Source organism: Podarcis filfolensis (assembly GCF_964270895.1).
Source record: "Podarcis filfolensis genome assembly, chromosome: 3".
NCBI lineage: Eukaryota > Metazoa > Chordata > Lepidosauria > Squamata > Lacertidae > Podarcis > Podarcis filfolensis.
This window is the reverse complement of record NC_139606.1, coordinates 47,630,646-47,701,379: the sequence shown is the minus strand read 5'-3', so window position 1 is coordinate 47,701,379 and position 70,734 is coordinate 47,630,646. Positions and strand designations below refer to the sequence as shown.

The 70,734-nt window shown below is 42.1% G+C and overlaps 3 protein-coding genes and 1 long non-coding RNA gene across 8 annotated transcripts in view; 3 read left to right on the top strand and 1 right to left on the bottom strand.

Annotated features, from left to right (window-relative positions):
• The window catches only part of LOC310760272, a 12,326-nt gene extending 10,682 nt beyond the window's left edge, over positions 1–1,644 (bottom strand). Inside the window, exons 1-2 of the long non-coding RNA XR_014546879.1 lie at positions 796–1,644; positions 1–729 (exon numbers count right to left, since the gene is read on the bottom strand). The exon at positions 1–729 is cut by the window's left edge and continues 5,891 nt beyond it. This is a non-coding gene — a long non-coding RNA (uncharacterized lncRNA). The remainder of the gene's footprint in view (positions 730–795) is intronic.
• The window catches only part of PNISR (PNN interacting serine and arginine rich protein), an 18,584-nt gene extending 10,991 nt beyond the window's left edge, over positions 1–7,593 (top strand). Inside the window, exons 5-12 of the mRNA XM_083608321.1 lie at positions 383–569; positions 1,246–1,436; positions 1,536–1,673; positions 2,840–2,939; positions 3,601–3,654; positions 4,853–5,023; positions 5,864–6,977; positions 7,228–7,593. Coding sequence (XP_083464447.1) covers positions 383–569; positions 1,246–1,436; positions 1,536–1,673; positions 2,840–2,939; positions 3,601–3,654; positions 4,853–5,023; positions 5,864–6,977; positions 7,228–7,258 — 1,986 coding nt within the window. The 3' untranslated portion in view covers positions 7,259–7,593. The remainder of the gene's footprint in view (positions 1–382; positions 570–1,245; positions 1,437–1,535; positions 1,674–2,839; positions 2,940–3,600; positions 3,655–4,852; positions 5,024–5,863; positions 6,978–7,227) is intronic.
• A 2,821-nt stretch (positions 7,594–10,414) lies between these two features.
• COQ3 (coenzyme Q3, methyltransferase) lies at positions 10,415–18,839 on the top strand. Of its 3 annotated transcripts, XM_083608421.1 has the most exons (8): positions 10,444–10,579; positions 10,903–11,202; positions 12,199–12,310; positions 13,300–13,452; positions 14,027–14,126; positions 14,974–15,216; positions 16,652–16,811; positions 18,207–18,839. In XM_083608421.1, exons 2-8 carry the CDS (start codon positions 11,196–11,198, stop codon positions 18,410–18,412), a joined length of 981 nt encoding a protein of 326 aa, XP_083464547.1. In that variant the 5' UTR covers positions 10,444–10,579; positions 10,903–11,195; the 3' UTR covers positions 18,413–18,839. The 3 variants fall into 3 exon arrangements, with proteins under 3 accessions (XP_083464545.1, XP_083464547.1, XP_083464546.1); XM_083608419.1 differs by lacking the exon at positions 10,903–11,202 and having other exon boundaries at positions 10,415–10,579; XM_083608420.1 differs by lacking the exons at positions 10,444–10,579; positions 10,903–11,202 and adding an exon at positions 10,627–10,720.
• A 4,408-nt stretch (positions 18,840–23,247) lies between these two features.
• FAXC (failed axon connections homolog, metaxin like GST domain containing) lies at positions 23,248–52,900 on the top strand. 3 transcript variants are annotated; one of them, XM_083606175.1, is made up of 7 exons: positions 23,248–23,554; positions 23,654–24,181; positions 31,332–31,467; positions 34,842–35,038; positions 39,735–39,952; positions 41,320–41,436; positions 44,762–52,900. In XM_083606175.1, exons 2-7 carry the CDS (start codon positions 23,928–23,930, stop codon positions 45,046–45,048), a joined length of 1,209 nt encoding a protein of 402 aa, XP_083462301.1. In that variant the 5' UTR covers positions 23,248–23,554; positions 23,654–23,927; the 3' UTR covers positions 45,049–52,900. The 3 variants fall into 3 exon arrangements, with proteins under 3 accessions (XP_083462301.1, XP_083462299.1, XP_083462300.1); XM_083606173.1 differs by having other exon boundaries at positions 23,650–24,181; XM_083606174.1 differs by lacking the exon at positions 23,248–23,554 and having other exon boundaries at positions 23,575–24,181.
• Positions 52,901–70,734: the final 17,834 nt, after the last annotated feature.

The following is a 70,734-nucleotide window of genomic DNA, read 5'->3' as shown; positions in this document are numbered from 1 at the left end:
GGTGGCTTTCCTTTGAACTATAAATCAAGCTGATAATTGTAGTTGAAATTAATATAATTAATTTATCTACTTAAATCTTCTCTTCCAACACCCATCCAATACAGAAGGGACTTGGAACTTTTCCAGTTTATTTATGTTGTGTTACAGTAATGCAAAATTCCTATTTCTGAATTCTGAAATGAGAAGGACTAGTCAATTTTCTTTTCTGAAACTGTCACTTTCACAGTTCAGAGAATATAGGCTGTCCCTTAAAATATTAAAAGGGCTTCTATTCAACTTTAGTAAGGTTCTTTCTACTGTGCATTTTTGTACAGACCAAATATTAAAGTTAGGAAATGTGTAGCATTGATCTGAAAGAAAATGAGCTTCATTACTCTTTCAGCATGGGGCTAATTTTGGTCCACCTCAAGGTGGGTTTCATCCACCTTACTGGCAGCCTGGACCACCAGGCCCTCCAGGTCCTCCAGCACCTCCTGCACCACCTCAGAATCGAAGGGAGAGGCCAGCATTCAGAGATCGCCAGCGTTCACCTATCACATTACCTGCAAAACAGGAGACTCCTCAAATCGGTATGTCCTCATCATATTAATTTTAATAAATGTAGTGCCTTGGGCTGAACCAGCTCCTGTTATCAGTACAGTACTATCACAGCTTGAGCGTGCTGATCTTGGAGCCCCAATAGGAGAGAAAATGCTGAGAGAATGCATGGGCAGGAGATTTCCCTTGCACCTTCCTATGCTGTGGATTTCAAATGGCGGTGTGAGCTCCTGTAGCTCTGTCCCAGCTCCTGCCTACCTAGCAGTTCAAAAGCACGCCAGTGCAAGTAGATAAATAGATACTGCTGTGGCGGGAAGGTAAAAGGCGTTTCCGTGCGCTCTGGTTTCCGTCGCGGTGTTCTCTTGCGCCAGAAGCAGTTTATCATGCTAGCCATATGACCCAGAAAGCTGTCTGTGGACAAACGCCAGCTCCCTCGGCCTGAAAGCGAGATGAGCACTTCAACCCCATAGTCGCCTTTCACTGGACTTAACTGTCCAGGGGTCCTTTACCTTAGCCACATCCCAACTCCTATTTATGTCTTTGCCACCACAATGTCTAGCTTAGCCTAGGAAGAGAATTAGAAAGCTACAGTGACTTTCTCCCCGTGAAACATCCTAAAAACCTCAAACACATCAATTATCTGATGAGCTTAAAAAGAAAATGAATGGGTTCATTTTTAAGAAACTATTTTTCTGTATGAATATTTAGATGCTGTTAAACGCCGAACTCTGCCTGCATGGATTCGTGAGGGCCTAGAGAAGATGGAACGAGAAAAGCAAAAGAAGCTAGAGAAAGAGAGAATGGAGCAGCAGCGTTCTCAGTTGTCTAAGAAAGAAAAAAAGGAAAATGCTCACACAGGAGAAGAAGATGGACCACGGTTACCTCAGAAAAGTAAATTTGTAAGTGAAAAAGTTTATTGCACTGACAGAACAGTTGTAATAATGCTGCATTGAATACTAACCCGTATTTTAACCTATTTCATAACTCTTTTCTTATAGGATAGTGATGAAGAAGATGAAGATCTTGATAACGTAGAAGCTACAAGTAGTGGAAAAGTCAGTAGAAGTCCCTCTCCAGCTCCTCAAGAGGAGCAAAGCGAACCAGAAATGACAGAGGAAGAAAAGGAGTATCAGATGGTATGGATGAGTTTGGGACCATTTCATTGGCCATGCCTGTATGAGCTTGCTTATTAGTAGGGCTGCCATTCTATTTAAAGAAATCATAGTTGGTTTATCAAATAATGCTGATTTAATTAATTTTTGTTAAAATTCATTTGACTAAAATAATAGTTTGCAGAAAACTCTGTTTTTAGATAGTGTACATGTATTTTGCAGCAAGTGCAATTTTAGAGAGGCATTCCCTCCTTTACATAATTGAAGGGGGTGCCTCTTTAAAGATGGTGTCTGTCACCTGTTGTTTATGCTTACTTAAAAACATTTTTTTAAACAATTAAGCAAGGATTCCTTTTTGAGTTGAATAAAAACAACTTTAATCAACCTGTCCTTAATTAGTTAAAATTTGCACTCTTAGTTATTAGAAAAAGCTGTTCCCCTTGGGCTAAGCTAGAGAAAGCTAGCAAGCCTGCTAGCAAGCAAGTTCTCTGTGCCTCCACTAGTGCTTCCACTAGTAGCTATTAAGGCAAGAACAAAATGGTTGTATGCACTCCAACTTTAAAGCCACACAACCAGCATTGTCATTTAACTACACATATGACCGGCTTGAGAAAGGACATAGAACCAAATTTGGGCAAAAAAGTGGACATATATGACCTTTTGTAAAGTTATCGGCTAGCGCGACACTGGATGTCACTGATATGGTGCTGATATAAGATGCATGGCGAGGGGAGAGAATGGCTAGAGTCAAGTTAGGTACACATAACATACCCAAAGGTTTATAAATGCTTGAGCAAACTTTAGATAATTCAAGCTCTTGATTTATAGGATCAACAGATTCCTATAAGGATCTTGATTCTCTTACTCAGAAAAGATGTATGTGAAATGTGCTTGTAGCGCTCTTCTCTCCCAAACTCTGTTTCCATCTGCTTTCATTACTTGACTACACATCACTGAATGCAAGGTGAACTGCTGTGCATACTGAACAAATAGGTACATTTTAAAGTACGTTGCTTGTGGTTGAACATGTAAGAAGTTGCATAGTGTGAGCCCAATGCTTTCTTCAGTAGTTCCAAGAAATCATGGGTAAAGGAACCATTATGCTTCCTAACCTGAATAACCGAATAGAATTGCAAGGGTTTGCTGAGAATTGTGTTTGAACTGGGGATTTTATATTTATAATTGTTTAGATGTTACTGACAAAAATGCTGCTGACAGAAATTCTCCTAGATGTCACAAATGAAGAAATATATTACGTGGCTAAAGATGCCCATCGTAAAGCAATAAAAGGTATGTTTAGGCTTTCTAGTACTTTAATTAAATATCCTTTTGCATGTCCTAGAACATTTAAATCCATAGTATCTGTACCTAAAAGCAGTCTGTATGTTAAGGAAGAAAAGTTGCAAAAATTCAGTTGTAATAATCATATACTATTGTCCTGTGCAGTGTATTGTTCTGTGCAGTGTATTGTGAGTTAACTTCAGTTATTCCATTTCTTTCCTATAGAATGTCATTTATTTATTTTAAATGTTTACATATTTTAGATAATTGTAGTTCAAATTTAGCTGAGTAAAACTTAAGGCATACTTGAATTATGAATGAATTTGCTTTCACTGTTAGCCAGCTATTTTCTTTTTACGAAAATAGGCAGCTTTATTCCATGTAGTTGTGAGTAAATAATTATATACAGTTCTGTGCAGATGAAATTTATTAACTTGGAAATGTATAACTATAAGAAACTGATCTATCCACTATTAATTCACAGTTTAAATTTCTAAACATTCGTGGCCAGAAAATAACTGGGTTTTCAATGGATTACGTTTTTAATGTTTTTTCTCTCCTCCACAAAACAGCAATAGTAGTAGATTTAACAATACCATAGACTCTCATGCCTATGAAATCGTGGCTATTTGTGTTAACATGTTGTTCCTGTTGTTGATGTGATACAAAGCTCCTGCAAAACAGCTGGCACAGTCCAGTGCATTGGCTTCCCTTACTGGACTTGGTAAGTATGTTCCCAGTTTTGAGAGGGACTTAATGGGGAGATTGCTCTGGCTTGCATTTCTAAATATGTATTGAAACTGCCCAACATGCAATAGGCAAGCATCTGATAACTTTTGTGTTTCTTAGAAAGGGCTTATCTTGCAAATAAACCTATTAAAATACGCGAAATTGTACAGTGGTGTTATTTCCATTGTAAACATAATGTAAGCCTGTCCTGTAAATGAAATGTTTTGCACCAGATAGCTACTACAGTATCTAAATAAAGTGAATTTGGAGGAATTTTTCTCCTGTTTTTAATTCAGCTATTAGTGTGTGCTTTGATAAAAGAAACCAATAAAAATCTACAGTTTTGTCCTGCCAGCAGTCCACACAACAAATGTATGTTTTGAGTTCTCATAGCCAGCAGTTAGTGTAATATTGGGATATGCTGGATATGAAATTAAGAATTACATTCTGAGATGTAATAGTTTTTAAAAAAATGTTTGAAATATCAGTGTAACATTATACAATTTTAGTAACTTGTTATATTAAATATTTTTACTACTAGTAAAAAAATCTTTCACGTTAGCTTAAATGTATTAGTCAACTAATACTGAAGAGAACATAAAAAAGAAAGTAAGAATGCTTCTGTATCAGATGTTCAGTATTACTTTCTGCTAGTCCTGTTAGTTTTTCCAGATCTATCTTTTGGGGGAAGAGAAGTCCATTCCTATTCCATACCTGTACCTCTTTAATGTACAGTCTTTTCTGAACAGTAGAAAATTGATTGGCATTTGGGACTTTTTAAAGCCCTGGATATTGAAGCTGGCTGAAATCATTGCAAAGATGTCTTCAGGGACAGGTCTTAGGCACTGCACTCCTGTGTATATGCTCTTGCTGATGTACACTAAGCATTTGGTACTGGCTCTGTAAAGAGCTTTTTTACCCATATACTTAACGGGAAAGTATGTAACCATAGCGATTGCTTGCTGGAAAACATGGCAAGCTATTCCGGAAGAAGTAAAACCAGATACTGAACAGCAGGTCAAATGTGTGGGCCTTGAACATCCAGTCAACCACCTTTGGCACTTCCTCCAGAATAAGTGGCTTCTTCAGTGAAGAAGTGAAAGATGGGCAATATACTCTCCTCTTTGCCCTGCAGAAATATTAAGAACCAGGATTAATCTTCCCTCGTGATAGACTAGGCTTTATGCACGCAGGTGGACTGGGTGGTTATGGATCAGGAGACAGTGACGATGAGAGGAGCGACAGAGGCTCTGAGTCATCCGATACTGATGACGAGGAACTGCGACACAGAATCAGGCAAAAACAAGAAGCATTTTGGAGAAAGGAGAGAGAACAGCAGCTATTGCTAGAGAAACAGCTGGAAGGTAGGATGTGTGTTTGGTTCAGAATTGACGACAGCAGCAGTGGTTTCCAACCTCTCAGACTTATGTGCCAGCTTGTACCCTAACTTGCAACCTGAGAGCCAAGCGCAGAATAATGCACCATGTACACAAGCCTGAGCTATAGAGTACATTACAGGTAACTGAGGAATTTGGGGTTTTCTCTGTGCTTTGATACTAGTTCACAACTCCAAATAGTTTTATCTTTAGGTGACCTCACCTCTGTCAATAACACAGATAGTAAAATTTCATAAGCAGAGGCCTTGGCCATTGTAATTCCTAAGATCTGTTAAGAGTTGGATACACAAGGACTGGCTCACATCCAGAATGTAACAAGTAAAGAATCTGCTAGAATCTTTGGATAGAATAGAGGCAGAATTAGCTATAGCATGAAGAAATCCTTGGGGAAAGGCACACACTTTCCAGTACAGAGATTCCAGGAACACACATATTACAAAGATTCCTCTGAATTCATTGAGACTGCCAGTTTACAGTTGCCCATGGCAACAGAGATATTTCATAGATATTTATTGTGATTATTGTTTAGGTTCCATTTATATACTTGCTTCAAAACCCTATTAAAAAGGGAATTATTGATGATTAAAAACCCAATCTAATTCATGTTCACTTGTAAATAAGCTCCATTGACTTTCAAATAGCTACAGAAAAGAAGTAATATAAAAGAAGTAATGTTATACTATGTTGCCTTGTTGATACACTGGCCATTAGTGGACGGTAGGGAGAGATTTCTTGTATCTCTGCCATCTTGCTTGGCGTGATTTTTGTATTTTTGTATTTGTTTCTTTTATGCACTTACTTCGGCAGAAGAAAAGCTCCAGAATGAGAAAATTGCTAAAGAGATGAGTGAACTCACCAGTAAAGAGCAAAACAGCAGTTCACCACCAGAGGATGCAAAAGAAGAGGTGGAGGCGGATGTGTTCAGTGAAAAGAAAAAATCTCCAAAGCAAATGACACCAGATGCTGAACCCAAAAAAGAGGTTAAAGAAAAAGAGAGAATAGGGAGGAGTAGGTCAAAAAGTTCAAGCAGTGGTAGTTCGAGTGCCAACAGCAGAAGTAGTAGCAGTAGTAGCAGCAGCACAGCCTCTAGTTCATCCTATAGCAGTAGCTCTGGCAGCAGTCGCAGCTCTTCACATTCTTCTTCCCCTAAAAGGAAAAAGAGGCGTAGCCACAGTAGATCACCTTCACATAAGGTTAGGCGCAGCAGAAGCAGGAGCTATTCTCACAGAAACAGGAGAGAGAGGAGCAGGAGTAGGGGCAAGGTAAGAGAAAGGCGGAGATCTAGTAGACATAGGAGTGCAGACAGGGGGGAGAGGAGGCGAAATCGTAGTCCTTCCCATGACCGAAACTGGGAGAGGCGTAGAAGTGATAGTCACTCAAGGGATAGACTTGCTAGCCTTTCCACTCGTAGTGGGAGTCGAGATAGGCGTAAAAGTGAGGACCAGCGTAGAAGTGAAAGTGGAAACAGGCACAAACACAGCCACGATAGTAAAGTTCAGGAGAGGAAAAAGGAACGCAGCAGGAGCCTAGAAAAAGACAAGAAAAAGAACAGAGAGAGGGAGAGAGACCAGGAGAAGCGCAAAGAGAAACAGAGAAAAGAAGAAAAAGACAGTAAAGCTGGCAATCATGATGAGAGATTAAAGAGGAAAAGAGATAGTGAAAGAACGGTCTCTCGTAGCGATTCAGTTTCCTCAAAAACATTAAGGCATGATTCTAGGCAGGAAAGCAAGAAAAGTTCTACCAAAGAGAGCAAAAAGCACTCAGGTTCGGAATCTAGCACAAGGAGCAGTTCTGAGTCACCAGGCAGCAGCAAAGAAAAGAAGTCTAAGAAAGCAAAGCATAGTCGGTCGCGGTCCGTGGAGAAATCTCAAAGGTCTGGTAAGAAGGCAAGCCGCAAACACAAGTCTAAATCACGATCAAGGTAGTATTCTTTTAAGTATCTTGTTTGATTTATGTATTTATTTCTGTTTTTGTTCATCATCATGCCTGCAACTATATATTTTACAAGTTAAGCTAGATTATTCTCGGTGGGGTGGGGGTGGCGGCGGATGGGAACGACTTTGATAGCATTGATTTCCAACTAAGAAAATTTAAGTTTTTAAGCCTAACGTGTGTGTTTTTTGATAGTTCTTTTCCTCTTTAATTTCCCTCCCTTTCTCTTTATTTTTCAGATCAATGACTCCTCCACGTCGTAAACGCTGAGGAATGATATGGCACTAGTCATACGATTTAAAAATTCCATGAGTTTTTAAGGGCTTGTCTCATTATAGAGGCTCATTATAGAGGCTACAGTTGTGGCTGTGTAGGTGAAAGCTGAACCCTCCTTTTTAAAAAAATAATCTGTAAATAGCTGTATTTTTGGGAAACGCTGCTCGGAGTTAAGTACTTGCTAGGATTTCTTTGTATTTACATTTTTCCTTAGTAGTGCTTACTAAGACTATGAAATATGCCATTCTCTTTCAGCTGTAATGTTCTTAAAATTGCTATTGAATGTACTGTGATGTCAATAAAGTTCTTTAGTTCATTTTTTGTTTAAATTCTTGTATTTTAATTTATTTTAAATTACTTTTTTTTTTTTACAATACACTTTTGTAAAATACTGAACAGTTTGTCAGTTTTAAATTTTCTCAGTGTTTTAAGTTTCCTCCTTGGATAATTCAAGGTCGGTCAGTACCTGGGCAAAAGAATTGTTAAAATGAACTGTAGGGTTTTGTTTTTAAAAAACATTTATTGAATTATCATCCTACTGTCTGTGACTAAAATGTGCATAATTCTTATTGTACAACATACCAATATTAGCCAAGCACAAATAGTAGCGAAGTGCAAGTAAACAACATGTATGATGTGAGTTTGTAACTTTGAAACTCTATTCCTCAATATCCTACTTCTGTGTTAAAAAGCACACTCTATAATGGTTCATATGGTTAGAGAAGCTAGAATCTATTTTGGATTCATTTGTTTTATTACTCTATAACTTCTGCATTAAATAACTCTGTGATACAGAAGGTTCATAAAAATAACTAGGTCTGGTCTTGCAACTTATTACTAGAAATATGGTTTCACTTTAAAAAACAAGACAGTTTTTAAACTTCTTTTTCCAACATATTAACCATCTAGAGAGATGGTCTTTTGGCTGATAGAACTGAACTCGTAAAAACAGGCATTTGCAAACTGCAAATTTACAACCTGCCCATCCCAAACAACTGTCAACAAACATTTTGAGTTCTTGGGAACTTCAAAATGTCAAATAATACATTCTGATGAGGGGTATTATGCTTTTTGGTTTTTAAATATAATTCTGCTGACTAAATATACCCTTTAAAAATGGCTAACGAATGCAGTGGCATATGCAATTGGGAATGTTCCATTAAATCTTCCAGTAAATATTGCATAAAAAGAACTGCACCAAACAATTATGTTGCCCAGAGTCCTCCCATCCCTTTCTCCATGAATTCAACCTACTGTAGTTTTAAACGAAAGAAGAGAAACAAGCTCTAAGGATAAACTGGTTTTTAGATAACTAAGAATCTGAGAGATTTGGTTCAAAAATTAAAACAGTGGGGGCAAAGATTTTTTTCAGTGCTCCCATTTATTTTAAAATGAAGTACTGAGGAATACAGCTTTCTATGATCTACTGCATCCACTTTTTAAACTAGACTTCTATTTGTTAAGTAAACAAGATTGTGCATGAAGCTTTTTATATACTACACCAGCTGGATTTGTCACTCCCTGTATCAATGGAAATTTCATTCACACAAGTGCACTAATTTCAGTAATGTCTGTATGCCAATAAAGAGAGCATACTCTTCCTATTTAAAAGGTTCATAGGTTTTACTTAATGGTCTATATAACACATCACAGAGAGAATGGTGGGACCAAACTCTTGTCACAATGAGCCTTTAAGTAAATTGAGTTTCCTTTACTGGAGCTATAATTAATTTTTCTACAGAATATGATAAACATATTGACTTGGATCCAAAGAAGTGAGAGAAGGAGGCTGTCTGGGCCTATTTGGGTTTTAGTGCCTTGTGCCATCACCAGCCCATACAATCAGTTACCTACCTTCTTATAATTTAATCACCTTTCTTACACACCCTGCCAATTATTCTAGTGCTTGTGGAATCAAAACAGTTGCCTAGATAAGAGTCTATTCTCTGTGCTGAATGAAGAGACAATTGAAGAGTTATTGGAGGTTGAAGGTCTCACGGAGAACCATCCCATGTACAAGATTGTAAACAACCAGAAGTTTTTTCTCCCCTCATGTGCAAGCCATAAAGGCAGGAAGGGAACATCGATCTGCGAGCCAGGCCACACTCGAGTGCTTGGCTGGTGAAATTAGCCTACTGTACAAATTAAAATATACATTTGTTGCTCCAGCCATTTTATTCTCCACTTTACGAAATATATATTGAAACGTTGCAATAAGGAAAGGCTAGAACAGAGACTGATGATTGCTGAGAAAGACCTAAAACAAGAGTCACCCCCCTTTAAACTTTTTACCAGCTTTGTCTGATTCACCAACTATAGTTATTCCTGGACAGGGATAACTTGGCTGCTGTTGTCCATGTATTGGTAACCTCGAGGCTGGATTACTGTAATGTGTTCTATGTGGACCTGCCCTTGGTCTGGTTTGGAAACTCCCAACAGGTGCAGAATGAAGCTGACAGAAGCTTCTGGTCAAGAACCTGTGATGCCATTGCTAAAACAGCTGCTTTGACTGCTCACTTACTGTGGAACCAGGTTCAAGGTTCTTGCACTAATTTAGGTCCAGGGTACCTCAGGAATTGCCTGAATCCTTATATCCCAGAGATCATCTGCAGGAGCATCGTCTGTCACTCCCCAAGTTGGGGCGGCTCCTTGGACAATAACAAAGGGAACCTTTGGTGTCATCTGCCCAGTCCTGTGGAATGATCTGCCATTATTCAGCAAGCTCCTTCTGTGTCAGCCTTGGTGTAAACTTCTCTATTCAGGCCTATGAAGAAAATTAAGAATGCATCCTTCCCACAGTAGTAAATTGATGCCTGTGTTCTTAACTTTTTCCTATTTGTCTTTTATTGTATGGTTTTATGTTTTATTGCTGCTAACCGATTTGGGTGTGTGTGGTTTGTTTGTTTTTTAATGACACAGCGGTACATAAATATATATTTTTTAAATAAACTAACAAATAAACTGCTCAAAAAAGCGGCTTCCTCGCCACCCGCGAGCAGGGCTACAGTCTGACTTTGCTGCAGGGCTGTTTCCCCCAGCAGCCTTTCAGGATGACCGTGGCGCTATTCCTAAAAGCTGCGTCTCTTCTCGCCGGAACCGGAAGCTGAGCGCGGGTTGTGGCTGGAAACGGCGAGCCCTATTGGTAGGTGCAGGGACCGGGAGGTGGAGCCCCGCCTGAGAGTGGCACCGCGCGGAGATCAGCTTGAGCCATGAAGGGCTGGCAGAGCGGCTGCCTCAGCCGGGCCAGGCGGCTGTGGGTCTTCCGCGGGGAGATGGCGGGAGGCTGGGCGGCTTGCCGGCGCGCCCTGAGTTCCTGTGAGTAAGCCTTTGCGCTTCGCCGTGGCTTTGGGGTCCTGCCCTACCTTCGGTGTTCTTGCATGCTGACGGGCTACTTCCGCACGTATCTCCGGCTGGGTGGCTCCTTGTTATCCCTGCGGAATTGGCACCTTTGCTCTGGTAAAAGGCTTGGGGAGCCGATTCCCCCCCCCCCGCCCCCAAATCTGGTGCTGAAGTGACTTCAAAGCATTTAATTACAATCTGCTGCAGCCTACCAGGACGATCCTTTTGGAATTGGTCACACCGACCCACCCACCCTACAAATGGATTTGTAAATCTGTCTGCGCTTGGCTTAAATACAGGACCTTTCACATGCATTTGGAGAGGATCCCTAACGAGAGAGAGCAAGAGAGAGAAGACAAAAGTGTATCAATACAGGACGCAGCATTTCAGATCCGAATAGGGGACAATCCTGTATTGTACAGGGCAGGCGGCAACCCTAGCAAGCGGGGCTTCCTCTGGTAGGGCTGCCATATTTCTAAAAGTAAAAAAAACCAGGACACCCTGGAAGTTACTGAGTTTTTTTGTTTAGGAAAAACCCTACCAGTTACAGCCCTACCAATTGACATAGCAGAAAACAGCACCTGTTGCATTCATGCCTGGTGAGCTTAACTTTTCCTTTTACCCCATTGTTTCAGCTGTCACGGATTACAGCCAAAGCTCTAGATAGGTTTCGTCGCATTTGCCTGCCCCTGCCATTGTAGTGTTTCCCCGCTGTCTGTTGATTGTAAGGTCCTTGGGAACAGGGCCCTCGATTTGCTGGTTATGCAATTTTGCAAGGTGCAAGGGTGTGCTGCTAATGCAGTAGAAGGTGGGTAAATAGCTTTGCCATCTAACTTTGGATGAATTTTCACAGCCCCAACCAAGTTGTCTGATCCTCATGTCACTAGCTTATTCTATTGAATGTTAAGTTTGCATTGAAATTATCACTGGAGTGTGAGGGTGTGGATCTTTCACCTTCGAGGTAGGCCACAGGATAGTTTAAAATCAAAGCAAGTAAATAAGGATATGTAAAATCCATTAAAAACATACAACAAATCACTGAATAACAGTTTTTCATCACAGTAACAATCAGGTCTCATCTCCTCCAATTACCCGCTGAAAAGCTGTGTTTACTAGCTACTTGGATCTGTAAAGGCAAGATGCATGTGGAAGGATCCCAAGGTGCAAGGATCCACCACCGAAAAGGGCCTTTTCTTGACTCTTGCACCATATTAGATGAGGAGTGCCTGATCTGCTGATCTTATAGCAATGGTGTGTCAATATGGGAAAAGGAGCTCTTGCACATAGTAGTTTTAGCCCATTAAAAAGCAGTGTCACAAACATAACTTATGTATAACTGTGGTAGCACATGGTTCCCCTTTTGGATTAAAACAATCTGATTCCTGAGACTAATTATGAAAATGTGCAAAACATTATATGCTGCTGAAAGAACTCCAAAATGTTACATGAGCCAACCGTTTGCAGCCATTGTTTGTAGAAAATAGGTGCTAACCTGTTCAGCTAGAAACTCAGATGTATTAGGGATTCTTAGCAGTTTTAAAAATTGTTGGGCCAGGAAGCTTACAACAAAAATTGCTTTACTTCTCTCTCTCCAGGTAACCACTATGGACAGCCTCCTCAAATACTCCAAATACCCTTCCTTAAGAGGTGTAAAAATCAGTTAAAATATCATATATTTGTTAGTTTGATTCAAGCGAGGAACACAATGTGAGTATTATTCTTATCTATTAAATTTCTGTTCCATCCTTCATCCAAGGATCACAGAGTGGTTTACAATATAAAAACACAAAAATGCATAACATAGTAATAAACAAAAATAATGACCTCCCACACTTTCTGTATTTTCTGATTACTTCATAATGATCGACTCAGCTCAAAATGAAGGTTGTGGGTTTTTTTTGAGGGGGTTATGGTTTTCATACATTTCTTAATAAGTAAAAAAATAACAGTAGTGTAATCTGTAACTCTCTTGGTACATGGCCTACAAACTAGTAGCATTCTGGGCGCTTGTGCCTTTGTATTATAAGCATAAAGCACATTTTGTGCCACTATGTTAGTGTCCCTGCCACCAATGTTTTACGTAGTGGCATGGCAAACCTTGCTAATGGACAGCCATTTGTTTTATTCAAACAAAAGGGTCATTACATGGTGGTAAGGCATAATTTATATATATTGGGCAGCAGGATTTGGCACATCCACCTCAGGGACTACTGGATGTGATTTGTGAATTATTTGTCTCTACATAGGTCAGATAGTTTGTAGTCTCTAATAGATATAATTGGGTCTCTGCATGCTAGACTTTGTCAACATGAATGTAATAAGTGCTCTGTTGATTCAAACCAAGGGCCCAACTAACCCTAGGGTGGCTAGCTAGATTTTTTTGAAGTTCATAAGCAGGCCGTGAAAACCACCATCTTTCATACTCCACCAATTGGTATTCAGAGGCATAATGTCACTCCCTGAACAGCTTCCATGAAGCTGTTGTGTTTATTAGCCATTGATAAAACTATTTCCCAAATAAATTAGCCTTCAATGTAAGGAACGATCATGTGGGGTCCAACTGTAATCTGAATTTATCCACTCGTGAAATTTCTCTTTTCCATAAAGGAAACTTCTTGTTGCACTTCTAAAATCAATTTTTGCTAGCTGATCCCTGTTTTTATGCCACCTAATGTAGTAACACCTTTGATGTTTAGGTTACTCACAGAGCGACACTACAGCATGTCACAAACAACAGTCGATCCAAAGGAGATGAAAAAATTCCAACTCCTGGCACATAAATGGTGGGATGAGCATGGAGATTATGCAGCTCTTCATTCTATGAATGATATTAGAGTGCCATTTATTAGGTAAGGTTTTGGAATGGGTCAGCTTTTACATACTTCTGGGAATCTGAAAATTGTAACACATCACCTTTTAGAGTAGAGGTGTCTTCATTTGTATTGCTTAGCTTAAATATTTACTGAGTACAAAGCTATTACAACTGGAGCTGTAGACTTTAAGTGGTAGACTGAATGAGCAGTCCTATTCACAAGTACGTGCCAATGAGCTGAATGGGGCTTTCTCTCATATAAAGGTGTATAGGATTTGAGCTTAGTGGAGACCAATTTCACTTAGTGAGGGTGTGTTTTAATAATAGGAGCTATGAGGTAAGCATATGGGTCTTTATTTTTGAGCCAGTGTTGATTCTGGAGTGTGTATTATAATAGGAGATGAAAAAGAAGAGAATATTAAGGATGACTCTTCCTCTTATAAACCTAAACCTTTGTTTAGTAATCAGAAAGTTTCCCGATTTCATTCCATATCTCAACAAGGCAAACATTTTGAGGCTTTGGTAATATGCAAGTGTACTTGATCAACTAAAAGCTCTTTACTGGTGGACGGTCATAATTAAAACATAATTTGTTTTGTACTTTGTGTAAGAGATACTGTTTTAAATATGAGAAATGATCATCAGCCTGGAAGCCCTCTCTCTGGTGTGAAGATCCTGGATGTTGGCTGTGGTGGTGGATTGTTAACTGAGGTAGGGCTTACAACTTTTGATAATAAATTTTCTTATCCCTGACCCTTTGTTTTGAAGTAGCACAGCACTGAAGTTTTGAATAGTGCTTATTTCGTTCTTCCAAGTACTTGTTTAACTAGAAGTCTCTCTTGCAATCTGCTCTATTAGTTCATTATGGTATTATTTAGAGTAAGATAGTCGAGTAAAGCAAAGTGGTATGGTGTGTGTGCCGATGCACATATTTATTATGTGCAGGCAGGACGTTGCTGTGTTCTTGCTGGAAATGCAGAATTTAGCTGTAGAGCTAAACTGTGAGCCGGAACACACTTCAACTGATTTTGTGGAAAGGGTTGAAGTTCCCTAATTTGCTGGAACTTCCACAAAGTTTTTTTTTTTTTACTTTTATTTTGCACTGTGTTCAGTGATCCTTACTTCCAAGTAGGTGCTGACAGGATTGAAGCCTTATGCATGATTTACTTCTCAAAGTAGGTGCTGACAGGATTGAAGCCTTATGCATGATTTACTTCTCATAGTGTGTATTTGTGATCTACAATTTCTAGAAGACAAAATAATTAGCTATTTATTATAACTGGCAGTCTAAACTGCAACTATGCTTATGATGATCGGTTCTCCTTAATCAACCTAGAAAAAGTTAAATAATTGAATATTATTGGGCTGTCCCTTATATTATTCCAGTAGGGGGGTTTTTTGGGTGGGGGTGGGGGTGGAGAGACACCAAAGGGATAGATGTTAGGGAGGAAGCTTCGGAGTTTACGCTCTTCAGTAACTTCCTTCTAATCAAATAACAACTTGGTTACATATTCTATTTTTTTTTAAGCAGAAAAGACTAACGGGTCTATGGTCTTAGCCTCTAGGTAGACTGGGAGCTTCGGTTACTGGGATTGATCCTCTGGAAGACAGCATTAGAACAGCAGAACTGCATAAATCATTTGACCCAGTCCTGGCTAAAAGAGTACAGTACAAATCCTGTACGCTAGAGGATATTGTGGAAGAGGCATCAGACACATTTGACGTCATTGTAGCTTCTGAAGTTGTAGAACATGTGGCTGATGTGGAAATGTTTATCAGGTGCTGCAGCAAAGTGTTAAAAGTGAGTTGGAAGAAAGCAAAAAAAGAATGCTGAATCATTTGCACTATAAAATTGAGCTGCTGATTATAAGAAATGTTTTGCATTGGTTTCCTTTTTTTGATTTGCTTTGTGCTAAAGAGTGTAATTTTATGCAACCCTTATTGATTCAAATTATCCATATTGAAAACAAACACAACCTTTAGAATATTGCACTTTTTCCTGCTGAGGTAATAAATGTTAAACAGACAATAAATGGGTTCTGGGTACAGATCTAAAAACATGAAGGAAATAAATTATAAAACACAAAATAAATAAGTACAGTGGTACCTCTGGTTGCGAACGGGATCCGTTCCAGAGGCCCGTTCGCAACAAGAAAAGCCCGCAACCTGAAGCACTGTATCTACGCTGGTGCGATTTGGCGCTTGTGCGCATGCGCAAAGCACGATTTAGTGCTTCTGTGCATGCGTGAGCGACGAAACCCGGAAGTAACCCTTTCTGTCGTCGCCACGAGACGCAACCTGAAAAAACATAACATGAAGCAAACGTAACATGAGGTATGACTGCAGATATTTTGAGTTCTATTTATCCCAAGGGCCCCAGGGTAAATAATAGTAGTTTATCGATAACATAACCCTGCCGTGTGGCTTGTGGCACCCTGTTCCTCACAGAGCTACAACTCTCAGCATTCCCTGCGAAGAGGGATTGACTGTTAAACCATTAGATTCCTCTGCGAGAGGAATAGCAGTCTTGTCACAACTTTCAGCACCCTTAACAAACTACTGTTCCCTGGATTTTGCGGGGAAAGACATGACTGTTAAAGTGATACAATCCTGCTTTGAATATAGAATGCAGATGGGGCCCTAGATTGTTTTCTTATAGAAACCAGCCAAACAGTTATTAGTGCACAAAAATATTGCAGTAACGCTTAACAGATATTCTGTATACCAATCTCAGAACCATAGTAACATGAATAAATTTGAATTTGGCTTCAGTGTAAATTGCATTGCTTATAGTACAAATTCAAACAGCTCTGATGAGACCTGTTTTTGAATTGATGCATGCAAATATGTTTTGGCTAGGCCTACATGTTTAGGGCTACATTACTTGGCTGATAGGCTAGTTTCACCAATTAAAAATCTGGTGATTGGCATGAAAGATGCCAGTATTTGTAGGGATGGCAGAATTTTAAAATAGTTTTATTCCAGAAAACTGGAGGCAAGCATAATATTTGAAGAAGCATTATATGCACATATGTAAGGAAATTCTTTTTCTAAGATGGTGTCTGCTGCAATGTCTTGAAAATCTGTAAAGATTTTTAAAATCAATTTAAGCTTGAACCACATTTTTTTTTATTTACTTTGGTGACAATCCTGATTTTCACACGCTAACTGGATGCTGCTAGTTATATTGTGTATATATGACAGATGTGCTAACACTTGTGCTGTTGTTGTTTAAGCCGGAAGGCTCCTTATTTATTACTACAATCAACAAATCACAGCTGTCCTACATCTTTGGCATTGTGGTAGCTGAGAGAGTATTGGGCATTGTTCCGACAGGCACCCATGATTGGGAGAAGTTCATACCGCCTGAGGAGCTAGAGAGGCTCCTAGAGTCAAGTAAGTGTTTAAACCCCAATGAAAGGACATAGTCAGTAACTTCCTTCAAGTTTGGCTGCTAGCTGACCTTAACTATCCCTTGATACAGGTGTCGCATAAAGCAAGCATGCTTTGCAGAGTAATCATATGTAGTCAATGGGTGGGGGGAATCTAAGGTGTATGAAATACTAAATCTAGAGCCAGTGTGGTGTAGTGGTTAAGAGCGGTAGTCTCGTAATCTGGGGAACTGGGTTCGCGTCTCCGCTCCTCCACCTGCAGCTGCTGGGTGACCTTGGGCTAGTCACACTGAAGTCTCTCAGCCCCACTCACCTCACAGAGTGTTTGTTGTGGGGGAGGAAGGGAAAGGAGAATGTTAGCCGCTTTGAGACTCCTTTGAGTAGTGATAAAGCGGGATATCAAATCCAAACTCTTCTAAATCAAAAGACCTGCCAGGCTTACACCAGGAAGTGAAAGACAGTGTTGTGAATTTGTTCACACTTACACCCACAACCCTGGAATCCTTTGATGAAGAGTGGTGAAGAATGACTGTAAATAATTAAATGGGGGAAGGTGTCAGGGAGAGCAGCATCTTGTCCCTGTCAGAAGTGAGTCCTGCAGTTCTAACCCCACTTACCTGGGGTTGAGCTCTATTGAATTAAATAGGACTTTCTTCCGAGTGAACATAGGTTTGCCCTGTTAGTCCTTTTTTGGTGTCCTGTTTTCACCCTGATTTTTGTAGGTTGCATTTAAAGTGTTTTTTTCAGAAGGGATTCTATCATAAAACAGTTTCTCTGCTTTAGGAATTTATGTTAATTAAGCATCAGTGAGAAGATTTACTGTATGATATCAGGGGGTTGGGAAGGGGCAAGTGTGCCGTTCTACAAGTGGCAGGTTTGGGTAACAGTGTTTATTCCACTTGGGGGAGGGAGAGGGCTGACAATGAAATGATGAAGTGGTATATACACACACAGGAACATGTAGATATACCTAAACACTGACTATTGGATCATCTGATGTGTAAAATGTTGGTGTGTAAATTGTAGGTGTCCTTTAAAAATGATTATAAACATCAACTTTCTAAAGATAGGTATTTTGTTTTGACTCTGAGTTTGGGTTAATGCATGTGTTAACCTGTGATTTTAGTCACAATTCAAAAATAATCAGCCAGGTGCTAATTTGACTTTGTAGCACTGTATTCAGCAAGATACATTTTACTTGGGATGGACATTCTTGAATGTTTTGATAGCATCAAGATTTAAAACCTGTTCGTAATGCTGCTTTGGCTCGCAGTTTATTGAGACAACACCACCATTGTGCCAGAATGACATTACAGGAAATTTTGCACATGTTTACTGTGGATGTTAGGACCTTTTTAAGAATAGTCTCCTTATGCTGTCTCTCTCTCCTTTCTTACAGATGGCTTTTTAGTCAAGACAGTGAAAGGAATGTTGTACAACCCCCTGTTTGGGTCCTGGAGCTGGACTGAAAGCACTAGTATTAACTATGCACTCCATGCTGTAAAAGCAGATATGCAGGAACAAGTGGATCCAAATCTAGAGACAGACAAAGAGCAGCTCCAGACAAAAACTATGGCATCAGAACCTCTGGCTAAGACATTATAGCCAGAGGTAGTAGGAAGTTGGAGGAAGATTTGCATAAATGACTATAATGAACCAGGAAGGAACAAGCAGTATTGTGTTCACAGTGCTGGATGTTAGAATGTGTCTGCCAGTCTGTCTTGTGGTAAAGAATGGTTCATTCTCCACAGTATCAGATCTACAAAGATTTCAGAGATGGGTTATGTTAAATAATGAGTCAATTGTATACCTACAGATTAGGTGTGCTGTGCAAGTTTTTGGGAAAGGGGCAGTTCTTTGTGAAAGAGTTCTTAAAATGCATGCCTCTAAAATTCCAGAAAATAATTATTTTCATAGACTTTAGAGTTACTGGTTTAAAATGCTACATTTTGTATTTGTAAAATAGCTGAATTGCTTTTTATTATCCTAGTTCAGCAGCTTGTCTAAGAAATAAACCCCTACTTATTTCTTGCTTGCCTGTTAATCTTCAGATATGTTGTTATGGGTACATGCGATGGCACCAAGACTTAAATCAATGCAAGGACTATTTCTTGACTTGTTAAGAGCTGTGGTTCAATATGTGGGTGAGCAGAGGGCTGCTTAATGCACTGTTCCTATGTGGAAATGCAGGGCTAGGAAATGGGGACATCATCATGTGACTATCATGTTGGAAACACGTATGCTTGTGGCAAAATACAGCCATGCATTCTCCATAGCTGTAGGGACAGATGCTAGAATGTTTTTGTCACTTGAACTGTGCCTTGGCACATTCTGATCACTAGATTCCGTGGGACCTTGGTATGGTATCCAGAATGGAAATTAAGGCTTGTCCAGTGATCTAAGGAAATGGTAGGGTAAGCTGTACTCCACTAGATACTGAGGTCACCTGACTTAAAGAAGCTTGGATTGGAAATTGTGCTTAGAAAACATATCACAAACTGGAGGGGGCGGAGTAGTGTAAATCTGGTCTCTTCATGAAGGTAATGCCTAGAAATAAACTGGTCTTAAAAAATTGCAATTTGTTGTTGTTGCTGTTGCTTAGTCGTGTCAGACTCTTCGTGACCCCCTGGACCAGAGCACGCCAGGCACTCCTGTATTCCACTGCCTCCTGCAGTTTGGTCAAACTCATGTTAGTACAGTAGCTTCGAGAACACTGTCCAACCAAAAAATAGCAGTAGCTAAGACTTATTCCTTCTTATGCTAAATTCTAAAATCTGAACTGCACCAGCAAACCACAAAAGCTTTTTGCTAAAATAGCTTTTACCACCCTTAGAAACGATGAAGAATAATTCCATTAAATATTACAATTAATATTTCATGTGAGGTTGGTTGCAATAGCACCATTGGTGCCTAATCAGAGGAACAGACACATTCCATCTCTAGCAATAAAAATGTAGGCACTTCTCAATAGAATTTTGCAAGGCAAAATTGTGTTGCAGGTTTATTTTTGTAAAAGTAAAAGATGGGATAATTCTATGAAACTTCCCCAAATTACTGCTTTGCTTTGCAATGAATGGAGACTCTTGCAGCATTATTTGTTGTCCGTGGAGAAATAGCTGAGGTTGGGTACTTAAAGGATGTTGTTCCTCACCAGCAGCTGTTTTTGTTGGTAGTAACATGGAACCACTCCTGCCCACCTAGCAGTTCGAAAGCACCCCTAAGTGCAAGTAGATAAATAGGTACTGCGTTATAGCGGGAAGGTAAACGGCGTTTCCGTGTGCTGCGCTGGTGCTGGCTCGCCAGAGCAGCTTTGTCACACTGGCCACGTGACCCGGAAGTGTCTCTGGACAGCGCTGGCCCCCGGCCTCTTAAGTGAGATGGGCGCACAACCCTAGAGTCGGACACGACTGGCCCGTCCGGGCAGGGGTACCTTTACCTTTAACATGGAACCATGGCTTTAGGCTATTTGTGTAGCAAATGTTTTATTAACTTCCTGTTTCTGTATTTTAGCAGCCTTTTATATCTCTTTGATCCTGGCTTCAGGAGAACAAAGCTGGTCCTACCTTATAGTCTTGCACCCTAGAAACAATTAAGGCAAGAATTACAGCAGAGTATATCTGCCACTACTCACTGTTATCGCTCACTGTTGATAGCAAAGGGCTGTGCTGTCAGCAGTGGGTTGAATAGGGGCAGATACAATCTTGTATAGCTCTTGCTTTTTATCAGATAAATGGGAAAAGAAGTCTTAAGGAAACATGTAAATAAAAATAGAACTATGGAAAGAACACAGATTTTAACACTTGTAGAAGTTGAAACCATTCATGAGGGCTTTTTTATTTGAGGAACTCTGTGCCTTTCAGTCACTACTGTGACAGTAAGGATTGTGGGAAAACAAGAATTCTAGCAAGATATTTTGGATTGCACAAAATTGCCACATTCCTACTGAGAGAAATCTAGCCCTGACTCTATATGACGATTCTGAAGCAGGTACCATTCAGTTTAATGGGGTTTGCTTCCCATTAAGTAGCTAGAGGTTTGAAGTCTTGACTTCTATGGTAGGAGATTATAAGGTGTAAAAACCACTGCCCCATTAAGTCCAACCTTCTGCTGGAATATCTATATAGTGGCCATATAGCTACCAAATTCAGGAAATTTTCAGCTCCATCTGTTGCACCCTGTTAACAAACGATAAACTACTATGGTATTCCATGACAAAAAGCCAGTGAGCTTTATTACTACTAATTAGCACCAAATTAATATACCAACTCATCTGAAATGTGAATGGCAGATTCTCTGGGTATCACCAAAGGTATAGTGTCTATATTAAGTATACTCCGTATATTTTCCATAGATTTAGTACACAAAGGGATTGAAACTAGATCCCAGTTTTCTGAGCTAAACTACAGTGGTACTTTGGGTTACAGATGCTTCAGGTTACAGACTCCGCTAACCCAGAAATAGTACCTCGGGTTAAGAACTTTGCTTCAGGATAAGAACAGAAATCAGGCGGCGGTGCAGCAGCAGCAGGAGACCCCATTAGCTAAAGTGGTACCTCAGGTTAGGAACAGTTTCAGCTTAAGAACGGACATCCAAAACGAATTAAGTTCTTAACCCAGGTACCACTGTATATGATTCACCTTTTCTGGAAAACCTTTGGAGCTATGCCCAGTATCTTAACTAAGCCAAAGTACACGCAATAGAAATAGTTGTACAGTCATACCTCAGGTTGAAGTAGCTTCGGCTTGAGCATTTTCGGGTTGTGCTCCGCGGCAACCCAGAAGTAACAGAATGCGTTACTTCCGGGTTTCGCCGTTTGCACATGCGCAGACTCTCAAGATGACGTTATGTGTGGAAGCGGCGAATCGCAACCCGCAGACGCAGGGACGCGGGTTGCGTTCGCTTCAGGATGCGAACAGGGCTCCAGAACGGATCCCGTACGCATCCAGAGGTACCACTGTATTACATATTCCCCTCCTTTCCCTTTTAAGGAGATCCGGTGGCATAACTGACTCTATACTCCCATCTTCCTCGTAACCTACACTCACTGGCGGAGGAACCAGAGTGTGGAGGAAGCAGATCGCCCCCGATACCATTATTCCAGTAGGGTGCCATCGTGGTGCCCCCCCAGACATGCGCCATGCCCCCCATGTGGCGGACGCCATGCCCCCACAGGTGCACGTCATGCCCCCCCGGGGGGGGGGCGCCAGCCACACCCCCACCTGCTCTCCACCCCTGGTAGCGGAGCATGCAGCTTCACCACTGCCTACACTCTTAGATAATCATTATTTCAAGGTCACCTAGCAAACTTGATGCAGAATGTGGTTCTGAACCCAGGTCTCTGTTCTGGCTTTCCAATTGTGGGCTAATTGGGGGGGAGGGGGAGAGAGAGGAAGCATTTCACTCCCATTCCCACAGTGTACAGTTGTGAAGTAATAATCATTCATGTCCTGTTAGATACAAGTAAATGCACAATTTTTTGAAACGTTCATTGATTTGTTAATGTTTGTTTGCCTGGTTGCGCAACAACATTCCCATAACCACAAGGCTTCCCTTTTCCAATTATTGACATCAAGATTACTCTACTGATGGATTCTTAAATATGTATGATGGAAGTCATCTTTAAAGCGGTAAGCAGGAAGCTAATTGGAAAAGAAGATGCACTTCATAACAGAAAAAGGACAAGTTGTCCTCAGTCAGTGGACTCTCTGCAGAAAGAAAGAAAATGTCTAACAAAAGAAAAATTACTTTTATAAATACAGGAAGAAGTAGATTTCAAGGGACAGTGATGAAAACCATAATGGGAAGACAAATGGAAGTTTGCTAAATGGCCTTGGCATTTAGATCTGCTCTAGACTGTTTCTTAGGCTTGTAAGGAGAACCTCACACTTGCCACCCTAAATTGGGAGGAAGAATATCGCCTGCATTGTGAACAGTTTTTTCCCATCTGCAGAGGCATCTCGGGTAACATGGGTGGGAAAATTAGCTGTTCCTTATGATAGGATTCAGCAGCTAGTAAGCTCTGCTGTCACCCTTCCCCTTCCAAGAGGGGTTTGGAAGAACAGTCCATGCCAATCCATGCCAGTAGGCCTTTGCATCAATGTCATTTGAGTAAGTGGCAATGGGCTCCATCAGGGACCCACCCCATTCTCTGCAAAAAAGCAACAACCGTCCTTTGCCCAAACTGCTTGCTGACTTCTGGGCCAGGTGTATGGTGATGAATGAAGCAACCATGGTTCTGAGGGCCAAGAGGAGCTAGGCGGCAAATCTTTTGTCTGGACGCTTATTTGAGAGCCAGCCCTATTGAATCTAGAGTGAGACTTGCTTCTAAGTAAACATGCCTAGGATCAACTTACTGGTCCTCATGGCCAAACATGGAAGGAAAACTAATAATTAAAATAAATAAAAACCCGCATCTTCTAAAAAGCAGGGGTTTTGTTTACCAACGAGAACGCATGCTTTTATTTGTTAGGATGCTGCGTCCAGCCCTCCCCCCCCCACACACACCTGAACGCCACCCACGTGACACGGTCCGGTCTAATGTTGTGAAAGCTGCAGGGAAGGAAGGACAGCACCATGATGATGAGCCAATGAAGCAGACCGGGGCGCGCTTTCTCCCTCCAAACCAGCCATCAATCCCGCATCGATCCCCGCCCTGTTTGTCCCAGAGCTCTGGGCAGACCTGCCCTTTGCTGCCGCGACCTTCCTCGTCCTCCCTCCAGCCGACGCCACAGTGGGAGGCAGGCTTGGGTGGGTGCGCCTGGATCGCGGGGGGGGGGGGGGAGGTTTCAGGGTAGATGAATCGATCCTAAGGTTTATTTATTTATTTGTTTGTTTTCCCCAAGGCAGGAGAGCCATGACATCACCCCTCCTGCATGCAAAGGCACAAAGGCGAGAAGCAGCTGCAGGAGGACGGTGATGATGATGTTGCAGAGCTCGCCAAGGAGACCCGGCGCGGCTGCTGCTGCTCACGCTGCTCTCGCTTTCCTTTTCCTCTTCCTCCTCCGCCTCTAACTAAGCCTCCGGCTCGCCGCCTGCTTCTCCCCCCGATGCAGACGCCGGCCCTGGCTGCGCCCGTGCTCGTTGGGGGAACCGGGATCCAGCGCCGCCCTCGCCGCGCAGCATGCCCTGGGGGGTTGGCTTCGCCTCGTCCAGGTCGTGTGTGGTGGATCTCAGCCGGAACCAGAGCCTCTGGTGCGCGGGCGCCGACGAGCGCTTCTCCTTTTATGGGGAGATCATCGCTTTCCCTCTGCAGGATTACGGCGGGGTCATGGCCGGGCTGGGGTCCGATTCGTGGTGGAAGAAAACCCTCTATCTGACCGGGGGAGCCTTGCTCGCCGCCGCCGCCTACCTGCTCCACGAGCTCCTGGCCATCAGGTGAGAGGGGGGCGCCTCCGGGGGGAGGTGTCTTTGGGGGAGAGAGATGGAGAGCTAAGAGGTGCAAAATAGCGCGCAGCAAGGGCACCCCTAGGGAGGAGGGTTGTTTTCCTAGGGTGGGGTGGGGGGATTCCTTGCTGGGTGGGGGGAGGGACGGGCTGTGATCAGCCATCATGCATCGATCAAATGGGTTCCAGGATACCCGCAGAAAGAGAAGCTGCACCTCCTTTGTTTCAATGTGGACCATCACAACAGCAGGCCCAAGTCTGAGCCCAAGGTCCATCAACCCCGGAACCTGTTTTCAGTGCCAATGCTCCTGTGAAACGCTTGTCATGGGCCTCTGAGCATATATAGAGTGTTTTTATGGCACTGAGTAAATGCAGCTTGCAGCTGAAGGGTGGGGGGCTTCCAGGTGCGATTTGCAGACAGGTTTTCATGCACCCCCATGAATAAAGGTGAGTTTTATAATATGCTTCAAGCTGATCAGGCCATGCCAACTATGTTTTAAGGTTAGGGGCTATGGAAAAATAATATCCCAACAATAATATATACACAGCTCTTAAATGCTAGCAGTTGATGTGGACACTTCGTAGGGGTGTGGTTTGTTGTGGGTTTCTTGCAATGTGGTTATTATGGAGTACTTGACACACAGCCAAATAATACTGGTTGGGCATACAGAATAGTAGTCCCCATGGGCAGCCTCCTGACAAAAAGGGCTTGCACTGGAGACTTCCTGGTGGGTTGTGCCATTGGTTTATATGGCCCTCTCTACCCTATTATAGGTATGTGTTTATGCTGCAAAGCATATGATATGAGCACCAAATATGACAGAAATGGGTGTAGAAAACAGGGAGAGGGGGAGAATCAGAGTGGAAACTTCCGTTAACTCATTTTCATGTATTGGATAGCAACTCCATTCAGTTGGGATGTACCTTCTGTTATCTCTGCTTCTGTTATCATTTTGAGTCATAATACGTCACCCTTACAAAACTGCTTACTGTGGGATTTTTCCATGGCACACAGCTGTCCATTCCCTGCTCTCCACTAGTGTTTCACATTTTAAACTCTAAATGATCAGTGTGTTGTCGGAAGGGCCAGAGGCAAAAGCAATTGAAGGAACAAATGTAAATTTCACATTGATACACTAGGCTAGTTTCCAGGCAACCAAGGGGCATTATGGGAGTTCCACAAAACATTTCAGCCAGGAAAAGACACTCAAGAGATATATGAAGTAGGACTGGGGAGAGGCCCAAGGGCCAGACAGGGAAGCCTGAGGGGCTACATTTGGCTCCCAGGCCTGCAGTTCCTCATTGCTCTAAGTCTTCAAGTTCCACCCAAACATAGCAGTTCCACTAAATATCTGGTCAGCCTCTAATTTTCTGGGAATGCTACTTCTTTGGGGAAGGTATTAGGAGGTGGTAATGGTGGGATGAACCCAGACCCAAAAAACTTCCTGCTAGTCCCACTGCCATAAATAAGTCACCACATCCTCCACACCCCCCTCTCTCTTTTGCAACTGGAGAATCAGTTAGTGTATCTCATCTGAGACATGTTTACATTCTCCCACAGTTGCTGAATTGTACCCCAAACCCTCCAAAGCTGTCCCAGATCTGCGAAGCCCCTTTCTTACACTCCCTTACCTTCAGACACGAGGGTTTGTTGACATAAAAGTCAATATAGATGTGCCTACTACTTCAAAATGATACCCTCTCCATCTATTTGCAATGGTCTTCTTTCACTGTAGTGTAGCTTGCTGTAAATGCCACAAGCAGCTTAAAATGAGAGACCAGCAATGTTTAGATAAATTATGCAGCTGCGATTGTCATAGGCCAGAACCTGAAGTTAACAACTGGTGCCGTAATTGGTCTTTATTATTCTTGTAAACTATATTAAATAACTGCAGCTGTGAGTCCTGGCTGTCTTGGGACAGCACCTGGCAAACTATTTCTCCTGTAGATCTAGATGATAAGTATGGAGTGGTGGTGATGGAGGCAACATCTAGAGATTATTGGGACAGATTTATTCTGGTAGACAAAGGAGCCATCCTTGCATGAAACAGGAGTAAACAGATTGATATCTGTGACATCTGAGAACTGTTGCAAATTGCCATGAGAGAAACAAGAACAATTAAAGATGGAAATGCATGCTTTTATGCTACAATTTTGAGTAAGCTTGCAAAATGAATTAGGTGGATTTATCCCGAATTGCCATTTGTGCTGGCCTGAGTCATCAGAGGAGAAGACTCTTGTAACACTGGTTAGTCAGTGCTCCAGAAAATCATTAGATATTTTGCTGTGGTTGCAATCAGGAAATGGAGCACTGTAGTCATTTATGCACTCATTTAGGTCTTTGACACCAAGCAAGGCCAACATCACCTATCTGTTGCAGTAGAGATGAGAGCAGAGTGTCACTCTATGCAAAAGCGAAAGCACCGGATAAGGGATTGTGCCCTTTAGGTTTCTTCTGGTTACTAAGCAAGGGGAGAGATAACTTTGTCTCCCTAAAAACAACAACTTTGACTCCCTAAAAAAAGTTCAACAACTCTGGTAAATACAATGCGTAGATCACTGCCAGTTTTTTTAGTGGGAGTAGATTGCAGTTTCTCGGAAGTTGGACACCCCTGATCTAGGCCAACCCCCTGTGGTGCAGGAATATGCAGCTGTGCTGTATGGGGATCAAACCTGCAACCTTGGAGTTATCAGCACCACGGTCTCTAACCAACTGCGGTTAAAGACACTCAGCAATTCTTTTTGTAGCAGGAGCTGGTGGAAGCTCAAAAGCACTGAGGAAGGCGAGTGGAGTGAGATTTCTTTCTTATTCCAAGGATGAGGGAAACAGTGCTTCAGAGTCCTGTTTAGACACTCCCCACCCCATCTCAGAGGATGTTGAGCTTGTCACAGATAAGACACAGGTATCAATCAGGAGAAGGGTGCATGGGAAGGAAAAAGAGCCAGAGGGCATTCTTGTTTCACTCTAACCAACTTTGCATTCTTTGTAACTATATTTACTGCAATAAACAGCACAGCCTTAAGGCCAATATCTGTTCCCTGGCATTAGTACAACGATACTTTCTGTAGCTATAGATAGACTGGACTGTGTCTATGGGAAATTTTGATATCCGGACATTGCATTAAGAGCTCAACCTGTTGGAATGGAATTTTCTAAAAGTGCTGGGTGGGAGATACTTAGGTTAGACACACATAGTGATTAACAGTTGTGTGCCATGCATATAGTGGTAAGTATATTTGCAGGTGAATCTCTGGGGCCAGAGTTCATGGTGAAGTCATTGGGTACCAAACTGATGCCTGACAGCAAGTGGAAGGTTTGCTGTAGCTTTGATAAGGTCTCCTAGTTCATGAAGATCTGCCTTTGTGCTACACAAGGGAAGGACATTGCCACTTAGTCCTATGTATCCTTACTGCCTTGTAGCTATGTTTTATTCTCATTGTTCTTTTAATGGTGTTTTTGGTTATATTTGTTCACCTCCCTGATATCTTTGATGATGGGTGACTTATAAATCTTAATAAAATAAAAATAAATAGGATCCCCACATCATACAGTTTAAATAAGATGTACAGTGGTACCTTGGGTTACAGACGCTTCAGGTTACAGACTCTGTTAACCCAGAAATAATACGTCGGGTTAAGAACTTTGCTTCAGGATGAGATCAGAAATCGTGCCGCGGCAGTAGGAGGCACCATTAGCTAAAGTGGTACCTCAGGTTAAGAATTATTTCAGGTTAAGAACGGACAAATTAAGTTCTTAATCTCCAGAACAAATTAAGTTCTTAATCTGAGGTACCACTGTACCTAAATTTTATAACCCTTTAATTCCAGCTTGTTCCTTTCACCTCCTTTTACGGTCTTCAATAATTGGGTATAGGCATGGGATGAACAGACCAGAAGACTTGCATTAGTTTATTAAAACTTATTTAATATAGATCTACATAGAGGTAGGTTATTTAAGCCAACAAGTGTTGTTAAATAGGTGGTTACTTTTAGTCACCTTATAAATTGTTGCTGTAAAGTTGTTACTGTTGCTCAATATTCCCTTGTTCTCATCACTGTGCAAAACCAATAGCCAGTTTCCCTTTCTCCTTCCCTGGTTAACTCATGGGCTTCAGTTGCAAGTCTTCTCTGTGGTCAGGGTCTCTCTGAAAATATATACAGGATTGTAAAATAGCCTCTTAGCTGTTACTCACACTAGATTCCACCTCTTGCAACTACAGCTGCCGCTCCAATAGATTTGCTGCAGCTCTCATCTCAAGTCTTCCTTCTGGTCAGCTACTGAATGGCCAGGGCTCATGCACAATGATGTCAGTTACCTCCTGAAGTATTCCTGCAGCTGAGTGTCAGCTGCTGTCACTTTGACCAGTAATTATTCTGGAGAACTGAAATTGGAATTCCCTCACACTGCCTTCCCTCTGCGTCTGCCTTTAGTGATTCTCTGCTAACCTTCTGCCTTTTTCTAGTCTCTTCACTCTCTGACCAACTGTTCTCTCATGATTGGCTCCATACAGGGCAGTCATTCCTTTCCCTTTTTCCTTTCCCTGTTTCTGTTCCCTTCCTCCACTCCTGCCAGAATCCTCTGAGCAATCTTCAGAGTTCTCTCTGCACTTCTGAATCCCCATTAGCCTATAAATGTGAGGACGAATGATCTTTGAATAGATTGTCTGCTAAAGAACCTATGACAATTTGACCCTTTTCAATTCTCCTGACCCATATAACAACAAGATTCTTTTGTTAACTGAAGCCTTGCAAGTAACAAAAAACACAATATTTTGAAACTGTTATTGGCCTAACCATTTCTTAGACTGCCTGCTGAACCCAAGCACTTGGTGTTTTTCCTGGCTCTCTGGACAGGAGCAGGAGGCCAGATTCTTTCCTCTCCTCTCATCCTGCCCCAATTGACGCAGTGGACAATTTTCTTCCAAACAGTATGCATATCATGACAATATTATTGTATTTGGACTTTACCTTAACTGTGAAGTTTCTTCACAGAGCTATTGTCAGGTTGACTTTGGTAAAGTATGTGAAATCCTGTAAGAGATTAGGAGAAGCACAATAATATATACTGTTGTTGTCATAGGACTAGCACGTTTTGAGTTGTGTGGGACAAAAGCTCATAGTAAGAGTTTAATTCTATCAATCTCTTCATACAGGGTGCCTCATAGCAACTGAAGCCCCCTATAACCAGAATTCCTTTTGGGTTATCCAGCTTTTATTTATCCACAAGTTTTATGTGTATTCCATCTCATTAAAATCAATGGGATTATAGAATGTGGAAATCTGATTAGCACCACTGAGGGAAATAATCTATGAAAACAAAGGATTTGCTGATCTGCATGTTTTAGTTTTCATGAATTATCAAGCTTTTTGTATCACTTTAATGCATGTGGCAGATGTCCAACCAAAGTGGGTGGGTGTTGTACATAATATTCAGGGCTCCATGTGTTTTATTTATTTTAAAATTCAAAATAGCCACATACAGGAACTTTGTCTGTATGCATTTTACTTACTAAGTACAGTTGCATATACCTGCATAACTTCTGTTCACTTGTAGGACAGGCAAAGAACTGTGCAAGGCACTGGGGCCACATTATCTTGGCCGCTACTTCCCCTGCCCTCTGCCAGTGTCTTAAGTAGCCCTGCCATGTAGCAGACTTGGGGCAGCATGGAAGAAAATAGTTCCATTAGCACAAGGATTTCCGTTTGCTGAATGGAACTTCCTCTTCCTGTGTTCTTCCTTTTTGCTCTGGTTCCTCCCCCAACTCTTTGGAGCAGATTTGTGTGGGCACACAGGGTAATGAGAGGGAGGGGAAGATCAATTGCACAAATGGAAATCCTTATGTTGACAGAACTACTTTTCTGGACACCGCTTTCAGGCAGTGGACCTCATGCACCATTAAGCCTGGGGGCTGCATGAGTGGGTGGACGTGTGCATTGCACACCTGTTTCCTAGAGCAGTTGTTCTAAGGTGGCGCCACCCTAAAGCAGTCAGTCTAGGAATCCTGTTCTTCCTGATGCTCCTGGTACTATGCTAGGGGATGAAGGCAAAGGTGGAGGCAATAGTTCATACTGAAAAGCCAGAATGGTGTAGTGCTGAGGTTGTCAGACTAGGACCAAGGAAACCCAGGTTTGAATCCTTACTCAGCTATAAAGTTTACTAGAAGATACAGGGCCAGTCACTATCTCTCAGCCGCTAAGCTGTTTCATAGGGTGTTGTGAGAGTAAAATTGATTGAGGAAGAACCATGTATGCCATCCTTATGTAAGAAGTACCTTTGTAAATATTTGCACCCCAGGGTTCTGGGACTTTTAACCAAATCTGTTTCAGCAATCTTAGTGGATTGAACCTTGCTTTTAAAATAGAAGTAAACTGATCTTCTCAGGATGTTAACTTCCTTGGTCAATACTAAATGTCCTGCTTGCTGACATTGGGATTTCAGAATATACACAAGCCTGGTTATATTTATTCTGAAATGGTTTCTCACAGGCATAGAAAAAATTAAGTTGATCCTTGGATTGACTTGACTGAGTTTATTTGAAATAATGACGGTGGGGTGGAGGGAAAGAGTATTTATCTCACCATGAGGACTATAAGCTTGCTTCAAAAGAAAAAAAAGGGACTTCTCAACATTCTAACTTCAAAGGCTTTTGCCAAGTACTTTGGGTCCATGGCTATATGGTATCTTCTCCTACAACGTGCTACAACTACCATGCTAATTTTAGTATAGCATAATGTCCTGATGATTTTAAAGTAATACTCAGCAGCATTAGATATGAACTAATAATAAATCAAGGCTTATGTTTGCTATCAAGGCAGTTTCTGGACAAGATGGCATCCCTACATGTAACGCTTTCATCATAACTATGAATATGGTCATTTGTGTGTCTATGAATTTAACTGTGGAAGGTTTTAGATATTCTGAATATTGAATCATCTTGACTTGGCTTATTTTGCCCTTGCAGTCCAAAGTGCTTCTTAGTGACTTAAAGCTTAATGAATACAAAATGGTGGCAGCCTATTGAATGACATAAGGAAAGTTTGCCTCAGCAGTTGCATTGTGCTTTGCAAGTTTGACATATTGATGCTGTATGACGCATGATGGATTCTGTTTTGTAAAACTTACTCGCTTGTTTTGCTTATAGGAAAGAGCAAGAGGTTGATTCAAAAGATGCTATTATACTGCATCAGTTTTCAAGGCCAAACAATGGTATTCCGAGTTTATCTCCTTTCTGTTTGAAAATGGAGACTTACTTAAGGATGGCTGATTTGCCCTACCAGGTAAACTTGTGCATGTTATGTTACTTTGGCTACTTACAGGCGCATGATGCCACCTATTTTAGGACCATATGCCTCACCTAGAGGATAGGTGTATTGGTCTGTTCTAATGAGAAAAGAGTCCCGTGGTACAGTCATTGCAGAACAGTACCACCTCATAATGCAAGTTTTTAGGCAGCTTGTTGGAAAACTCTCCCATTTTGCACTCTTGGTGGAAAGCTTAAACATGGGAACACATAACTCTTTACATGTAAGTTTTGACATGTGTGTAGTAGACAGGTTTGTGGGTGGGACTGCTTTCAAAAAATGATCCTTGTATATAAATAATGTAGTACAGTCATGCCAGAGTTCTGTACCATGTGATTGCCTCCTTCTTTAATCAATTATTCTTAGGGTTGCCTTCTGATTAAGGTGACATTTACTTGATTGAACATGTTACTTTTAATAGATAGATAAATATATTAGGTGTGTCCATAAAAATAACAATTCTGATTTAAAAAAACCATAGCTTAACACCGAAGTTCAGTCTATCTCTACTATTTACACACACACACACACACACACACACTCACACTCACACACATACATACTCTTTTGTGTTTTTCTGACTCTTCACGGTTCTTGCTGCTTCCAAAATTCACAGAGATGAAGACTCCGCTACCCCTTGCTAAGAAAGTAACAGCCATATGAGTGCAAGGCTGCATAGCTATCTCACACATTCCTTACCTTATCCAATGAACAACCCGAAGTCCAAGAGAGCAATATGCATCTGGATTGCATTTTCATGAAGACAAGTGGAACAGCCCAGGGGGACCAGGTCAGAAGAGCCTTTCTAGAGTAGAATATCTCTCTTTAGGAAGCAGATGAACATAGGAACAAGTCAGACCATTAGTTCATCTAGCCCAATATTGTTGCCACTGGCAGGCAGTGGCTTTCCAGAATTTCAGCCAGGAGATTCTTCCCAGCCATAGCTGGGGACTGAACTTGGGACATTTTACATGCACAGCATATTCTCTACCACTGAACTACTACCCCTAAGTTTGCTTTAAAACATGCAGAATCACAGTGGGATCTGCCACATAATTTTGCTGTTTGGAGTACTCCTGTTTAATCTTGTGGTGCCCATGAGCCATGCTGCCCCCAGATATTCCCTTCTGCCTCCGTCAAAGAGACCCAGCATTTCATGGTAATTGAGAATGCTCTTTCCAGGGTGTCTGTATCCCCATTCTTTAGTTCCCCCCACCTTCTGAAAACCTGGAAGTGGGGGATGTTTCCCCTGAGTCTGCTGCTACTTCTCTCTTGTAAGTGGGTGATGCGATTTTGGCTACGTAAGCACTGTCACTTGCCTCTGTACACTGGAAATAGAGGGAGTTGTTCAGATTTGCTTAGGGACCGCCTGAACACCTGCCTGGTGGTGTTAATACATTTTGTACCTGGCATTTGCAATTCCATGTGGAAGGGAAAGCAACTGCTGTTAAAAAGCAATTATTTCTTGGGTATATCCTGATTATACTGAAGTTTGTCTTTTCACATCCCTCGCTATTTTTGTCAAGTAACAGACTGAGGCAGAAGCTTTTATTATTGTGGCACTTTCAGTAGATTGGGAGCTGACTGTTGTCTTAACTCGGTGAGGTCCATACATGTGTAGAAGAGGTTCCCTCTCTTGCACGGCCTGCTGGAACCTGCCCGCCTAATGGTGCCATGCACATGCGCCAGGCTTGTGTCATTCCCACTGCTACATGTGACAAGAACATAGAAACCATATTGTTTTGGCATATTGGCAAAGGGTTGTAACAAAAGACTGCTGTTATTAGCCATGTGAATTTTACAGCCCATTTTGAACTGGACTCCCCACCCCCAAATTTATTTATTTTTTCTGCTACCCTCCACAGATTTGATGTCTTTTAGCAGGTTTATTTGACTTTATTTCCCATGTAACTAAAAGTAGAATTGTTATATTTGATTAGGGGATCAATAAAACACTTCATATGGTTTAAATGCTAATTTGTTAAAAATAATGCCCATGTAAAGGTGGGTTGTTGTTTTTTTGAGTACTTGTAAATATATGATAGTGAGAGGGAGAGGAGAAACATGTAGTGTTGCTGGAAGGGAAGGTGAGATATAATATAATGACTCGATTGCACACTCTTTGCTTATGTTGTTTAGATATTAAGGGGGTGGGAGAAATGAAGGCAATCAAAACATAGCAGGCCTGAAGAACTGTTCTCATGAATGTGCTTTCTAGGATTAGACTCATGAGAAGAAGTTAATTGCAGCTTTGATTTTAGATTTGACTGGTTTTGTCTCCATTCCAATTGCTCAATTTGACTAGCATTATGTTGGTTCATTATGTTACTAATTAAATTTGTGAAGCAATGGATTTCTAAAAGTAGAGAATGATTTACATAAAAATGTAGCAGCAGAGGGGTTTTTTTTGTTTTAAAAAACATAATTTGAAAAAAAAAATCCATCTTGGAAAATTCCCACCAAACATTTTTCATTTTTTCTACCCAACATCACTGGGTGTTATGCTTGCCTATCATCTATCTATCTATCTATCTATCTATCTATCTATCATGTCATCACCATTATTAACTACTTGATGGGCTCTGTATGTTGCCTGCCTTTCTTGTTCTTCCTTTGCTGTTTCACCTGCCTTTAACCCTCTGCCACCTTCTTGTAGTGAGCCATATTCAAATGGGAATGGGAAGGCAGGTGTTTGACATGCAGAAAGAATTGGTTACCCATATTGGAACACTTGAAAGAATAAGGGCTAGATATGGGTTGCAATTGAATCCTTCCACCCTCAGTCTAGCCATCTGTCTTTATTGGACTTGCCAAGGGATTAAAGTTGGTGGTAGAGTTTCAAATGCACCCACACTGAGTCTGAAAAATCCAGCTGAGGGTTATCTCACTTTTTGCAATTTTGTCTGTTACCTAGTTTTGGTCTAGAAATGTCCAAAAATGTAGGCTGGTTCAGGAGATGAACGCATTACAGTTTGGAATAGAGAGGTGCCAAATTTACCTTTAAAGCATGTTTCTGACTCTAGAAATGAGGCATCTGTGATTTCTTCTGCCCAGTCACACATCCCTGTCTGCTCTTGTTGTCCTTCTCTGTTGCTCAGCTCAAGCTACACTTGAGAGTCCCCCTGCAGCAAATTTTCCTGCGGGCAGAGAATGAAAGCATAAAAGGTAGATAAAACACCTCACCATTCATTCGGGAGCAGACATAATGCTTGGTTGTGACCTGTTGGTTTGTTGTTGACTTAGCAATAGAGTCTGAATTACTGATTTGTGATTGTTGTGTTATTATTATTATTTTTTAAATGTGTGTTTGATTTCTCCCCCTGTTTTTGTTTTGGTACTTCTTTTCTTAGAACTACTTTGATGGAAAACTTTCCCCTCAAGGGAAAATGCCGTGGATTGAATACAATTGCAAAAAAGTGTCCGGCACAGAATTCATTATTGATTTTCTGGAAGAGAAGCTTGGAGTCAATTTAAACAAACATCTTGGCCCACATGAAAGAGCTGTTTCTAGAGCTGTTACAAAAATGGTGGAGGAGCACTTTTACTGGTAAGTTGCCATGGATATTAGATGCTCTCTGATGATTTCAGATGTGGTAGCACACTTGTTAGACCCAATTCTCTTTTCTTTCTTCTAGTTGTATTAGCATTGTTTTTCTGCTTACTCACGCCACCCGAAAAGATTCCATTCACCCCAAAAGACAAGAGGGCACAGATTTGCATAAACTTTGCACATCAGGGGTGCCAACCTGAATAAAACATTTGGGATGGGGCAGGTAAGTCCTGCCCCACATAATTGATCACAAGATGTGGTGCACACACCATTTGAATGGCAATGCTCATCAACTTTGAAGGAGCCTGGCAATATCTATGTCTGCATAGAAATATAGGGCTGCAGCCTCTGTTCATCTCTCTTTAATTTTGATGGCAAACCTGCCCTTTCCCAAGGGCTACAGCTGTTGCCCAAAGTGGTCTTCTGGCCTCCTAAGGCTTTCAGTCTAATCAATCAGTTATAAGGCAACAAGTAGGAAGGAACAAAATGAAGGGATTATCCAAAATTGAAATACAGATAATAAAGGTGGCTGAAAATACACAGTCGCATCTACTTCCATTTCCTTGCACCTAGGTTTATTTTCTTGTTGTTGACTCATCAAGTCAACAAATGCCTCCCATGCACCCCAGGGAGAACAACACTGACTTGGAGGATTTATGATAATGGAAAAAGCACAGTTAGAATGCCATAGAGAGATTTCATGTTCTTAGACATTCAATGTTTGCTTCCATAATAAGTCAGTAAAAGCCAGCTGCTTCACCTCCCTAATCAAAGGCAGGATTCTTCACGCAGCAGCCTGTTTTAAGCCATTTTCTGAATTAACTTATGCTACCCCATATTATATTTTACATTCAATTCATGTTATTCAACTTGTCCACTTCAGTACATTTACTTTAGAATTGTACCATCTAGATATGCCTGCAAAGCCTCCCAAATTTCAAGAAATTTCCCCAAAGATTCTGTATGGTTTGGGGCCATTTCAAAGCAGCTGACACCATACAATGGCAATGTGCTTGGAGATGCAAGGAGCATGTGTCGAAGGCAGACAGTGCATTTCTGAAGTCAAATGGGTTCTGGCCCTGTAAGCTGCCTGGATGGGATTGCAGTCCCTATAGATTGCAGTCCAAGGTGCTTTGAGCTCCTTCATAGTTGCCACTGTCATCATTAGCATCAATGCCTGCTTACCCCATATACTCATTGTATACAAGGAAGAATTCCTGATGGAATGTTGCCTGTCGGGAAAGAAAGGTCCAAGAGCACCCTCAAAAATAGGCACCCACTGTTATCTGTTACTAGAAATATTGGAAGCAGCCTTATACTGAATCAGATCATTGGTCCATCTGGCTCAATTTTGTCTACACCGACTGGCAGGGTTTCAGACAGAGGACATTCCCAGACCTGTCTGGAGATGCTGGGGGATTGAAATGATTAAAATTCTAGTTCTTGGTTTTTCCTTCTCAGCGATAAAGGTGCAGGACAGAGGAGATGAAGCTGGGAGGGTTCCTCCCTTCCATTGCATTCCTCTTCAACCACTGCTTTGTTATTTCCTTTAAAGTACTGCTATTGATGTCGTCTCTCTCTTGTTCCATTTCAGCAAGTAGTTTAGCTTGATAAATAATTAAGGGTTGGATCCACAAAAGACTTTTGCTGTGCTGGCGTGACTCTCTTTTTTTCCCTCCTCCTCCTCCTCCTCCTTTTCAACTCTCCCCAACTCAGCTTCTGCAGCTGAGCTCTGGCAACCCAGAGTGCTTCCCAATGCAAATTCACCCTGATTTCTTTGCAGGGAGATTAGGCGGTGTTGGCTATTGAATGAGCATGCATTCAGTTTTGGTTGTGGGGAGGTTAGATGATGATGTGTCATTCCACACTTAAAACAAGCAAACAAATATTTTTGGAAGGTTTTTCATATTTCAGCATGTACACATACACATTGACTGCAGAATAGCTTGTGATATTGTAAAAGTATATCCAAAACTAAATACTAAACAAAAGAACCCAAACAATCAGGGAGGGGAGAGAAATAAATATAATAAACATGTCATCGTTGAACAATGCATCTTAATCTATAGAAGGCATGAAAAAAACAGTAATGTATGCTGAACATTTCAGATTTGCATTCAGGGAGATTAGGCAACATTGGCTATTGAATGTGCATTCAGTCTATCTTGCTCGCAGGCAGGTTAGATGATGTCACATCAAAGCAAGTGTTATCCCATCGTCCTATTGCGTTCTGCATTTCAAAAAAGTTTAATCTTTTGGGGAAGCTAGTTGTTGCACCAACAACCTCCTAAGCAACTGTCATTGTGCAACCTGAATTTGCCCCTAGGTGACTGAATACCCCGCCCCCCCCCAAAGTAGTGACAGTCTGGAAGCACTCCTGGTCACAGAACACCTGGTGTGGGAGCTGAGAAGCACTAGCAGTGATTTCAGGGCTGCTATCTGGGGCTCTGAAGAAGATGCCCAGGCATGGCTCTCTTGCACATGTTGCAGATGGGTACTCATACAAGACCTTTGTATATAAGACCTAAAATGGCATTTGTTTTGCTCATTCTGTGTGTATCTGTTTTTTTAAAAAGAATATGGATAATGACGACAACAACAACAACCCATCTGGCTGGGTTTCTGCAGCCACTCTGGGCAGCTTGCAGCATATCTAAAAACATAATGAAAACATAAAGCATTAAATAACAATAATAATATTTATACCCCACCCATCTAGCTGGGTTTCCCCAGCCACTCTGGATGGCTCCTAACAGAACACTAAAAACAGAACAAAGCTTCAAATATTAAAAACCTCTCAATACAGGGATGTCTTCTAAAAGTTGTGTAATTCTTCATCTCCTTGGCAATTTCTTCTCCTTGATCAATTTCTGCATAGTGTTGAATGATTTCTGTCAATGTTACTAGGGAGCCCCTGGCAGTTCTGTTTTCTTTGAGCTTTATAGGCACTTGGAACTTCCCAAAGCCAGCTGGTTGAAGTGAGAACTGTGTGCTAAAAGCACCTTGCTGGCATACTTGGCATATTTTCAGGGTAGGGGACCAAGTTTGTTTGTGTGATCTAACTGGAAAGCTTCCTCCCCCCCCCACAGCGGGGTCACCTGAGGCCACCCTCTGTCATTTTAGGGAAAGCTTCACCAATCTGGTGCCTTCCAGATGTTTTGGATGACAACTCCCATCAGTCCCAGTCAGTGTAGTCTTTGCATGCAGAAGCTCCCAGGTTTTGTCCCCAAGGTCTCCAGGTAGGGCTGGGAGAAACAACTGCCTGAAATCCTGGGCACCTGCTGATGGCCGTTATAAGACAGTACTGAGCTAAATGCTCTGGCTCAGTTTAAGGCAGCTTCCTGTGCTCCTACACTGGTGGGGCTTGTGGTCCAGAATATCTAGAGGGCATTTGGTTGGTAAAAGCTGCATTAGGGTAATGGTGAAGCTCAACTTTGTTCAAAAGCCAGCATGAGGAGGCAAAGGAAGAGAGCCGGTAGACAGGCTCTGTAGGGTAAGCGACCTGAATTGACACCACTTAGAAAGTATTTCTGGGTTTATAAATATTTCATTCTGAACCTTGCTGAAAAACTACTGCGCCTAGCTTTGAGAGCATTGTTGATCTCTTGCTCTTTTAAAGTTGTGATTTGCTCTGCTACTCGGAATAGTCCTGAGGAAGAGGCGAGGGGTGGGTATGGGACACGCAAGCGCAAAGCCTGTCTTGGTAGCTTCCTTGCATGTTTAGCTTTTGGAAGTCTCTGTTAATATACTGTGTTGACAAGTGCATCTCTGGTTCCAGCTGCATGCAGTCCTCTTGAAAGGGGAATATTCAAGTGTCGCTGAGAGAGGTAATTAACAGTCCCATTAAACGTGGCTTTCACACTCAAACAAGCATTGCTATAGAACATTATTATTAATCCACAAGGCAGTCCTTTGTTTCAAAAATGTCTGCAGTCACTACTTTGTAATTACTGGCATCATCATCGCCTAAGTTGAAGGGTTAGATGGATCCAAAATGCCACCTGGTTCAACTTCCTGCTGGGAGGTAGGGTCGCTCATACACCAACCCACAAGACGGTCTTTCCAAATCACAATATGCCACTGCAGAGAGAAGGTACATTGCATAAGATGGATGTCCGGCAAATAGCTCCAGAGGCCTCAAAAGAGTAAGCCACGCCATGTATGGAAAAGCAAAAGCACCTGAGATACTAGTCTGTGGGAGCACTAGCCAATTGCTCATACCTAAGCTTCAGAAAAACTTGATTCTTTCAAGATAATTATGGGCATTTTGTGGAAAGGAAGGTGTAAAAATGTTTTAAATACAGTATTACTGAAGTGGAAGCCCGTGTGTGTGTGTGTGTGTGTGTGTGTGTGATTATTACTACTAATAATCGACTACTTTTTAAAAGTAGTAGATTATTATTAGTAGTAAAAATTTTAAAAATAAGAGTTTGAAAGACGTTTGATAATTATACTGTCATCCTTCTCTTCATAGTAGATCTAGCTGGTGGTGAAATTGTGCTCTCCCCCACCCCGAAGCAGCTTTTCTCTGTTTCAGTGTAGCACAAAAGAAGTTTGGGGAATCTACTGCCTCAGTGAAGCCTGTTCTTCCTATTATACGTGTTTATCATCTTCCGTTTTGGGTTGGTCGAGAGAAGTGTGTTTGTGTTCCTCCACAGCTATAAATGTTTCCCCCCCCCCCACCACTTTCTAGGACCTTAGCATATTGCCAGTGGGTGGACAATCTCCATGAGACTCAGAAGATGCTTTCCTTTGCTGGTCCTTTTAGTGACCTGCTGAAGTGGATTCTCTGCCATATAACGAAAGGAATAGTGAAGCGGGAAATGTACGGCCATGGCATCGGCCGCTTCTCTGAGGAAGAGATCTACAAGCTGATGGAGAAAGACATGCGCTCTCTGGCGGGTCTTCTGGGTAATGTACAGTGCCTTTCATTACATTATATTGAAAATGCATTATCACTTGTTTTGATAGACTACTCCAACCACTTTCATCTTATGCATAGTTTAGGTATATGCCTCATGAATGTGTTAAATCATCTCCCCCACAATCCAAATTGCACATGCTTCAGAAATTCAGCCTCCGTGTGAGATGCTTTCATATGCCAACTTACATTTTATTTAGTTGTGTTGATTTTAGAGATTAATTTCTCATTATGCACAGTCTTGGCTATTCAACTCTGATTCTGCGTAAGAGTAATTTTGTGTTGAAAGGAAACCTGCAGAGCTGGTGTCATTGAAGACTTGGCTCAGCATTCTAGGATGCAGACATGTTTTCGGGAATGCACCATGATTCATTCAAATTCTCTACAATAATTAAATATACCGGCACTATGGATCACCTAAAATTACTGCACACATTTCCACTCCACAGTAATGCACACATAGAGTTCCCTTGCGAATGAGCATCCTCATTTGCCTCTGCAATGATGACTCTGATTCAGGGGGTATGGAACCTTTGTCGGCCCCAACATCACAATTCTCTGGGGGCAACCTTTTGGAGGCCAGATGCCTATGGCATGAAGGCCAGGCAGTGGTGTAGTGGGGGGGCTGGTGCCCCAGGCGCACAATAGGGGGGCACAAACCAGGTGCACTTACAGAGATTCCTGTTGTGCCCTGCCGGTGGTGGGGGCTGGAGAGCACGAAGGGTGAAGATAACCCTCCATGTGTCTCATCCAGCACCCAAGCGCTTGCCTGTTGGTGGTAGGGGCTGGGGGGTGCCTGCCTGGTGGGGTCCAAGGTGAGGGCTGAACAAGCACACTCCGCATCTGCCCTGGGCACTGGCGAGAAGCCCTACACCCCTGGGGCCAGAGGCAAGAAGTGGAGAGAGCAATGGGTCTTGCCTTTGTGTAATAGGCTGACTCTTGCCTTTGTGTAATAGGCTGCTTGTGTAGTAGCTGAGGCCCCCCACCCCTGTGCTAAATGAGCACTGTGGGCTTATCTTATTATTTGGGGAAAATTGTCTATCACTGCTAACGCACAAAACTCCTTGGTCATATTGCAGTAGTCCTCAAATGCAGGCTTATATACAGTATGAACACTAACACACTCTTCCTTTTGATGCATTAATTGGCTGAAATACCCCTGCAGTGACATGGCAATGCCATTCTACAATCATTGAAATTTGTGCCTGGTGATTTGTGATTTAAAAGCTCAACTGCTGAGCTTAATGCTTTGAAGATAATAGCAGGATGTCACCAGTATGTGAGTTGGGAGGGGAGAAATAAATAAATACCCACAGGCTTAAAAAAAGAAAGAAATGCTTTTGGCTTTGTTTTGTAGGTGACAAGAAGTACATCATGGGGCCCAAACTTTCCACTTTAGATGCTACAGTCTTTGGACATCTAGCACAGGCAATGTGGACGCTGCCAGGAACTAGGCCGGAGAGACTAATTAAAGGTAGGGGCTTCTTTAATTCCTGCATTATGGATTTGAAGGCATTGTCTGATAGTGAATGGAAAGGACCTGTTTGCAATCTGATCCAAGGCCTATTCATGCAATTCAGGAATTTGCAACTGCCCCATATGAGGATCAAACTTGCAACCTTGCCATTAGCAACATGCTCTAACCAACTGAGCTATCCAAGCTAAGTGACTGCAGTTAGCTCACCCTTCAGATTTTTGACCAAGACAGGGAAGTCAGAAGGTAGAGCTGGGATGGTGAACCCTGTCAGGAAGGTGGAGCCAGGAGGCATAGTTCTTTGCTGAAGGGGCTAAGTGTACATGGGACTTCTGACTTCAGGCAAAACCTATGGTCTAAGATCAGAGTTTTAAATGTCAAACTAATATATATCACTCTCTCACAAAACATCTGGATGATGAATGGCAACATAAAAAGCAAACAAACTATAAAGACAATAGAGAACAATCTGTAAATGTCAGGCTAAAATTTCCTTGAGTAAACAACTGCATAGGTCTGTAGGCATAAAATGGTCTTCAAGTGATGTCTGAAAGTAAAAAGCAAGGATACCTGCCAAATCTCTGGTAGAAGAGCATCAGACTGGTGATATTAAATGCCTGACTTCTGATTGAGGCCAGCTGTGTCTCTGCTGTTTGATCCTAGCATCTTGATTTAAGTTTCAGTTCATTACCTCTCATCCAGTCCATGACTGCATCTAGGCAGGCGCAAGTTTAGCCATGCGCAACCTCTCCTGATTCAGATGCTACAGTGAAATAGACCTGGGCATCCTCAGTGTGCTGGTGACACCTTGCTCTAGGTCTCCCCATGACTGCCTCCAGTGGCTTCATATAGATATTAAATAGCATTGTGTACCCTTTCGTACCCCACAGATTAGCTGCCGGAGGGCTGAGGTATAGTCTCCCAATATTACCTAATGCTACTATCTGGAACTGACCCCAGAAGTAGAAAAGAAACCACTATAAAATGGTACCCCCAACTCCCTGAAGTGTTCCAGGACGTTATGGTGATCAATGGCTGACAGATCAAGGAGAATCAACAGGGTCGCACTGCCCCTCTCAAATTCTCATTTCTCAGGGTGGCCAAAGCTGCTTTTGGCTGGGTTTCTCTAGCCACTCTGGGCAGCTTCCAACAAAAGATTAAAAATACATTAAAATCTCAGTCATTCAAAACTTCCCTAAACAGGGCTGCCTTCTGGTGTCTTCTAAAAGTCAGATACAGTGGTACCTCGGGTTACAGATGCTTCAGGTTACAGACTCTTCAGGTTACAGACTCCGCTAACCCAGAAATAGTACCTCGGGTTAAGAACTTTGCTTCAGGATGAGAACAGAAATCGTGCCCTGGCGGCGCGGCGGCAGCAGAAGGCCCCATTAGCTAAAGTGGTACCTCAGGTTAAGAACAGTTTCAGGTTAAGAATGGACCTCCAGAATGAATTAAGTTCTTAACCCGAGGTACCACTGTAGTTGTTTATTTTTTGACATCTGATGGGAGGGCGTTCCACAGGGCAGGCGCCACAACTGAGAAGGCCCTCTGCCTGGTTCCCTGTAACTTGACTTCTCACAATGAGGGAACCGCCAGAAGATACGTTATGTTTATGTATGTGAAAAATATTGTTCTACAGAATATTTTCTTGTAGAATCCTGATGAAGAAAGGCAAGTTTTTCTCAGACAACCCTGCCACCTGGTGGTACAAGGTTGCACATTACCTATGTCTATTAGAGTTCTAAAAACAGGCTATAGGGGAAAGCATTCATCCACTGCAGTTTGTTAGGCTTCATTTTGTCCCATGTTGTCCTCAGAACATATATCATTTTTCTCTTCTAGATAATGGCTGCTGTTACATATAACAGTGAACAAGTCAATAAAATGTGTTCTAAAGTATGAACAAATAGGAATGGTACTTTGAGATGTAGCCACAAGATTGTGAAGCAAATTGGTTGTATATGAAAAATACCCTTCTTCTAAAAGAAATCAGCAAGTTATCATAGGGAGATGCCTTATAGAATCATAGAGATGGAAAGGACCACAAGGGTCCCTTTTTAAATTAAACAATATTTAAAAATATATATATTTACATTTTTCGTGGTCCTTATTTTTAACTGTAAACTGCCTTGAGTCCTGTCAGGAAAACAAGAACAACATGAGGTATAAATAAATATATAACAACAATGTCAGGGAACTGCCATCGGCTCAGAGGTGAGAAATAGAAGGAAAGCAGGTCCTTTTCCGAGGAGGAGGAAAGCCCCACCTCCAGTGGGGAAGAGGTGCTAGTGGGAGCCTTAACACCACTCCTGAGCAAGCCGGAGAGGAGGGAAGCACGCCCTTGCCATCGCCCATCCTGCGCAGTAGTCTGAAGAGCAGACAGGGGCGGAGAAGGTTGGGGGTAACGAAACTTTTATGTTGGGGGAGATACAAAGAAAGACCACTCCCAAATTCTGCTAGCGATTGAGCCAGACATGAACTTATGACGCTCTTCACTGTAAATAGTTTGCACCAGTGGCGTAGCGTGGGTTGTCAGCACCCGGGGCAAGGCAAGTAATTTGCGCCCCCTAACCCGTGGATTTGCGCCCCCTAACCCGTGGATTTGCCCTAACCCCAGATGTTGCGCCCGGTGCGGCCGGCCCCCCCCTGCACCCCCACACTACGCCACTGGTTTGCACCAAAATAAAGCCTGTAAAAGACAGGTTGGAGTCCTGCCTGCTTACTCTTGAGCAACCACAACAGCCATCTGACAAACAACCTGACCACTCTTGTACATGCATTGGTAACCTCAAGACTTGATTTCTGCAACATTCTCTATGTGGGTCTGCCCTTGGGTGTGGTCTGGAGACTTCAGGTAATGCAGAATGCCAGGGCTAGACACAAGTATTAAAAAATCTGCACTAGCTTCCCATCTGCTACCAGGCCAGATTCAAAGTTCTTGTACTAGTGCACATGAATAACTTAGGCCTGGAATAACTTTAGGACTGCCTTAAGGCTGTACATCCCGTTTTGCTCACTGATATTAACTGGAGGACCACTAATAGTGGTTCCCTATGGACCAGACGCATGATGAGAAGCCTTCCCTTCAGTGTTGCAGGTTCAACTCTGTGGCACTCCCTCTCATAAGCCCCATCCCTGCTGAATTTCAGACACCTAGTTAAACCTAGTTTTATTTCAGGAGGTAGTGAAAAGTGAGTTATGCATTATAAAAATAAAATGAATTGTATTTTCTCAATGAAAAATAATAATATTATTACTACGTTTAAAGGCTTTGTAGTTGGGTAATCATATAATGCTATTTCCTCCCCTCCCTGTGTTTTCTTAGGAGAACTGATTAACCTTGCTATGTACTGTGAGAGAATAAGGAGGAAATTTTGGCCAGAATGGCACCATGATGATGACAACACTCTGTATGAGTCAGAAGAAAGCAGTGAAGCAAGTAAGACTCAACCGTTGCAGGACTTCAGTTTTTACTCAAGGACAGAAACATTTGACGATGAGGGAACCGAGAATAGTTTTTCGCGAACACCTGACACCGATTACACGGGACATTCCCTCTTCGATTCTGATGTGGACATGGATGACTACACAGATCATGAACAATGCAAGTGATGTGTCTACAAAACGCTTCTCCATCTTTTATCAGAAATGCCACCACCTCCTGGGAATCCTGCCAATTGGCCCGGGTTCTAAAGAGACCCAAATTGGTTGTGATGTGAGACAATGTTGCTTTATGCCATTCATGTGGATCTTTTCAGCATTTTTATTTTTTTTTTTTTTAGAACACTCCACTGGATTCTAGAGAAACCATTTTTAATTCTCTTTAACAAGGTGGTATAGTTGACAAGGAAGGTAATGTGTGGGGACGGGGACCCCCCCTTTTTAAAGAAGAACATTCCGGAATGATATACAGAAACTATCCATAGGCCAAAAGGAAGTATTGAGAAAGGCTGATGTTTGAGCTGATTTCTTCCCAGAGACAGGCTTGGTGGAGGGAGGAAAGAGGGGTCATTAGGACTTCATTTCTCGTCTCTACATAGATTGTGGAAATGGTTGAATGGAGTAAACACAGTGAGGGATTATAACATTATCTCCACCCTGCCCCTCTGTGTCCTCCATAAGTTTGGGTGTGCCAAGTGACTGCGTTTCATCTGTGCACCCGTATGGGGAAGATTCACCTGGTCCCCAGTTTCACAGAGAAACAGCCAACAGAGACAAAAAGAATGAGGGGTAGTTGTTTTTGCATTCAAAATCCCACCAACTGTTTCCCATCTGACACATCAGCTTGGCAATTTATTTATTTATATTGTAACTTTTTTTTTTAAGGGGTCAGTGCACCAATTTTGCTCTTCAGCCTTATGGATAAAGCCCACTGCCAACATTTCATCACACTTTTGTGTGACTGAGAAGCAGAAGCCAAGTTCAGGTTATGCAGATGGAGAGGTGAGCTATGCACAGAGAAGCAGAACTGATTTTTGAGGACTTGAATTGTTGGAGGTCAAAAGAAGAGGTTTAGTCTTCACCCAAATACCTTCCTTTACACTTAAAAAACAACAACACACCCTTTCTCTACTACATAAATGAATACTTGGTTTTCTCTCCTCTCCATCTCTGAATGTGAGAGGTCTGTTTCTCACTAGCTAGGATCCTACAGTGTGCTGCAGCCTTCACTGATGTCCTCCCAGTATACAAGTCTTCCTTACACACACAACAACAGGCTTTCTGCTAGTACTTAATAATCTTCCCAAAGAGCTTTTAGCAGCTCTTAGGTGGAGCATGCCACAAATACCTAACATCCAGAACATGGTGGTGTGCTGCAAATGTTTGCAAAGGCAATTGATTTTATTACAGGACAGGATTCCGAAAGGAAAGACACTTGGGGCACCAGCTTCTGGGATTTTATATATAAGTATTTATACTCCCCTATTCAACCCTAAATGAATTTCCAGAGCTCTGACTCCAGTTGAGCCCTGCGCTTGGAGCAGTCTGTCTGTCAGCAAGATGTATTTGAAGCCACTCTTTTGCCCATTATTAACCACCTCCCACTTCTTGTGGCTCCATCAGTGTTTGGGTCTTGATGTTAAACAATTGTCAGTGTATAAGCAAACTAATGGAGATGGAAAGAAAATGGTTTCTCTCCTTTTCTCCCCACCCAAAGAGAATGCAATCTTACACAGACTGGGCTACTGTAGGGATGGTATATTGGAGTTTGCAGACTAATTTTTATCGTTTTTTGGGTGCTTTGGGGTTCCTGTTGAGCCAGATAACTTGAGTTATACGATTCAGCTCCAAATGCATATCCAGATGTAATTATATCCATCTTCATAGTGAGCTGCTCAGCCAGGACACAAGTGTTCTTGCAACAGGAAGCAAGATATGAAACCTCCAGAGATAAACTGGGATACACTGAACCAGCGTGCCTGGTCTCCTAACGAATATGTGCTTCTAGTTTTCTTATAACAGATCTTCTAATTTTCTGGTTCCTGGAATTTTCTTAGTTGCTATGTGGCCTATTCCTTCTTTGAAATGTAGTTTATTAGAACAGTAGCTACTCTCATTATCCATAAAAAAAATGTTCGTAGGCTATCCTCTTTAAGGTCCCAACACTTAGCTGATGCCTTTCTACAAAGAGAAACAAAAACACTATGGAATGTTTGATGGGAGGTTAACAAGGCCTCTGCTTTACTTTTGCTGGTTCCAAAATATGCCTGAAAAGAGAGAGAAGTTGGTAGCAGCGGCAAAAATTCATTGTGCCTTGTCTGTAACAATGATATTTGGTGATGGATGCCAACTGAGGCCTTAAGTCTTGTGAGCTAGGGAAATCTTGTTGGCCTCTTGGCCTCCTCTGAACTTCTGTGGCTTTCCAAAGGACCAGACACCCAACTAAACACAGGGTTGAATGTCTTTATTTGTATTTATTCCCATATCCTGCTCTTCCTCTTCTTCATTTTAACTGCTCCCAGTGTGGCTTCCAATCCATATACAAATGGTCCAACTTAAGATCCTCATCAGTACAAATCACTTCCCAAGTGTACCATGGTGGCTGGTGCTGAAAACCACTTAATATATTTGCAGATAAGCAGAAGAATACCATTATGGTCGATGGTATTGAAAGGTGCTTTGAGCCCCTTCTGGAACAGCTGGGGCTGGAGTTGTCTCTGCCAAGTTTTTAGTGGCTTGTGAGGGTGCTTGGAAGTGTCTGAATGTGGATGGGGCAGGATTTTCTAGACGGTGCATGTGATCACTCTGCTTCTAGGCTCCATTTGCTCTGTTTGTTCATATTTATTAATATATTGGTTGCTTTTCTGTGTCAAAACAACTTAACACTCAAACAACTTAACACTATGACATATAGATAATGTAAAATTATTGAAACCTATACTTGGATAAATATAGATGGCTAGATATGTTAACACTTAAAAAGCAAAGCAAGAACTTGCAGCAACAATAAAATGCACCAACATCCATAAAACCAAGCTCTGTAAGTAATCTTTAATTGGGGAGTGCTTTCAGGTCCCCACCCCACTGTTGCGCTTTCCACAGCAGACCACAGGGAATCACAGAAGTGCTTCACAGAAATAACAGTGGTTTCCACCCCTGCAACAAAAACATCTCAAACAACCACATACTTTCTGGTCTCCAAAATCATAGCACTTTGGGCACGCCCTTAGAAAGAGTATTCAATATGATGTGTCTCCTCTTTTGAATATAGGGTCATACAAAGATTGTACATTCTTCTCTTTAATGGCTTGAATGAGAAATCACTGCACTGGTGCAAATGTGTTTGAAAATAATTGGACCTGTGTTTGGGTTGTGTCCAGTTGTGTTTCTCAGTTGATGGTAAGACTCCCATCAGTGGAATGGAGAGGGAAGCAATTTTGGGTCATTCTGCCTCCCACTGCACCCCCTCCTAATATTGCGTAAATGTATTTGAGGTGTAGGTGCTAACGTATAAGTCCCTATTCAGCTCAGGTCCAGGTTAGTTGGGAGACTGCTTTATCTCTTATACACCCAATAGACAGGGGCACCCCCTCCCATTCTTCTGCTTACTGGGGTCACACACCTGCCAGGGTGGCTTCCGACTAGATCTTGCAGAACGTTTGCAAGAACTCACCAGAAACCACCACTGTGCAACCCTGGTGGCAGAAGAGGGCAAGGGCGCCCATGGGGACAGTGCCAGGCAGGATTCCACCACCCAAAGCAGCTGCTTCAGTTGGCCTCATGAGAAGACACTTCCAGTAGATCATTGTGGTCTGCTGGAGAGTTTCTTCAGCAAGCTCCCAAGATCACAGAAGCCTGCTCTGCAGTATCTCAAAGCAAGGCTTTTTGTGTGCCTGCCCCTGTTCGGTGGAATAGCATTCCTGTCAAGTTACTACCTGCACTTTCTGGAAACAGTGGAGGACATTTTTTGTTCCAACGGGGTTTCAAAGCTGGATAAATGGGTCTTTACCACAAGTGTCCATTGTTTGGGTTTTAGACTTGTTTAATGTATGTGTTGTCTTTGTGTTTTTAACTGGTTTTAAGGATCTCTTGTGTAAATCGCCTTGAGATGCTGGTTTAGAAGCTGATTAACAAATTAATTGGAATATTGATGATGATAATGATAGTAATATATCTTCTTCATAGGGTTGGTGAGCTTCTAGCACAGTTTTTGATAAGTGCACGAGGAGTGTTATAGAAAGGAGGTTGAATTGCTTCTCTCTCCATTCTGGAGGCCTTACCATCACCTGAGCAATACTGTTGGGTACAACCCTAAGGCGGCTTTGTTTGTCTGCCTGGGAAAAAATTACTTGAACCTTTTAAGCAGTTTCTTTTCCTTCTTTCTGCCTATCCAAAGAAGCAGCCTTTGGAAACCTTGCAAGGAAGCTACAAAGGACATGGTGTTATGTCTGGAACCCATGATATTTTTTAGCTGCAGGGTTTTCTGTCACCTCCCCCCCCCCCCGAAATGTGTGAATGTATTTATCACATTGTATGCCTTTTGTTTCTTAGGAACAACTCAGGTTATTTGGAAGAAGCTAAGTAGCCTGTGTTCCCCCCTTGGTGAAGCCAATTGAGTTGCTTGAGTTTAAACTGGATAAGGCAACTATGCATGGACACGCAAACCTTTTGGATACCATAAGTATATTGATTTCTAAGATATATAGTTGAAGCTCTTGCTTCTATTGAAGAAATATAGTTACTCCCTTTGCAAAAGATGTCTGGCAATGACTGTGACCCTATAAAAAGTATTGAAATTAAAGAGCCAGATCATATTGTAAGTTGTGGTGCTAGGAGATTGATTTGACATTACTTTTTGGTTAGATGAGGCTGTACCACACAGAAATGGGATACATGCAAGATAAGGTTTCAGATATCCCTGTTCTTTCCAAGGGAAAATGTATTCCACACTTATACAAATAGCCAGTTTTTTAAAAAGCTGTTTCTCTGAGAGACAGTAATGGGTGCAATCCAATAATCTGGTAAGCCAAACCTGGAGAGACTACTTGGCAAAATATCAATTAGCTTGCTGTATAGATGCAGTTTTCTTTGAAAAATGTGATTATTCAAATTCATCAGGAAATTTGACAGCTAGGTTTGTCAAATTGTACAAGTTACATTGCACCCGATGACTTCTTCCTCTCTTAATTTTTCTGCTTTTTTGTTAGCACAGAATGAACGCTGTGGTTGTCAAGTGGCTCCCTTCTCTCTTCATGGGCCACCAAGGCTGCCAATTAGAGCATTGCACTCTTGACATCAAGTGGGCATATGACCACCTTAACATTCAATTCCTCACCCTTCCCTCTGCCACAAATAGAAAACAATCTCAAGAAGCAGATATGCGTTTGGACCTAAGCAAGAGCATATTGCCAATTTCAGCAGAAGGTGTTTACCCAAAGTTAACTAATGTGATTGAGCAACAGCATGTATTTCATGTGTCCTCGTTTCCTTAGATGTAGCAGATTGTGGGGGAACATGCTGTACCAGACAAAAGCAAGACCAGGCATGCAAGCAGGAGGTATCAATGTATACCTTACTTGTATCTCTAGTTGACAACCAGCTTGTAGATTTGTTTGTACTCCACAGAGACAAAAGGGAAAGATGTGCAGCATTTAAGAGGTGGCTGTCATTGGATGGGCCACTACAGGTGAATATTTATCTTCTGCTGGTGAATGAATCAGTAGATCATACAAGCATAACATATTATTCACCAAAGTGAACATGGACCTTTAAGGAGTACCTGGGACTACATAGCATGGAGTTGTCAGCTAATTGGCAGGCCACAATACATTCTCCATGTTCAGCCTGGGTGGAGTACCAGTTGTGCTGGCCTGGCTAGATCTTTCACTGATGAGTCAATGTTTCAGTTTTGATACATTGAAATGGATAGTATATAACAGGTGCCATACTTTCTTTTGTTTCCCTAAAAATGTCTGCTCTAGTGTGTGTGTGTGTGTGTGTTGGGGGTGTGCGCACCAGCTAGTCTGCTATGCCCCCCGATCATAACCTTCAGAAGACGACAGAATATTTATGGCGCCAGGCTTTGATGAAAAGAGTTGACATGACTGGGATAGGAAGGAAGCAGGATTTTAAATGGTTTTTGTTTTGTTTTGTTTTTGCCTTGGTGGTGGAAATGTGCGCAGACCTCTGGCTTGACAGGTTTGAAGGTTTGTGCCGGAGGGTTTCCCTTTGTGTTTTTTTGTTGCTGATATTTTGTCAGTGATACAATATGCCTCTCTTGCTATTCTTTGATTTTGGCATCTAGAAGATGAGTGCTGTGATTGTGTACTGAGCAGGAGATATGAAATGCAATGTGTTTCATGTGTTACTTACTGCTCAGCTTATATGGTGCTACCTGCAGAAGTTGTTTTGGCAAAGGAGGGGGAAGTAAATTAATAAATTAGCCCTGTTCTTCAAGCTCAGAAGAGAAAAAGGCCACATGTGATGTGGTCTATGGGTGGTTGCTGTTGGCTATAGGTGGATGTGACTTGCCTGATACAAACTGGTGGGCCAAATGGGGGTGTCTTGACAAGCGAGATTTGGCTCAGGAGCCAGAGCTTCCTTATTCTGGTCTAAAGCATGGGTCACTAACCTTCAGATATTTCTGGACTATGAGTCTCATCCTCCCTGACCATTGGCTATGTGGGCTAGGACTGATGTAAGTTGTAGCCAGCAACATCTGGAATGCTACAGCTTAGCCATCCCTGGCCTAAAGAGAGAGAGTGTACACTGGCCCCTGGACATTGTTAAATATATATTTTAGCAAATGGCGGCACATTTATTTAACAATTTATAGACCTCTTAATACCCCTTGATAGTATAAAATATAAGAAAATACCAATAGGTTCAACAGACCTTAAAAGCAAGTAGCCATCATATAATTATCATAATATAGATTAAGATCAACTGCATTTGAGGACAAGTATACATAATGAAATCATACGTTTGTGTAGGTTTGCCTGAGCACAAGTTTTTAGCAGGCATGGAAAACACTACAAATGAAGGCACAAAGGAGCTTAGTTGCAACAGAATGACTGGAGTTTGTTACCATGTAGTTTTCTTTTCTCTGTTTGCAAATGATCATTGTATCATCTGACCTTGAAACTGGTGTTGCCATTCATGTTGCATAATATGTATGGTTAAGGGAAACTTCACTGCAGGCTATGCAATGGAATTGCATAGATGGCATGAAATAAACACGAGAGTGGGAAATTAACATGGTACTGCATATACACATTCTGTCTCCAGACATCTTGCTACACAAATTGCATCTTATATCTGGTCCAGCATATGTATATTACAAATGAGTGGATCCCTGATGGAGTAGTACCATGTTACCTGTTCTGTATATGTTCACTGGTAAGTCAAGACTTTCTGGTAATTAGCAGGATTTGGGCTGCTGTTGCTGTTCAGTTGCTATTGTTTTTACTGTTTTTACACTTATTAAAAAGATGAAGGGTTCATTGGTTTGTGGCATATTTTTTTTATACGGATCAGTCTACTTGTCTGTGCACTCTTTCAAATTTATTATGACTCCAATATTTTGTTCAGAACAATATGCAGATTTTAATTTTTAAAAACACTGATAACTCCAAAAGTCTTTCTAACCGGGGTATCCAAAAATATTGGGGAAAGAATGAAATGTATGTAGCTGGTGTGGAACAACAAGCTAATGCCCAACTGTTCCCTGTGCATTGTTTTACAGAAATAAGTAACACATTGTTAGAAGACAAAAACGATTCTATTTGTTACTTTTAATTTCTGAAGTTACATGGGGTATCCATTATTTTAGTACTGTTATTACTACTAGTTTATAAAGCCATATTTAAACTTGTGCACTTGAGTGTAACATACCTTTAAACTGTGCACTATGTTGATCAATGTGTGTGTAAATATATACATGTGGAAATCTGTATATTTGGTCTCAATGCTATATGTAGTTGATGTTTAAATGTAAATGACAATGAACAGATATCAAATATAATGTGAGTCTATTTTTGTTTTTCTTGCCTTAGATATTAAGAAATACCAGTGCTTGCCACCGCCATATTTCTTAACTGTGTGTTACAGGAAATAGATCAGGCTTCCTCAACCTCGGCCCTCCAGATGTTTTTTGGCCTAGAACTCCCATGATCCCTAGCTAGCAGGACCAGTGGTCAGGGATGATGGGAACTGTAATCTCAAAACATCTGGAGGGCCGAGGTTGAGGAAGTCTGATATAGATCATAGGTGGTGGAACCTCAGGTCTGGGGCCTGAATGTAGACACACCCCAAAATCATACCTCACCTCAAGTCACACACATTCTCCTCAAGTCACATCCTTCACCATTTGTTCTGCAGGCCTTCCTCAAATGCCTTCTTCTTCTTCTTCTTCTTCTTCTTCTTCTTCTTCTTCTTCTTCTTCTTCCCCACCCATCTGGCTGTGTTTCCCCAGCCACTCTGGGTGGCTTACAGCATATATATAAACACATAGTAAACCATCAAGCATTAAAAACCTACTGATACAGGGCTGCCTTCAGATGTCTTCTAAAAGTTGTGTAGTTCTTTATCTCCTTGACAACTGCAGGGAAGGTCTTCCACAGGGAGGACATCACTACAGAGAAGTCCCTCTGCCTGGTTCCCTGTAGCTTCGCATCTCACAATGAGGGAACCAGCAGAAGACTATTGGAGGAGGACCTTGGTGTCCGTGCTGAGCAATAACATAGTTGTGTAGAATCCTCTGACTTTGTTATGGCTGAAATGTTGACTATTCCAGAAAGGTAAGTGTTGTTTCTATTGCTCTGCCCACTTTCTCCTCAGGCCCTGCCCATCACCAATAGGTTCCTTGCTATAATATAAAACCACTTTCTGGTTCCTGCTGCTGTTGGTTGCAGAAAGAGAGAGCAGTGCAATATATATATATGAGTTTATTTTTCATGATCTGAGTTCTAGAATCCTTTTATACACTTGAAATTGCATTGGTCTCTTGGTGCCCTTTCTGTTTTGTAGGCATCTCCTATAGCAGCTGCTTTCGGCCATTACTGGGGGACAGAATACCTGGCTAGGTATAGTGTTGGATGGGCCAGTAAAATGTTTCTCACATATTCCTTTGCACTGCAAGATTGCTTGCTCTTACAGTCAAAGTATTTATAAACAAATCACAGGAGAATTACCAGTTGAATACCCATTTCAACCTGAACTCCCTTTGTATGTCCCCACCTCCCAATATTGTGCAATCTTATCTGGCATACATTTTTGGGCAATCCATTCTAATTTGGGCTCACATCTGGGTTTGGGAATGAATCTGCCTTGATTGCCCTGGTGGTGGATGACCTCAGCTGGGAGAGGGACAGGGGACTCTGTTGCCCTTAGTAGATCTTGTATTAACTTTTGATATCAGCCGTGGTATTCTCCTAGACTGACTATGGGAGATGGCCTACAGAAGCTGTCAGAAGGTAGTATTGGATGAGTTCTTCTCACCCCCCAGGCTGTTGTGCTATGGAGTACAACAGGGCACTATAACATCTCCAATGCTATTTAACATAAAATATACAGTGGTACCTTGGGCTAAGTACTTAATTCGTTCCGCAGGTCTGTTCTTAACCTGAAACTTTTCTTAACTTGAGGTACCACTTTAGCTAATGGGGCCTCCCACTGCTGCTGCACCGCCGCTGCACGATTTCTGTTCTCATCCTGAAGCAAAGTTCTTAACCCGAGGTACTATTTCTGGGTTAGCGGAGTCTGTAACCTGAGGTGTCTGTAACCCGAGGTACCACTGTATAGGCAAGCTAGAGGACCTTTCTTGAACGAAGAAGTAGGAGCACCTGGGACTTTTAATAGTTTCTCACACACAAACCCCAGTGCTTAGTTGGGCACTACAGATAATCTTTATATTGCTAATGACCATGCTGCTTTAATGAGGATGTTTAACTAGAAGCTAGTTTAGTTTCTGTGAACCTAATCAGGAGGATCCAATTAAGTACCTGTAGTTCCATAACCTGTCACCATCTTGCAATTCATTATAGAAGAATAATAGGACTGATCTACATCAAACTAAAAAGTGGCAGGTTCACACCCCTATCACTGTAAGTCCTGCTCTCCTTAGGATTGTTTTGGATTCCCACCAAGTACTATTTTGGGGTGCTACCATTAAACATGGTTTACCGTGGGTTATGACCCTTCTATGTGATTGTCCCATTACTCCTGACTGTGCGGAAAGGGTTTCAAATCCTCTCAATCTTCTGCACGGCCTTGCAACATTAAGGGCCCCAATAGCAAAAAAAGATAGGCTACATAATACCCTGAAACAATTTTATGTAACCAGCTCAGTTCCCTCAATATGAAGGGACGTTTCAAGTCTCCCCTGTTCTTCCATATACAGTGAAACCTCGATTCCCGAACATCTTCGTTCTCGTACGTTTCGGTTCCCGAATGCCAAAAACCCGGAAGTTAATGCTTCCATTTTCAAACTTTTTTTGGAACCCAAATGTGCAACGCGGCTTCCGCTGAGTGCAAGAAGCTCTTGCAACCAATGGGAATGTTTTCGAATGTTTTGGAAGCCGAATGGGCTTCCGGAATGGATTTCGTTCGGGAACTGAGGTTTCACTGTACAGTGGTACCTCGGGTTACAGACGCTTCAGGTTACATACGCTTCAGGTTACAGACTCCGCTAACCCAGAAATAGTACCTCGGGTTAAGAACTTTGCTTCAGGATGAGAACAGAAATCGTGCTCTGGCGGCACAGCGGCAGCAGGAGGCCCCATTAGCTAAAGTGGTGCTTCAGGTTAAGAACAGTTTCAGGTTAAGAGCGGACCTGCGGAACAAATTAAGTACTTAACCCGAGGTACCACTGTATCCCTAAAAGCCTCAGGGCCCCAATAATGGAAAATATTGTTTATATACATACATACATACATACATCATTTTATTTGTATGCTGCTTTTCCATAATTAAAACCATGCTCAAGGTGGCTTTCAACATGGCAAAATTACATCATTACAAACATAACAAAAGTAGTCACAAATAATAAATAAAAGATCAAAAAGTACACAACTAAATTAAATAATTTCCACATAAATCATCATAAGATCTAAGATAAAGAGAGAGAAAACCCATCAACAACCCCCCCCACTATATCTCAGTCCAAGTGTCTGTTCAGCAGCTTCAGCTTTTGTAGCTGGAGTCAGTCCAGGCCCTGTCCTCCCAGGCCAGGTGGAAAAAGGCCTGCAAGGCAGGGGGCAGGTCTTCCAGGACTCACAGCCAAGATGCTTTGAATCCTTACAGTGAAAATCAGGCAGGGCAACTGCCACTTCTTAGTTTGATGGATGGTAGCCCTACTATTCTTTTCATTCATTCATTTATTTATCACATTACATTTATATTATGTTCCTCTTCATATAACTGAATTCTCTAGGCAGTTCACAGACCATTAATCAATTGTAGCCCTCAGTGATCTATGCCTCAGAACATTTAGGGGTATATCTTTTTTAAAAAATGTAGAAAGGTTTATTCCACTGCTGGTTTCTATACTTAATGCAGAGCAAGCCAGAAATGTAGGTGTCTTTTACAGCAAGCCGAGACGTGGGGTGGAATACTCTGGCTCCTTAATAGCGTTTGTGTCTCTTTCATCAACCTGTTTCCCATCTGACATGTGAACTAGGACGTGGATCTGGATTGCAGGTAGTGCAAATATTGAATGAGGACATAAAGACCTTACTCGGAGTGGGAAAATAGCCCGTTTCAGTGTCCAAAGACTTAGACCCCATTGAGTTTAGAAGTACACCAGTGTCCTCAAGTAGCTTGAAAGCACTGCAATGGCCCTGAAGTCTCCATTACTTTAAGCTTAAAATTGCACGATCACATACAGAGTTTAGAAAATCTGTAGCTATAAAGCAACCACATAGTTATAGCTGTTGCAGAGCTTAAAAGTGGATAATGATGAAGACTGCTGCACTGGGGGTGATAAACTGTCAAGCAGGCAGTCTTTAAGCTGAAGATGTTATATAGTGGTTTTGTGTTCTTCATGGCAAGTTTGACCTAAATATGCAGAAAGGAATCCATCGTTTGTGGTGTTACTCTGTAGTAGGATAGTATTCTGTAGGAACTTTAGATCTATTTTAAAAAATTATTAAATTTTTCTACAGTAGGGGCGGTCAAATCTGCCACTAAGTTTCCCATTTTTTCAATCTGAAATTCAGTTCTCAAATCGCTGTGAAAATGTGGAGGGTGTCAGGAATATTCATTAGCATTTTGTGCAAATTTCTCCTAATAAGCACCACTTTGTATGTAGTTTTGACTAATATACTTTTTTTGCAAGAATTTCCCCCTGACTGAATGCATTTTCCCATGTTGTATGTGCATTTTGTGAACCTATCCCTTTAAATACATGAAGTTTAGTATGTATTGTTTGGCTGGTGAACTGCTATCGCCCACTTGTGGATCATGAGCCACCAATTGTAGGCCAGTGGCCCAGATGATCAAAAGATGTGCATCTCAGCATAAAGCAAACTTTGAATGTTGCTTTAGATGTGGTTTGAAGAACCTTTGTCCTTCCAGATGTTGTTGAACTCCAGCTTCCATCAGCACCTGCCAGCATGGTTTATGGTCAGGGATAATAGGATCTGTAGTCCTAGAACATTTGGAGGGCCACAGGTTCCCCAACCTTGCTTTAGGCAAAAGAGTGGAAGTTATAAATGCTTTGAGATTTTATTTTTACCATTTAGATTTTCTCCCTTTTTTACTGACACCTTATGCCATGTTTTCCCACAATGGCATTCAATGATTTAGGGATAACCACCACACTGTCCTGTCCACTGCTCTTTCCATGTGGACTGGCTCAAGAATTCTAGAGACAGTGAACATTAGGACTTTTTTAAAAAAACACCTCATATAGTACAGCTGTTAATTCATAGCATTACCTGGACGCAGAATTTCATTGCCAGAAACTGCTCTATGCTACTCTGACAAAAACCACAGGAGGGCAGTAGAAGATTTGGTTTAGCTGAATGCCATTCCAGTGGTCCCTATCTGTGTATTTTAATCAGCTGGCATCCCTCCCACTGAACTCTTATCATGTCAGGAAGTAAAAATTTGACACTGATGCAGAAAGGGGAATTGATTTTCAGTTCTGTGTGGTACTTCATGCATTTTCTTCATACTTTTGTTGGCTTAGCTTATCACTAGTGCGTGGCAAATGAACATTACCAGTTCCATCCTTCGTACTATTCACCGGCTAAAGCAGAAAGCTGGGCATAGAAACAATTGCTACAGGGTGTCCAAGGTCAGGGCTTGATCTTCTCAGGAATACAAATGGCTATAAAGCATTTTACGCTAATCAGAGACTATATTTTATTTATTTATTTTTTCCTTCTAGTGGCCTGTTACACTCATTTCTTTTGAAGATGACTTACTCGGGGGCAGCTGAAGCTCAATGCAACCTCCAATTCCCCAATAGTATCACAGGGGATGGGCCTCGCTGTTAGCAGTGCAAGAGCAGTACACCTTCTCCCCCCCACCCTCCAAGGTAACAGTAGCAGTAACTGTCTTGGCAGCCTCCCCCCCCCCCCTTTTAGCATCCTTCCATGATAAACTAGGCCTAGCACCACCCTGGGACACTGTGGGGAAGAAAATGGTAGCTGCTTCAAAATCAAATTTAGATAACATTCTGCAAAGCTGCCATTACCTGTAGTGATCTCTTGCCAACCATCACAAGATGGTTTTACCCTAACTTGGGAATGTACAGCTTGTGACCCAACAAGCTGAGCACAGCCCACCTGTCATGTGCCATTGCTTCACCAGCTCATCAATCCTGCCAAAAAAGGGAGGTTTCTCAAACCACAAGCAGGCCACCATAACTAGCTGGTGGATTGAATTTGGTGTAGCAGTGAACAAGGGAAAGGGTTCTAGCTCATAACTCTCGCAATTTGCATGACCTCACCCTGGGACCCTGGAGAGTAACTGCTCGTGTCAGTAAACAATACTGGGCCAGATGGACCAAGGAGCGATCTCAAGGCTAGTGATGCTTGACGAATTCAGTTTCTGTGAAGGCCAGTGCAAACTTTCCTGATCTGCACCTTTTGGACTGATTGTAAGGCTTGGAACATAATTGTCCTTCAGAATTGCAGTTCTCTGAATTTTGCAGTATAGTTTTCAGCTGTGTGTACAGTGGTACCTTGGTTTGCAACTGTTCTGGATTACAACTGTTTTGGATTACAACCATGTCAAACCCTGAAGCCTTTTTTTGGATTACAACCCATTTTTTTTGGATCACAACCAATATCTTTTTAGGCCCCATTGGTGAAAGTGCGCCTTAGAATCATAGAATCATAGAGTTGGAAGAGACCACAAGGGCCATCGAGTCCAACCCCCTGCCAAGCAGGAAACACCATCAGAGCACTCCTGACATATGGTTGTCAAGCCTCTGCTTAAAGACCTCCAAAGAAGGAGTTATAACCTATTTTGGTTTACAACTGAATCTCCAGAATGGATTATGGTTGTAAACCAAGGTATCACATATCTCAAATATATATAGAGAGAGGTATCAAGGTATCTCATATATATATATATATATATATATATATATATATATATATATATATAATGCATTCATTGTGATAAAATATGTATTTAAATATGTGTTTTGTGGTAAAATACACTTCAATGCAGATTTTAAAAAATGCAGACTAATGCAGAACTAGGATGGAAAGGAATGTATCCATGCCAAATGGAGCAGATGTAGACAGACACAAACATTCCTACTAAGTGGAAGGCAGATTATATGCTCAGGTTGTGCAGGGCTTCTCTTCTTTACATCTGAGCAGGGCTGGCCCAAGAAATTTGCTGTCTGAGGGGAAGGACAAAATGGTGCCCCTGCATCCCGTATACAGGGCTGGCATTTGAACTTTGTTTCAACTCTGACAATGGGGTAGCATCCTCCACTCATACCTGAGGGAAGGAGGCAAGCTTAGGGGGTTCAGGACAGGCTTGGTGGCAGACACAGCTGTGTCACCCAACAGAGATGCATGGTTGTTGGGCTCAGGAAGGGAGCTTCGCCTGCCGTCTGAGGCAGTTGCTGAGCTGTGGCAAATGATAGGACTGGCCCTTCATATGCATTTCAAGAAGCCTTCATGAAACAACACCCTGCTACATGAACCCCAAAGCAAACATGATTTAAAATAAGTTTAAATGTGTGTGTTGTTTGGAAGATGTAAAAAAAAAAAAGTGGATGTAAAAAAAAGTGGAAAGTCTGGCTGATAGTATCGTGAGCAAAGGCCACAGTGGCCAGTTATGGCTTCTGCCTGGGTTCCTAATATTATGCGTGAACTTACAATTCCCAAAGAGATCCTGTTGAGCTCAACAGGATTTACGACAGTCTATGTGGATTCAGGATTGCTGGCGATAAGAAGGATGTCTGCAATTAAGGTCAGACTTTTGAAAAGATACGAGCAAGTGAAGAATATTAATACTACCCATAATCTCTGCTGGCTCCATGCCTGGCCATTAACTTTGTTTATTTTCCAACACCATTGCCTTGTGCTGATGCTCGAAGCAAACATCAGTGACAAATGATCCTCTTAAGCAAGTGCAAGTGGCTGGAGGCAGTGCTTGGGGCTAGCAACACAAAGTGGACTCGCACCAAAATGCCTTTTCCTCCTGCCCTCTGTGCCACTGGTATCGCTGGAAGGCTCATCCATTTCAGCTAGCAACAGCAACACTAGAAAGACCTGGCCCACGGAGGGCAAGGAGCCTCTGCCTCGGCATCAAGCAATAACAGCTGACAGAAGGCAAATGCATTTAACATATGATCATGAGCTAAAATCTGCCAACCACCTTTGCTTCCTTTAGGGAGCTCCACACTGCCTATCACCCAAATCATTTTTCCTAAAAGCAGTGGGGCAAATGTTCCAAACAAAGCTTTTTGTCGTTGCTTCCAGATTTAATGACCATTCATTCTTATTTGTCTGTGCAGTTTGTGGGCAGGCTATACATTATTGGCTGGCAATCGAGCATATGTTTTGATTTCTTTGTGGGAAGTTTATGCTATGTCATGAAAAGCAGTTGCTATCCCATACTTGCAGGAACGTTTTCCCAGTACATTTTGGGGGAAGGGCTGTAGCTCATTGGTTGAGTATCAATTTTCCGAAACTCAAACTATGGTGTTTCCAGGTAGGCCTGGGAGGCAGACAATGCCCGAACACCTGGAGAACCTTTGCCAGTCAGTGTGAACAATTACTGTCGTAGATGGACCAATGATCTGACTCAGCATAAGGCAACTTCCTATGTGCCCCTCACTTTCCTTACTGCAAACCATCCATTTTGTGTGTGGAAATGCAGCCTTAACTTGCTGGCATGAAACTGAATCTCACTGGATATTTTTTTTTAAGTGCCCTGAGACTCATACTGGGAGGGCATATGGCAATTATTGTTAGACAGTTGCTAAGGGGCAACCAGGAAAAGGGCTTTATTTGTGGTGGCACCTATCTTATCAAACATTCTCTCCTCTGAGCTCTAGCAAGCACCTTCTTTGATGTGTTTCTGCCGACAACTGAAGACAACCTTGTTTGCTCATGCGTCAGCAGACCCTCAATCACCAGTTCACTCACTTTTTGAGATTTGTGCGCAGTCTATTGTATGATGTATTTATTGCTTATGAAGTTATGCACCAATCACTGCCAGCAAAATACAACCAGAGAACATATTCACCCTGTTCTCCCCCATGCAGCAATTCACTTCTCAATTACTTCCAGAAAATCAGAAGGACTGGAAGGTGGGGTGTTTTCTGCTGGGCAGGGCTCTGAAAAATGTGGCTTTCCTGGCTGCAGTCGCCTGAGAGAAACGAGATTCTGGTAGGCTTCTGCTTAGAACTCTTAATAAAAACAATTCTATTTGAGGTGATCATCTCTCTGCAGCATTCTTTGTACAGGATTGTCATGTGTGTGTTTGCAAAGGGGGATTGCCACATTAAATTCACATTTAGCGTTGCACACCCTTTTCTTGTTTATTCTTCCCTGTTCTGAGCTAGAACATGACTGTTTGCAATTCATATGGGAATAAAGTGAAGGATTTCAACATATGTATGATGCAAGCCACCCTTCTCCCACAAATATGGCGTTAAAAGGTCATGGTAAATAATAAGAATAATACCTAGCATTTGCATGTAGTGTTCCAAGCACCCTGCTTACATTATTTATTTGTAAGGATTACAACATCACTGTGCTATTATCCTCTGTATTGCAGATTGTGTGGTAGGGAGTGGACAAAGTCAGAGGGAGGATGGTTTGACTAAGGCTGTTAAGCGAGTTTGTGCCACAGGTGAGCAGAGCTAGTTCTTATCACCACAACTCATACACCAGCAAACAACTAGACATTACACATTCCAAGGTGTTTACAGAACAGATGTTGCAAAGCCAGCCACTGGTTAAATCAACTTCAACTCAGTGCTTATTTGCATTTATCTTGAAAGCTACCAGGGGTAGCAGGATTTTGGAGAACTGATTTGATATACCGAAGCCACGTGAATTGACTTCCGCTTTCTAGAGATGATGCTTATGCCATAATAAATTGGTTCGCCTTTAGGGTGCCGCAAAACTCTGTGGTTGTTTTCATCACTGCAAGTCTATCGCAGTTACTCCCACATTGGGAATTTTGAAACTTCTTTTTCCTTTATCGGGAAGGTAAACGGCGTTCCGTGTGCTGTGCTGGCTCGCCAGATGCAGCTTGTCACACTGGCCACGTGACCTGGAAGTGTCTTCGGACAGCGCTGGCTCCCGGCCTCTAGAGTGAGATGAGCGCACAACCCTAGAGTCTGTCAAGACTGGCCCGTACGGGCAGGGGTACCTTTACCTTTACCTTTTAAGAAATGTTCATAGAAATAGTCTAAAAACGAAAGCATCAGAGAAATCTCGCCATCGGTGGATTCAAAGTCAGGGGACACGGATGATGTTAAATTACTTGGAAATGGTCGTGTTGAGCTGAGCATTTGGCACCCTGTCCTAAGCGGGGTTTGTTTTTTGTTTTTTGTTTGCAGCACAGTGTGATCTGTGCCCTTCCTTCTCTCCGTGATAGGCAGACACCACTCAGCTTCACGGTTCCTGTTGAGAGATACAGCCAAGCGTCTGCCCTGGGAGCCGAAGCCAATTGGAATCCTGGCAGGGTGTCAGGAAGGCCCAAGGGATAGAACACAGCGCCTTCCATCTCTCTCTGTGTCTATCCCTTTAGTGTTCCAGCAAAGGGGAAGTGAGAAGGTGAGAGGGTGTTTGAATCAGGTGTTTCGTGTTTTCGTCTCTGTCTGTGTGCAAATAGATTTTTCTTCTCTTCTCTTCTCTTCTTTGGAACTGAAGATAGATGTTGAATTATACTCTTAGGCTCCGAGAAGATTAATCATTTTGTTACCAAAAGGTCAACACTCAGCAATTGAGCCCAGAATGAGCCTGCCTCCTCAAAGCAACAATAAAAGATAGCAAAGCCGCGGGTGGCGTGAACCTGGGTAGCACCCCCACCCCACCCCACCCCCAAAAAGTAGATGGGATGCTGACAGTTCCCCTGAGTCATTTGTTAAAGTTTTATTCGGTGGGATGAATTAGGGTGTCTGTTTTCTCTTTAATACAAATATAGCCTTCAGGGAAGAATGGGCTTTAAATTCCTAACATCTGAAATACTAATAGCAAACTCATTTCCTGAAGGCAAGTCCTTATATTGCCCAACTGGCCCCATTAATGCACAGCAGGATGGTACTGACAGATTTGGAGTTATCCTGTAGTTTGCAAAACAAAAAAATCCTTACGTAAAAAACCCTTAAGGGGTGTGTGTGTGTGTGTGTGTGTGTGTGTGTGTGTGTGTAAAAGCAGCCCAATGAAGACAGCATGCTCAGTGGTCATGGAATTTTAGTTGACTGTTGTAGGGGCAAAACAACTGGAAAAACAGGGGAGTGGAAGAGACAATAGCTGGCTGGCACCAACCCTGAACAGGAGTATTCCACAGGCAACATATCCAGGCACTTCTCACTAGTTCCCTATATTTCCAATGATCATGGGTGAGTGTGGATCCTTCTGCAACACAAATGGAATTATGGTGCGCAGGGTGAAAATATTGGAAGGGCTGGGTGAATCCAAAGGTTTCAGAAATACAAAAAATTAGGAAAAAAGAGGGGGCTCCCAAAAGAATTCAATGAAGACTGAACATCTATGAAGACTGAATGCTGACTGAAGGTTGGAAAGGTAGCCAGAAAACCATGGGTGGAATGAAATGTAGTATCTTGGAAGAAAGCATGGCTGGGTAGCTGGCTGGCTTGAACCTTGAATAGGAGCACTTCACACTGCAACATTTTGTTGCAGGTCTTACTTGTTCTATGTATCGATAGCCATTAGATAAATTATTGCTTGGAAGAGCAGTGTTATGCTTGTTTGCCCAGGTACACAATTTCCCCAGATGTCTGTCTAAGTAAGTTAAGAATTTCTTATCTGGATGAAAACAAAGAACTCCATTATATAGGAAACCTAGGATATGTTTTTAAATTTATCTTTACTCTTGCATTTTGATTAAAAATTGTCTATTGGGTGCCAAAAGCTAAGAACCTTTAGTTTTAACTTTGGGGTATCTTTTGAGGGAAAAGTCTTGCTGGTTGATAATACTTTTCCATAAAGGCAGACCTGACTCCATCTATGAGGTTTTCATTATGGGACTGGACCAGGAAAACTTAAATGTTCAGGCAAATAACTGAAGCTCCGAATGAAACCTGCCCAGTTAATTCTGCCTGCATCATGCAACCTCATTCCACTAAGAGTTTCATGTAGATTCATTATAGAGATTCAGTTATGTAGAAATGATTATTGACTGTTTATCCTGTTCCGGTCTGGGGCCTAGTGGGAGGTCAAAGCTCAGCAGAAGTCTAGAACTAGTTTGCAGGAGATCAGGACCATGGTCAGCTCACTGTGGAACCAAGTACATATTGAAATTGGATATAAGGCTCTCAAGAGGCGCAACCTCCTAATAGTGGTCTGGAGTCAAATGAGAGGTTATGGAGGCCTCACATCAGACTGGTGTTTCAAGGTTACATCTGTTGGGGCTTAAAGGAGCCCAGGCCCTACTCCTCAGAGGCTTGCCTCAGTTGAGGTGGAGAGACTCCTACTGCCACTGCGTGTGGTGTGGCACCTGAAGAGTGTACTCCTGTACTGTTGAGGGTTCTGAAGAGGAGGAGCCTACTTCTTCATACAGTCAGATGAAGGCATCACTGGCACCAGAGGCTCCCCTCCAGGGTGGGGGGTTCATCTGGTGAGCAGTAGTTTCTGATACTCTCTTGACTTCACGCGCCCAGCCTTCCCCATAATCTGTGTCACCAAACTCATTCTCTGCTAGTGGAGGGACAGACTGCTGGGCCATGGTATGCTTTTACTTTTATTTTTTTGTGGCACTAAGAATCATGATTTTATTCATGATCTCAAAAGCAATCAATCCCTTTAAAAGAATGCACTTGTTTCTTATTACCCATAAGCCAAAGCACCCCTCAGCTTTACCGAGGTGATTTTTATAGAAGGAGGGTCACAGAACTGGTCCAGATGTCTGGTATGGCAGATATCCTACTGACGATAATGGTTGAAGGCTCTGCCAATTGCCTTAGGGTATGCTGGCAGTTCTTAGTGATCAGCGGCACCTTCAGAGTGGGATAACTTTCCCGGATTTTTTGGTATGTATTTTGAGTGGAGTATGTTAGTGAGTGAGACTGGGGGAAACCAGAGGTATATGGAATTGTAAAAATGTGTGTGCCATTGTATAGATATGTACCAAATCAGGGTCATAGGCCAGGATTAAATACAGTATTCGCACCAGTAGTTCCTGGCATGCCTTAGAAGCATATTGAATAAGCTAAGAAATGGTTGGACGTACAAGTTCTATCCAGGCACAGTGCTAGTGGTAGTGGCGAGTGCTGTGCAATATCAAGAAGTGACACAATCTAAAACAGAGGGAGAAGAGATGCCTGTTTGATATATGAGCAATAGGAACAGGACAAGGAGGGAAATGGGGTGGTGGAGGAGGGGCATTAGAATTGAATGGAAAAACTGAATGAAGAATTGAGCCTAGAGAAGGAGCTTTGAGAAAAAGCAGGAGCTGTTCTGCTTAACAGAGGAATAAGTTGCACAAGTATGAACATCATTTGTACTTGACAGGCAACCAAACGACTCCAGCAAAACGTGTCTGAGGCGACATCAACAAGGTGATTTGAAAGTCCTGAATGCAGTGTCAGATCTTTCAGATTATTGGATCCAAGTTCGTACAAGGGTTGGTAACTTACCGTAATTGATTTATTGACAAGATTATATATGGCTCTCTAGCATAACTCTGAAATACAGACCTGCAGAAAACTTTCTCTTGGTCTTAAAGGTAAAGGTAAAGGGACCCCTGACCATTAGGTCCAGTTGCAGATGACTCTGGGGTTGTGGCGCTCATCTTGCTTTACTAGCTGAGGGAGCCAGTGTACTGTACAGCTTCCAGGTCATGTGGCCAGCATGACTAAGCTGCTTCTGGCAAACCAGAGCAGCGCATGGAAACACCATCTACCTTCCTGCCAGAGTGGTACCTATTTATCTACTTGCACTTTGATGTGCTTTTGAACTGCTAGGTTGGCAGGAGCAGGGACCAAGCAATGGGAGCTCACCCCATCGCAGGGATTCGAACCCCCGACCTTCTGATCGGCAAGCCCTAGGCTCTGTGGCTTAGACTAATGGTAAAGAGGGAGGTGGGCACCTGGAGCCTAGGCTGACCTTAAGAAAATGGTGCACAGTTAATTCACTGTCCCTAAATACAGCAAAGGTACATCTCAAATTAAATGTTGAATAAAAGGGACTCAAAATACCTTGCATCCTATGACACTTGGTATCCAAATCTGGTCTCCAGCCCTAAATGCATTCCTCTGATAGTCACTTTCCTCAGTCTCCAGTTTAAATACATTTATTCCTCCCTGCTTCTCATCACCCTGAAGCCCGACTCCTGCCTTTGGTTCAGAAGCTCTGATGTCTTAATGCTCCCAACGGTTGTGAGGTTCCTGCTTGACGTTCAAATGTGAATCTCAGCTTTCTGGCGTGAGTCTTTCTGTAACTGCAGTTAATAGCAAGGCAGCCCCCTTCCCCCCTTTATTAAAAGCACAAACAGCTATTATTGCTTTTTGAGATAATCTAGCAGAATAGTGCACAATTGAAAAGACTGGCGATAAAAATCTAAATGCGAGGGCAGGATAAGAACATGCCCTTTCTTCCAGCTCTGTCTATTCTCTTGTATGTGTTGTCTAGCTCTGTAATTAGGATGGCATTCAGAAAATGTGAACAAAGTTGGTATTCTTTTCATAACCCCCCCCCAAATCTTTGCATTGCTGCATGAAACTTTTGGCTTCGGCTTTTCCCTGTTCATTAACCATGCCAAAATTTTTAATCTAACACCACTGTTAAAGAGTGGCAGGCTTCCAGGGAAATATATCAGCCAGGCTTATTAATTTCATGCCAAGTGCTGGAGGCGTGAATGTAGAGAACGCTGTTTGACTTTGGATAATAGGAATCAGGCAGCTTAAAGGCAGGGGATAAAGATCAGGAGCCCTGGGTCTCTGGAGGAGGAGCAGGTGCAGGCTTCAAGCAAGGCCTGCAGGCCCAAAGGGGCAGCCTATGCTTAAAACAATCTGCAATGCCTTTTTTTTTTAATTTGGCATGTGCCTCTCACAGCTTAACAGACCGCTGCTCCACAAAGAGTGGTAAACAGAGAAAGGGAAATTAAAAAGGGAAGTCCCTTGACAGACAAAAACAAATTAGGGCAAACAAATTACACAGAGTCAACAAATAAACAAGGGAACATCTGTGAATATATTTCTTGGATTTTCGGATTCTGAAAGCAACCTGAGCAATGGTGTCGAGATGTATGAAAGAGAGGATGGAGAAAGCCATCCTCCCTCCACTTTGGAGAAGGTGGGAGAAATGGAACAAAGAAGAGGACCGGCGCACGCTGGCAAAAATATTATTCACAATTTTTATTTCCATTGGAAAAGCCATGGAATAGGAGTTAGAAGCAACAAACTTAAGCCTAATAGTCTAATAGTTGCAACTAGTTTCTTCCTTTGGCTTTGCCAGATAGGTGCAAGGTATCATAGCAGGGTGTATAAATATTCTGGTAGGCATAATTGTGCTGTCTTGTTAGGAATTATTCATCTCCACCTAATGTAGAAGAACTTCCTCTTCTCAAATTCCAGGCCTGCTATGTTCGGATTCAAGTTAGTACAGATGCAACAGGTAGATGCAAAGAGTAGTAAATTTTTTTTTGGCAAATATATGATATACTTCATATGGCCATATTTCAATAGTACGTAGCTTAGCCCCAAATATGAAAACTCTGTTACTTGAGCTACCCCTTCTAAGGCGACCTTTATGTCTACCTCTTGAGATCAGCATGAAGTGATCTAAAATTTAACAAACAGTGAGTTTTGAGTTGAAAACAGTGAGTTTTGAGTTGAAAAGTTTATGGTTTGTGCATTTCAGTCTATGCATAAGCTGAGGTTGCTCAACCCATATTAAAAAAAAAATTGCTATGTAATTTTGCATCATGGCTTGGGTCCCATTTTGCAAATCTGTGCAAGAACACTGTTTTTCCCCCTGAGCATTTGGCATAGACCCCATCTGTGGATTCAACTGGGTTGAGCATAGGTGACACAATGGAACCATGCTTCTTACTGAGTCACAATAACAAAATAAGTGCTGACCTACACATTAAAAGAAATCACATGGAAACCTTTTGGGGAATGATACTGGTTCAGACTACAGGTGAGAGTACGCATGTCAAATTCTCTCCTGCATTCAAAGGCTGCCTACCATGCCAGGGAGAAATCTAAACGATGCCTTTTGTTCCTGTCAAGGTTGCTTAATCTCTGGGGTGGATATCACTGGTCATTGGCTATGCTTGCTGAGGATGATGGGAGTTGTACTCCAGCAACATCTGGAGGGCCAAAAGTGCCCCACACCTGCTTTATACAAACAGATAATCTTTGACTGTGTGGTCACATGATCCACCACCTGCATTAAAAAAATCTTTAGTCTTTTTCTGTTGATCAGTTTCAGACTGAAGTTCTGGGGTTTGTGAAGCTCCTTCCATCATCCCTGTTAAGATTTTCTCACAGCCTGATGCTTCCTCTCAGAAGTTAGTGACTGTGCTCAGGATCGAGAAGCCCAGGACGACACCTCCTTTGATATTGTCAAGCTTTTTGGTCAAGCTAAATACCTGGCCCACACATGCAGTAGAAAGAGGGGGTAGAGATGACAACTTGAGAGGGAAGATGATGCATTTTAGAATGCTTTGCTTGATAAAAAAAAATCTCCTTGCAATTAAAACCCCCCAAACTGTGATCAGAGACAAAGTTCTAACCCAGCATGCTCCCTGTTGTGGTAGATTTTCACTTTCAATGTGTTTTTGTAAAAATGTATGTAGAAGGTCCAGCCTACTCTACCACCCCAGAACTTCTCCATATCATTCTGCTTCATGTGTATGCCAAGCCTAATTTTAGTCAGAGTCCAGCATCAGCATGTGCTTTCAATGTCAAGACTCAGCCATGGGAGGACTCTAGAGGTGCAGACACGGTGAAGAGAGCTGGACTGGGGAGTCTTGGATTGAAATCCTATTTCTGTCACAAAACTCAGCCTTGGGGCAATCACAATTCTCCAAGACTTTGTTGTTGTTGTGGTGGTGGTGGTGTTGGGTGGGTAAAATGTGAGAGCCCATTTACTCCACCCTGAACTCCCTTAGAGGAGCAGGATGCAACTGTGATTAATAAACAATGCAAGGCAGTAACCTAGAGCATTTTCAGAGTGCATTTCCTTTGCCGCTGTGTAGTCACCATAAGTCCTGATGCAGTCGCAATTTCAAGAAAGGGTTCTGAGAAAGAGAGCACGACTTCAAGGCAGACTTGAGCTCTGAGAGCTCTCAATTTAGAAACAAATCTACTGCTTAGTTTGCCTTAGTTCTACCATGTCACCAAACATAAAAGGTTGTCAGCAACCTGCCCCCCCCACCTGGTGCTATCTGATTTTTAAAATTATCGATTATGACAGTTTGCATACTAAAAGTGCTGCAGGAATGGCAAACTGCATTACAGTCCTTATCTCATTCATTTTCTTGGTAGGTTTACTAGTTATTGCATTTAGAGAGCCGGCGCGGTACTGATCTTCTTTGCCGCTCTTATCTTTTGGCTGCTTGAGTGGAAGTGAATAATTTGCCCATACTTACAGACATGTCTCTTTCAGAGCAGTCTTTATTGGAGGCTAAAGGGTGACTAAATGAAAAATGGGACAATGTTTGGAGACCTTTCAAGTGCCTCATCAATGCGACTCGTTATTGTGATATCTCTGGATGCATCGCTGCTCAAGAGTTTGATGCTGAGAGCAGAATCCTTCCCCGTGCCGGATGCTGTGCTGCTACCTATCGCTGAGAGGAGCACGCAGGATCAAAATACCAAATGACAATTTCTTTTCTTCCCAGAGTAATTTTTCTCTCCGCTTCTGATTGCTTCAAGGTGCTTCACACTTCAGAAATTAAAGTTCTCCTCCCTATTATGCAAGCAGATCTGTGAATTCTTGCAAGGCATTTCTTAAGTCCTATTTGCATTTGTTACCCTTGAAGCTCCGCTTCTTAAATCTGAGTTTGAAGGCCTCCATTGAAGTTTTCTTAATTTCACTGGTGTTGTCTAACAGCTATTTCCCTCACCTTATTCTTAGCAGTAGCCTATTTTCCGTTAAGTGAAGTGAGAGCAGTTGTTGATGCCATCATACTGTGGGTCGTATCTAGTCTACCAAGGCTTCCTCACATGGTTGTGCAGCC

Bases quoted from the DNA above. Each gene is read 5' to 3' on its own strand.
- COQ3 (XM_083608419.1), top strand. From the start codon at position 10,474: ATGAAGGGCTGGCAGAGCGGCTGCCTCAGCCGGGCCAGGCGGCTGTGG. The intron at 10,580-12,198 runs GTGAGTAAGCCT...CTCTCTCTCCAG, and splicing joins CCGGCGCGCCCTGAGTTCCT to GTAACCACTATGGACAGCCT. The intron at 13,453-14,026 runs GTAAGGTTTTGG...ACTTTGTGTAAG, and splicing joins ATTAGAGTGCCATTTATTAG to AGATACTGTTTTAAATATGA.
- FAXC (XM_083606175.1), top strand. From the start codon at position 23,928: ATGCCCTGGGGGGTTGGCTTCGCCTCGTCCAGGTCGTGTGTGGTGGAT. The intron at 24,182-31,331 runs GTGAGAGGGGGG...TTTTGCTTATAG, and splicing joins CACGAGCTCCTGGCCATCAG to GAAAGAGCAAGAGGTTGATT. The intron at 35,039-39,734 runs GTAAGTTGCCAT...ACCACTTTCTAG, and splicing joins GTGGAGGAGCACTTTTACTG to GACCTTAGCATATTGCCAGT.